Consider the following 72,089-nt stretch of genomic DNA (forward strand, 5'->3'; position numbering starts at 1 on the left):
TAGATTTTGGATTTTATTTTCTAGGCCCTATGGACCCATTGAGTGTCATGGGTTTGAACACAACTGTCAGCACTTGTTCATACCTTCCGATCTACAAGACAACTGCCTAGAGCCAGGAACTCAGCCTGGTCAAAGTTAACCAGCTCAGATGAGTAATGATCTTGTGACTACAACTGTCTTCATTAGCTCCATGCTCTAAAAAGCCCTGTTGAGAAGCAGGCATGGATACACTTGGAGTGGAGGAGCAAGATGGCTGGCAGAACCAAAAGGTACCTTGAACTTCTGCTAAGCCAGACTGAGATCCAGAAGCAACTCAGTAATTCAGTGTAGTGAAAAGAACAGTAGAACCCAAGGCTCAGGATACCCAGGCTCCTGCCGGTTCTGCCACGAATGAGGTAAGTATGTTTGTTTATTTATTGATTTATTGATTTATTGATTTATTTAGAGACATGGAGAGAGAGGGCAGAGAAAGAGAATCCCAAACAAGCTCTGCACCATCAGCGCTGAGCCCAACGTGGGACTAGAACTCACCAACTGTGAGATCATGATCTGAGCTTAGATCAAGAGTCAGATGCTTAACTGACTGAGCCACCCAGGTGTCCCAGTAAGTATGTTTAGATGGGCAATTCATTCAACACACAAGTACTGAGCACATATCGCATGCCAGGCACTGGACTAGACATGGAAATCCAAAAGGAACAGGACCCAGTCCCCATCCTCAGACTGCTCACATCTAGACAGATAAATTGGTTGTTTTTTTTTTTTTTAAGTTTGTTTGTTTGTTTGTTTAGAGAGAATGAGCAGGGGATGGGCAGAGAGAAAGGAAGAGAGAGAATCCAAAGCAGACTCCACACTGCCAGTGTGGAGCCAGACGCAGGGCCCGAACCACGAATTGTGAGATCATGACCTGAGCCAAAACCAAGAATCGGACGCTTAGCTAAGATACCCAGGCGCCCCAAGATTGTTTCAATACAGTGTTATAAATGTGCTTCTATTCCTTCCACCCTCGCTGTCTGTGACCCCTTATTCTGTACCTCTGTTTCTACAAACCAGACCTAGATGATGGCCAGGTTGCTGGGCCACCAGGCGTGACTCCCTGGGCTTTCTTGCCTCCAACTGAGAGAAAATGCAGATGACCCCAGGCACCCTGTTTCCTGAACTCCTTTGGTCCACAGGCATCTTCCCTGCACAGACACAAGGGACCTGGTTCTTGCTCCTCACTGGGAATCGGAATTTGAACAGAAGCTGTCAGGAAGGAGTGTGCAGCATACAAGTGGATGCATTCCATGCACATGCCGGAAAAGGCCTTGATTCCCCCTATAGCTCTTATCCCCTGGCCTGGCCTGAAAAGGGGGGTCTTGCTGTGACTTTTCTCAAAGATTATGGCTGCCTTCCAGATACATGGACTCCCAAGGGTCAAGGAAAATCCCATTGCTTTAATGAGGGGCCAGGACACACAGACCCCAGCAGAACAGACAGTGCCTTGGGCTCAAAAAAAAAAAAAACAAACCAAAAAAACAGACAGGCTCTGTAACAAGGAAAGTACCCAAGACCCAGGGCAGAAGTCTACCACCCAGCCTCCCTGACTCTGTCTTGCTGTTTGCTGCCTCCCAGGCCGCATTCCTAATGCAAACCAGATTCTACCTCACTGCCGCTCTGTTTGCCTTTGCTCCTTCCCGCTCTTGGGGTCTGCACATGGGCTAGTCATCACCTTGGAAGCCCCAGACCCTTCTGTCCATCCCTGTATCTCCTGGCAAAACCCAACTTCCAAGAAGCTTTCTGGACTGATCCTTGGTGATACCACTCAGTACTCATACTCTTTGGCCTCCCTTTACCTGGTGTTGCCTCTCAGTGTCCCATTCTGTGCTATGTGACTAGCAAGGGGACTGACAGCCCCATTAACTAGGACAATGGTACCCCCCTGGGGTACACATTTATGGGGTGCACAAGATATATGGTGATGGGAAGAAAATGGGAAACTTCTATTTATTTAAAAACCACCATTGGAAAGCAAAAGTTTTCAGTAATACTGTATCAGCATCGGTTCATTAATTGGGACAAATCTACCACACTAAATTAAGATTTTTTTTTTAAACGTTTATTTATTTTTGAGACAGAGAGACAGAGCATGAATGGGGGAGGGTCAGAGAGAGAGGGAGACACAGAATCTGAAACAGGCTCCAGGCTCCGAGCTGTCAGCACAGAGCCTGATGCGGGGCTCGAACTCATGGACCGCGAGATCATGACCTGAGCCGAAGTCGGCCGCTTAACAGACTGAGCCACCCAGGTGCCCCAATTAAGATTTAATAATAGGGGAAACTGGGTATGAGGTATATGCAAACTCTCTGAGCCACCTTTACAAATTCTCCATTAATCTAAACTTTTTCTCATATAAAAAATGTATTTAAAAATATCCTTTTCATAGTCATATTGTACATATGTTTTATGATGTACACAATGTTTCCATAGAAGTACAATGTAGTTAAAACATAGGTTCAGCTGCATGATAGCAGGACTCAACTACATAGAAGTATCTGGAAGCCAGTACCTCCCATCTCCTGGGTGAAGTATCTTCTCCATCAGGCTTTTCCCAGAGACCTAGGCTCCTTCTCTCCTGTCTCCTCACCATTACTAGATCTGATCCTACTCCATGGAGTTCAAGATGGCTTAGCTACCAAATCCACACTCCAGCAGGCAGCATGGGGGAAGTGAGCAAGAGGGAGCAGGTTCCAGAATTTATACATCGCTTCCCCTGAAACCCCCTTGGCCAGAACTTAATCCAAACAGGTATGTCTAGCTGCTTGGGCATGAAAAATGTAGTCTTCATTTTGGATGGCTATATGTCTAAAATTTAGGGGTTTTAATATTGTAGAAGAAAGGAAAAAGGATAATGGGAAGCAAGTAGCATTCTTTGCCACAAGTGACGAATTTTATTTCATTTATGACTTAGAAATAGTTAGATGTGGGGTGCCTGGGTGGCTCAGTCGGTTAAGCATCGACTTTGGCTCAGGTCATGATCTCACGGTTCGTGGATTCGAGCCCCATACGGGGCTCTGTGCTGACAGTGTGGAGCCTGCTTGGGATTCTCTCTCTCCCTCTCTCTCTCTGCCCCTTCCCTGCCCATGCCCACTCTCTCTAAGAAAATAAAATAAAATAAATAAGTAGTTAGATGTGCATATATTGAAGATACCACTCAATTTTTAAAAAATGATACGGGCTTACAATCAAGCAAATTTAGGCTGCCAGTTTAGGACACTAGAAAAGGGACAGGTGCGCCTGTGTGGCTCAGTCGGTTAGGCGGCCAACTTCAGTTCAGGTCATGATCTCTCGGTTTGTGAGTTCGAGCCCCACGTGGGGCTCTGTGCTGACAGCTTAGAGCCTGGAGCCCGCTCCAGATTCTGTGTCTCCCCCTCTCTCTGCCCTTCCCATGCTCATGCTCTGTCTCTCTCTGTCTCTCAATAATAAATAAATGTTAAAAAAAAATTTTTTTTAAAAAGAAAAAGAAAAGGGACAGGTTACATTTCTAACTCGGGCTTTCTGGACCATGACCCATGATTTTACCCCTAGGTCCAATCAAGTCTGAAGAACACATGTAAGTTTATCTGCCGCAGGGTACCAGACACTCCAAAGCATCACCTTCTCTGCATCTGTTTCGTAGTTCCCCCAATCAACGTGTGCTGATATGCAAGAAGCCTATCTGTTTTTCTTTGGAGGATCTTTATTTCAGTCGGGAGGATGAGAGAGTGAGGAAGAGGGGTAAGGGAGGACAAGGACATCGTCTGGGAGAGATGGGCAGACAGAGAAAGAAACAATGCCAGATAAAGAAGGAGAGAGATAAGGAGAAAGAGAGTGGCTAGACATCAGGCTTGGAGCCCAGGAGAAAAGGCTGCAGAGGTGGAGAGGGGCCAAGCAGAGGGGAGGCCCATGGAGTGAGGCTGGCCCAAAAGGAAGTAGGCGTTTATCTGGGGGCCTGTGAGGTCACTTACCCTCCAATGGTGGGGAAGGCCAGCTGTGCACAGGCTGACCTGGGAGCACTGCTCCCAGCTGATGACTGCAGACTTATGCAGCCCACCCTGCCAAGGTTGTTCTGCCCCAGAGGTCATCTGAGAAGGGAAGAGAGGAAGGGCTAGTTTGCAGGTGGGAGGAGAGGATCCAGTCACTTCTCTATTTCCCCTGTGCCCACCCTCTTCATACACGGGACAGAGTTTGTGCAGGCCTTGCCTTATTTGTATAGGTGAATTTCCTTCTGTGTCTTTCTTGTCTCCCAGGAAACCACAAATGTCTCCAGTACTGCCCCCCCCACCCCCCACCCCCAGTGCTTTAGGAAAACAGAGGTGGAAGCCAAGTGGAATGGGATCACTTAAGTGCCAGAGACATTTTCCAGTTGGGAGGAATGGGGAGGGCTTCACGGAGGAGGTGTCAGTCCTGAAGGACAGGAAGAGACTTTAACAAGTAGAGATGGGATGAGGAGGAAGGACATTCATGGCAGAGGGAACCCTGTGATGAAAGGCAGGAAGCGTGGAGTATACTAAAGGAGCGAGGAGGAAGGAAGAAGGAGGAGGAGAGCAACAGGAAGCTAGGGCTGTTCCCTGTACTGGCAACAAGAATGCAACAAAGTGACTTCCCTCGAGTTACAGCTGATAAACAAAACTCTGTTTCATGTTCTGTCTACAGAAGATAGGGTCAGGACCAGGTGTCAGGACTCCTCAGCTGACAATGGGCAGCATTCTGTAAACCCCACCGTCCCGGAAGCCCCACGCATGTGGCTTTCATATCTGCAGAGGGATGCTGCTTTGTCACCCACAGGGCCAAAGTTTCCCAAGTCCTGGCCCCTGGGGTCATCTGGGCCACCAGGAAGTAGCTGGTGAGCAGGGAGCAGAGCCGTTGAACAAGCAATCAAACAGACAGGTAGTCAGTCAACCAACAAATAATTATCTTCACTCCCTTTCCACTGGCTTCTGCACCACTTTTTTTTTAATGTTTATTTATTTATTTTGAGAGAGAGGGGAGGGCAGAGAGAGAGAATGCCAAGTAGGCTCCGTGGTGTCAGTGTAGAGCCTCATGTGGGGCTCGAACTCCCAAAATGCAAGATCATGACCCGAGCCAAAACCGAGAGTCAGAGAGGCTTAACTGACAGAGCTACCTAGGCTCTGCGCCACTCTTTTGTTACAGAACCACTTATATATTTTTTTTCTTGAGCCTCTCATTCCATGAACCTGTATGCCACAGGTTGTTCTAATTATCCTCCTACCCTTGATGGTGCTCTTTCTCTGTCTCCTTTGCTCTTTCCTTTCCTTCGATCACCACACCAATGACCTTCCCTATGGTTTTCCTCCTCCCTGCACACTCCACTGAGTTTTACAAACGCTCTCATGGTTTTAGTGGTCACTTCTGTCATATAGAAATTTCTCTGCAGAGGTGGTATATTGGCTGAAATTCTTTTGGCAACAAACAACACAGACTGTGACTCAGCTGGCTTAAATAAGAAGAATATGGGACACCTGGGTGGCTCAGTCGGTTAAGCATCTGACTCTTGACTTTGGCTCAGGTCATGATCTCACAGTTTGTGAGTTCGAGCCCTGCATCTGGCTCTGTGCTGACAGTGCAGAGCCTGTGTGGGATTCTCTCTCTCCCTCTCTGCCCCTCCCCTGTGCATACGCGCGCTCTCTCTCTCTCTCAAAATAAATGAGTAACTTAAAAGAAATTAGGGAAAACATTTATTATCACGTAGCAAGGACTCCTGAGGTCTTTTCTGGGGTTGGACTAATCTGATAGATTGATGATATCACCAGAGACCATTTCTTTCCATCTTTCTCTTCGTCCGTCCTTAGCATGCTGGGTTTTGCCCTCAGCCTTGTCCCCTCATGGTCCCAAAATGGCTGTGGAAGCTTTAGTCAGTCCATCTCATAGAGCCACATCTAGAGGCAGACAATGAGAAGCTTCTCTTTCCATCTTTTTTCAAAAAAAGAGAGGAATCCTAGAAATGTTTAGAATCTTCTTCACAGACATACTTTATTGTCCAGAACTGTATTCCATTCCCAAACTTAAAAACCGGTAAGGGGAATGGAATTATCTGTGACTAATCAAGATGTTGGCCTAATCAAGATTCACCCACAGCACTAGGGTCTGAGGCTGGATTAGGGTCTAATCTCCTCTGGAAAGAAGACTACTCTACATGTGAACAAAAGTGGGGTACAGTTAACTAAGCAGAAGGGGGAAATGGTGGTTGGATAATCAGCAGTGTCTGCCACAGATGTGACCTGATCTTTGTCTCCAACCCAGAGGTTTCTCCTAAATCCAGTCCTGTGTCTTCATACGTTCTAATATTTCCATTTAGATGTCTTAAAGACTTCAAATTTAATGTGCCTCTAGTTGAGCCCCTTCCTCAGAGCCACTTCATCTCCCGACCCCTCATTTGCAAGGACTCCACCATCCTCATAGTCTCCCAGGCTGGACACTTTCTACTGGTCTTTGCCCTCTTCTCTTTCCTTGTCCCCTAATAAGAATACCGATACAGTTGAGAGTAAAGGGGAGGTTTGGTCACTGCCAGTGCCCAAGTCAACCAGAGATGGCAAATAGTTTTTCTTACATACCTACTTCAGTTAAGTAGTAACAGCTACCTGAAGACTTGTGTAAGACAGACTCTCAGGCAAGTCTGGGCTCTGGGAGAAAGAGTGTCTTGAATGACTAGCGAGTCTATCTTGGACACTGGAGAATAAACTAGTGAGATGCATGCCATGTATTTGCTATCCTTGTGCTGGGGTTGATTTAGGGAAGTTAAAGGGACACCAACTCTGTGGGAGAAGTAATAGCAATGAGGTTAATACCAGTGAACATCTGTTGAGCACAAATTCTATGGCAGGCAGTGTGATGATGAGTTTGTATGGACTGTCTCATTTCATAATCCCAATGACCCTGTAAGGTAAGTACCATTATTACTACCATTGGAGGAACTAAAACTTGATGAAGTAACTTGCCCAAGATTATGCAGCTAACAAGTGGAAGACACAGGATTCCGTCAGGTTCATCAGACTCCACAGCCCTTGTTAATGAAGTAACCAGGATACTAGACCAGCATGTTCATTTCCCTCACTAGGACATTCCTCTCAACCCTGAAAAGTGGACCCACACTACCTATAGCTCTTATTAAAATTCAGGTTCAGACTTAGTGCATCTGGGGTAGGGTCTGATATTCTGCATTTCTTTTTTTTTAGGTTTATTTATTTTGAGTGTGTGTGTGTATGCATGCACATGAGCAGGGGAAGGGACAGAGAGAGAAGGGGAGAGAGAGAATCCCAAGCAACTTCCATACTCTCAGTGTGGAGCCTGACATGAGGCTTGAACTCACGAACTGTGAGATTATGACCTGAGCCAAAGCAAAGATGCTCGAAACCAAGAGCCAGATGCTCAACCCACTGAGCCATCCAGGTGCCCCTGAGATTCTGCATTTTTAATACATTCCCAGGAAATGCTGTTGCTCATGGTCCATGGATCACACCTTAAGCCACAAAGCCATAGAAAGTGAGCCTCATCGGTGCAGGGTCTTTGTCTGCTTCCCGTGCCTCCTAAGAACACGGCTCATCTGTTTCTCAGTCTACCCTGCGATGAGATGTCTGCACGGAATGCATGCAGAGTGATACATGCCATTTACAGACCTGGTCCACAGACACCTCCTGTGAGATCCTTATTGTACTCTTCTCTTCCCGTCTGGCACTGCCTGTTGACAGCCAGGCATCCTTGAATGCCAGATGCTCTGCCAGCCTGGGTCCTTGGAAGATATTGTGGAGTAGCTCCCCACCCCCACTGTCAAGTGGACTTTAAGTGAATTAGAAACTTCTCTTGTCTTAAGCCACTGAGATTTGGGGTTGTCGCTGCTACAGTAGCTGGGCATTATCTTCACTAATATGTTTCCCCACTTTTCAGATGCGAAAGATGAGATCAAGAACAGTAAAGTGATCTTTCTAGACACATGAACCAGCCAGTGAGATGGAACTAGAATCCAGGTCCTCCAACTCTTGTCACTGAACCCCAGTGACAACCCCAGTGGGGTCTCCCCTCATGTCCTCCCAAGGCTTTTTCACTTTGCCTAATTCCCTGCTCTTCCTGATACTGGGCTGATACTGGGGCAGACGGTGGGACAGCAAGACAGAGGCAGACAGAGTGGAGAGACCTAGCTGTGAGAAGGAACGACCCTAAGAATGTTGATGATAGGCCAGGGTGCCACCAACCAACGGCTTCTGTGACTGTTTTCCCTGTAGCTTTTAGGACTGAACTCTATGACAGGGTTTTCTGGCATTCGGATCCATGCCACACCTTTCTTAGCTACAGTTGGGGTTTAGTGTGAGATCTTCCACCTGGAGACAGAGACTGAGCTCCAAAAATTCTCTCCTAAGAATAGAATAGGACAGGGGTACCTGGGTGGCTCAGTTGGTTAAGCATCCAACTTCAGCTCAGGTCATGATCTCGTGGTCTGTGAGTTCAAGTCCCATGTCAGGCTCTGTGCTGACAGCTCAGAGCCTGGAGCCTTCTTCGGATTCTATGTCTCCCTCTCTCTCTGCCCCTCCCCCATTCTGTCTTTCTCCCTCTGTCTCTCTCTCTCAAAACAAAATAAAACATTTAAAAAAAAAAAAAAAAGAATAGAGTAGGACTCCTGCCACTGCATCAGACGTTGCTCAGTAACAGGAGTGGGATGACCTTCACCTCTTCATTGTCCTTGGGACAGAGAGGGACCACCAGAGACCCTTCATAGCCCCAAAGAATCCTCAAAGCTGCTGTTATCCCTATTGTTGTTATTTTCACATTCTAACCTTTAATAGCATCTCTGACCTCAGCTGAATCTTCCTACTTTGTATGCTATGGCTCACGCTATGGAGAATTTGAAGAAAGGAGTTTGAAAGAGGGGTTTGGGAACAAGTAGCACTAGAATGTCAGCTCCCTGAGGAGTAGACACCTTAAGTTTTTGTTCCATGCTGTTTTCCTAGTACATGGCACATAGTAGGCCTCAGTATATTTTTTAAGTGAATAAATGAGTTCATTAATCTAAGCCCCAACAGGTAGGGGTTGTAAAACTTAATTTGTTTCTAGGTCCATTCTAGCCAATTGTGAAGCAGTGAGGATTTGTCTTCAAAACCAGTCTAGCTCCCCAAAGCTTCACTCCCTTTCTGTGCCCCTCCTGCTTCTCTTGAAATTCTTGTTTCACTTCTAGAGTTGCAGGTGCCTCTCTTTTATGTTTTACTATGTGCTCTAATGTCAGTAGCATTTGACAAGAGTCAGAGTCCTGACTTCTAGTCCCAGAATAGTATCCAATTTGCTGTGTTGACTTTGGAAAGTCACTCTACCCTTCTGGGTCTTCAGCTACAATATTCTTCAAGTTTGTAAGAATTGTTCCAAAGAGAGAATTTAATATTAATTATTCACTTGTTACCATGAATTTAGCCCCCAGATATCTTCTTAGATGCATTTAAAACATCATTTCTGACAGCAGAGTGAAAAGATCCCATTTTTAGAAAAAGAGGTTCACCCCTAAGACCAGGAACAAGACAAAGATGTATGTTTTCACCATTTCTGTTTAACACAGTATTGGAAGCTTTAGCCAGAGCAATTAGGCAGGAAAAAGAAATAAAATATACCCATATTGGAAAACAAGCAGTGAGGGGTACCTGGGTGGCTCAGTCAGTTGAGGATCTGACTCTTGATTTAGGCTCAGGTCATGATTTCACCATTCATGGGTTTGAGCCCTACGTTGGGCTCCTCACTGAGAGTGTGGAGCCTGCTTCGGATTCTCTGTCTCTCCCCCTTTCTCTCTCTGCCCCTCCCCCACTCGCTTGTGCACACTCTCTCTCAAAATAAATAAACTTAAAAAAAAAGTAAAACAAGCAGTAGGCTGATCTATGTTCACAGGTGACATGATATTATATGTAAAAAACCCTAAACATTCCACCAAAAACTGTTAAACAAATTTAGTAAAGTAGCAGGATACAAAATCAACACACAAAAATCAGTTTTGTTTCTACATATTCAACAATCTGTAAAAGGAATTAAGGAAACAATTCCATTTGTCATAGACTCAAAAAGAATAAAATACTTAGGAATAGATTTAATCAAGGGGGCAAAGGACTTGTACATGAAAAACTATAAAACTTAGCTGATAGAAATTAAAGATAAATAAATGGAGAGACATACTGTGTTTGCAGATTGGAAGACATAATATTGTTAAGCTAACAATACTACCCAAAGTGATCTAGACATTCAACATAATTTGTGACAAAATCCCAGTGATATTGATATATAAAACATATAACATATAACATAAAATATATAATATGGAATATAGTGTGTGTGTGAAAATAGAAAAACCCATCCTAAAGTTCATATGGAATCTCAAACAACCCTGAATAACCAAAACAATCTTGAAAAAGAAGAAGATGAAAGACTTGAATTTCCTGACTTCAAAACTTACTACAAAAGCTACAGTAATTAAAACAGTGTGGTATTGATATAAAGACAGACATATAGACCAATGGAACAGAATAAAGAGCCCATAAATAAGCTTTCAAATGTATGGTCAAATGATTTTTAACAAGGGAACAAAGATTATTCAATGGAAAGGATAGAATTTTCCACAGATGATGCTAGGAAGACTGGATATCCACATCCAAAAGAATGAAATTAGAACCTTATTTTGTACTGTATTTAAAAAATTAACTCCAATGGATCAAAGACAATAAAGAGCTAAAACTACACAGCTTTGGGGTGTCTGGCTGGCTCAGTCAGTTAAGTGTCTGACTTTGGCTTAGGTCATGATCTCATGGTTCATGAGTTCGAGTGCCACTTTGGGCTCTCTGCTGTCAGCACAGAGCCTGGTTTGGATCCTCTGTCCCCTTTTCTTTTTGCCCTGCTCCTGCTTTCACACACACACTCTCTCTCGAAAGTAAATAAACACTTAAAAAATGAGAATAGAATAAAGCTATACAGCTTTTAGAAGAAAACCTTCTTCTTTTAGGGGAAACCTTCATGACATTAGATTTGGCAATGATGTCTTGAATATGACACCAAAAGCACAGGCAACAAAAGAAAAACTAAATAAATTGAGCTCAATTAAAATTAAAAACTTTTGCGCATCAAATGATACTAGGAGACTGAAGTGACAACCCACAGAATGGGAGGAAAAAAATGCCAATCACATAACTGATAAGGGATTAATATCCAGAATATATAAAGAACTCCTAAAACTCAACAACAAAAAACAAATAACCCAATTGAAAAATGGTCAAAGAACTTGACTAGACATTTCTCTATAGAATGTATACAGATGGCCAATAAGCACATCAAAAGATGCTCAACATCACTAGTCATTAAGGAAATGCAAATCAAAAAACCCCAATGAGATACCATTTCATAACCAATTAAAATAGCTATTTTCAAAATAAAAATAAACAGAAAATAAATGATAGAGAGGTTGTGGAGATATTGGAACACTTATGCATTGCTTGGTGGCATGTAAAATGGTCTAGCTACTATGGAAAGCAGTTTGGTGGTCCTTCAAAGAGCTAAGCATAAAGTTACCATACGATCCAGCGATTTCACTCCTGGATATGTATGGAAAGGAATCAAAAGCAGGGACTCTAACAGATACTAACATGTCAACGTTCATAGTAGTGGTATTCGCAATAGCCAAAAGGTGGAAACAACCCAAGTCTGCATCAACAGAGAATGAACGAAGTATGGTGTATACATATAACAGACATTTATACATATAATAGACCATAAAAGGTAATGAAATTCTGATATACACTACAACATAGATGAATCTTGAAGGCATTTTGCTAAGTGAAATAAGCCAGAACAAAAGGGCAAATATTATATGATTTCACTTATCTGAGGTAGTTAGAATAGACAAAGTCACAGAAACAGAAAGTGGAATAGAGGTTACCAGCGCTGGATGGGGGGATGTGTGGAGATTCATTGTTTATTCATTTGTTAATTTTATGGGAATTTATTATTTAATGAGTACAGAGTTCCTGTTTAGGGTTATAAAAAAATTGTGGAAATAGTGGTAATGGTTGCACAGCATTGTGAATTTATTTAATGCCACTGAGGTGTACACTTGAAAATGGCCAAAAAGTATATTTTACTATAATAGAAAAATATATGGGGGGTGAGGGAAGAGACAGAGAGAGAGAGAGAGAGAGAGAGAGAGAGAGAGACTAAGTTATCAACGGTGAATGATTAGAGTGTCCCTCAGTACTACCACTTCCTCTGCCCAAGCTGGCCTGGTACAGACTATCTCCAAATGACTTGACAAATGTTCCCTGGTCATAATACCTGCAGACAATAGGGAAGAAGAAGGGAGAAAGAAAGATCTCACCCAACGTCTGACTCTGGCTGGCTCCTGATTGGAGAGGGGTCTGTGGTTAGGATACAGGGACCCCTAAGGGATGGATTTTTGTCTTTCAACCTTGGTAAGTTAATCCTTCACCTTCTGGAGTTGCCCACTTGCTATCTCTGCTCCTTTCACAAAGCAACTGTGAAATGAGAGTCTAAGACCAGACTTAAAGCCCCATAAGTTTTCAAGACCATCACATCCTTCACAGCCCCTGTATCCATGCATCTCTAAATGAATCCACATTTTCCAGTCTTCTGTTTTACCTTTGCCTTAACATCTAAATAATAGGGGTTTGAGCATCAATTTCAGCACCATGGGAAGCCAGAGCCTTTCCCAGAGTCCTCTCCAATATTTCCCATAATCCTGCTTGTGAGTTTGTATTCTCATGGCCGTATTTACCTTCTAATTCTTGCACTTAGGAAATTCTTGATTCTTACTTACATTTTGCTCCCTACCCCCACACTAGGGCAGCTGTTCTTCCAAACCCCTGTCTTGTCTACTGTTCAGACTACAGCTGATTTTTCTTCCCCTAGAGCAACATGAACACACAGCTATTGTGCTTAACAGACTTTCCCAAGGGCTAGAAATAGCTAGCTGGTTGGCACAAGGAAGGAAAAAAACTACATACTGAAGGTCAGACACCACTGTTTCTAGAAACTTGTTGGCCCTTTTCTTATAGGGAAGATTTTTCACTGGCCATGCCCACACTTAGTTGCTGAGGATCCTTTCTCTGAAGACCCTTTCAACCATCTGCTCTCTTTTAAGGTCCCCACCTTGTGCAATTTCAAAATGTCTGTTTAGCAGCTCATAAGCAGTCTTACTTTTAACCTCCAGCATCCCGCTGAACTCTGAGATCTCCCTTTGCACATCTAAAAATCCCTTTAAGGGATATTCCTAAACCCCGTTCAGTACACAAAGAATAAGAGAAACTCTGAAATTACATCTTCTTTAAAGAATCACATCTTTAATCTTTAATCACATCTTCTCTCTAAATCACATCTTGGGAAGTCAAGACTTACTCATCCACAAACCAGAGCCAATCCCAGAGGCTGTAGAATTCTCTTCCCATCACATGTTCCTCTGGGTTTTAGCAAAACTGGAGATAGGGACTCAGCCTAGCTGGGGCACTGTAAGGGCTTCCATGGATGACAAGGGTTGTTGGGTTATCTAGACAAAGGTGTTTGGGGCTGTAGACAAGCAAATGTGCAGTCCTGGGCCCTGATCACTGTAGGGTGAGCCAGGCAAGAATACTCAGGGATGGTGCCCAGTGAGATCAAGTTCTTGACCTGTCACTTCCTTCTGTGTATAGAGACTCTTCGGGTAAAGCGAGTCTCAGATTGTGATTGAGCAGGTTATGGAGAAAAGGAAATTCATCTGGACTGAAAGGTTCTAGAGGGAAATGGTGTCATTGCCAATGCTGGAAGAAGTAGAACCAGGAGAGAGGCCAATCTCACTCTGCTTGAGTAATGAAGACATTCTGGCAATGCCACAGGATGGACACATGGGATAGAATGGAGAATGCAGAAACAGACCTGTGCAGATTTAGAACTTTGAAAAGTGACAGAGGTGGCATGGCTGATTGAGGGGAAAAGGGGAGCTCTTCGACAAACAAAGCTGAAAAAAATGATTATCCATATGGGAGAAGAGGAAATATATTCCCTATCTCACACCATATAAAAATAAACAGTTTCAGATGGACTTAACTGTCAAAGAGAAAAGTTTAAAAAAACTTTTAACTTTAGATTTCAAATCCTAGATTTAAAAGAACACATAAATGAGTATCTTTTAGACCTTGGGGCAGGGAAAAGTTTGTCAAACAAATACAGAAAGTGTTAATCTTAGAGATATTAAAACAAAGAACATCAAATGAAACTTCATTAAAGAAACTGAAAAGACAAATTACAAACAGGTTGGCTGAAAGAGTATACAAAGAACTCCTATAAGTCAATAAGAAAAGCATAAACAGCCCAGTAGAAAAATGGACAAGAGACATGGACAGGCATTCACAGAAGAGGAAACATAAAGCTAATGAACAAACTCAACCTCATTAGTGATCAGAGAAGTGCATCCATTCATTCGGAAACTTTAAGAATTTGACCCAATGTTGGAGAGGATGTAGGTCCACACATCTTTCATTGCCTATGGGTGTGTAAATTGTTACAACTACTTTGGAAAATCTTCCCATATGCCACCACATAGTACTTTCACTCCTAGTTACATAGACAAATTTTTCACACCCACCAAAAGACATTTCATGGCAATATTGCTCACAATTGCAGTGATAAGAGAATAGACTGTAACATGAATAATTCATACAATAATATTATACAGTGTTCGAAAGGAATGAACCACTGTGACACACAACATGGATCAACCTTACTATCATATTCAGTGCAAAATATAATTTATGACAATTATACTCATTTTACAAAATTAAAAAAAATAAAGTAAATATAAGAACACATATAAACTGGATAAAATAATGTAAAAAGGAAAGCAGGAAATGATGCCTCTGGAATTTAGTATATTGGTTACATTACATTGGTGGAGGAGGCAGGGAGGATAGGATGAAGAAAAACCGCGTGCTGGGTGGTATGTTTCTGGGAGTTTGTCTTTAAAAATAAAAATGAAACAAAACAGCAAAGAAACCCAAGTAGGGTTGTGCATGAAACAAAGATAAGAGTGTATCAAGAAATAAGTATTATGATTAGTACAGTTCAGTGCAACTGAAATCTACTTAAGGAAACAAAAGGGGGTGGGGAAAATTAAGTGTGATTGTAGTGGAAAAGCTGAGGGTTTCGAATGAGAAGATCCCAGTGTGTAACTTTGGGAAAGTAGTGTAATCACTCGGAGGCTCTGATTCCTGCTCCGTACGATGGGTGAGAGTACCAAACGCTACACCAAATAGGTTTGTTGTGAGGGTTAATAAGAACCTGAATATGAAAGCCATGTGTCTGTCCAGTGCCCAAAACTGCACCAACAGTGTCTGCCTCTTGACGTTCCCCTCTGCTGTGCACACCATCCGCACATTTGTGTGCATGAAGATTAGGGTATAGCGGATGCTAGGGACACCTTAATGAGAAGTCACAGAAGATCAATAATCAGAATGAGGGGAAGCAAGGGCAGCCCAGCTCCTCTGTCTGGGTGATAATTAGGTTGGGGATTTGGAGGCTGATTAAACATATCAAAGCCTGCGTTTTTTCTCAAGAGTGAAGCGCCCCCCTACCTCCTCCTTTATAATCTTTTGTATCCCAGCGATGCCCTGGTGGTGATGTCAGTCAGAAAGTACTTTGTTTTTTAATTTCAGGTTTTAGAGGCAGCTTAGCATGGTGGAATACACATAAGCTTCTGTAGCAGATTGCTAGGGCTTCCTCATTTCTGATTTTCCTCTTTTCTGAACACAGAGGAGTCAGGTGGGGGGCATGTGAGTGATCTGTTCACAGAATATGGGTGGAAGTGACACCGTCCGGTCATGTTCACGTCTAGCCATGGAAGCTCCGCACAACCTTCCAGCCCCCTCTTCCTCGGATAGACGGATCGTAAAGGCCACACGTCCAGGTGGAGGAAACCAGATGGAAAGAGACAGGGTTGCTGAATGGTGTCAAGGAGGGCAACAACTCTGGAGAGACGCTCAGACCTGTAGCAGCTTTTGGATGGGTGAGAAATAGACTTGCGTTACCTGTATATGTATATATGGCCACTGACATTTCAGAGTTACTTGTTACACAGCATAGTTTAGCTTAGCTTAATACAACTTGTTCTCAGATTGTCTTGGGCTTGAATGCCGATTCTATCATTTATAGGCTGTATGACCTGGAACAAATCCCTTAACGAACCTGATCCTTGTTTCTTTGTCTTACAATGGTAACAATATTTACTTGTGCTATTCTTATCAAAGTAAAATAAATGAATGTATTAATAATTCCTTTCATGGTGTCTGACACAGAGCTCTCATAACTCGTGACTATTATTATTACTACCACTGCTAGGCTCTATGCTGGGCGATAAAGTGTAAGATGCATTCTTCCTTCCTTAAGGCAAATAGATTGTATTTGGGAAAATAGCCCATGTGCCCAGGAGAACTTAACGATTACAAGAGTCTGTCGATACAACTGAACACACAGTCAGTGCTATTAGCACAAGCACACTAGGACAAGGTCAGGGGCTACCACAGGACGCATGCATGCTGAGTCTACGAGGACTTCCACTTCTTGAGTCCTCTAAAACAGCAGGTGCAAATAGGAGCTACCAAGTCACCATCTGTGCCCGCCTAAGGATCTAGCTGGCACGGGATGGTGAGAATCTTTGGCCACGACTGGATGATCTGATTAAAAGATTCACAAGGCCTGCACAGATGTGGACCTAAAGAAAGGAGAAGGCAGCGAGGTTTGGGAACCCTACATGTGGCCGACCTGGTGTCAGTGGAATGAATCTAAGGACTTACAAAGCTCTTCCAGCCCTAAGAGGCTAAACTCTGAGCCACAGCTATAGAAGCCCGAGATGTGTGTGGCCCTTTGCTGAGCTGGGAAAAACCTTTCCTTCAGAGCTTGGAGGCCATTTGAGAGCCCAGAGTAGACCAGGCAAGAAAGGAGCCAGAGGTAGCCCCTGGGTCATTAAGGATCCAGTTCCTGTTTTTATTAAGGGTCTGACAGATAAGACTCAGAAGCCTGGACCAGGGCCAGGCCGCAGGGATGTGGCGTGGGTTGCCAGGTTAGTGTTCAGAAGTCGAGAAGCTGTGAGAGCCCTCACTGGGTGATCATAATTGCACATCTATTAAGTATGCATTACAGCATCTGAGGAAAAAAAGCAGGTTTCCCCCACCTATCAGCTCCCCACCTCTGTCAAAGGAAACTGAAAGCAAATTTATGACACACATATTTGACCAGAGCTTCAGAGACAGAAACGTTCGAGAACTTTTGGGGCATGGAGACTTTGCTTTCACATCTAGAACAACTTTGTCAGATCTCTTAATGCCATCTGCCCAAATCTCAGCCATATGAGTAATTTTCCGAATGGTCAACTCTGAACAATTTAAGCCAAAACCAGGGGCTGCACCCAAATGGTGCTCCTGCAAAGACCCATGTTTGGAAAAGCACTTTCTTTGTTCTTTTCAGACCATTTCTTCAAGCTACTGTGCAGCCGTAGTCCCATGCTCCATGCTTACAGATTGGGAAACTGAGGCCTGGAAGGGGTGATGTGTGTGGGTCATCTCACAGCAGGTTAGATGAGAAGCCATGAATAAACCCAAAATAGCCTTTTTAGACCAACGTTTCCTGAAGAGGTTCATGCAGCTTCTGGTCAGAATCTTGGTTTCATCATCTTTAAAAGGGATGATGTTGCATGTTTCCCAGGGATGCTATGGGGTTCCATGGGGGCTATCACGAAGGGAAGCATCCAGCTCAGCTCATAGTACATGGCAATAGGCCTTCAGGATGAATAGAATCTGAAATGTGAATTTCCAAGGAAGAGGCAGGACCACCCACTGGGACAGCATCATCCCGATGACCACAGCTTGTTTATGGCATGTTGGTATCATCCCTCTTTCTCCTTCCTTCCTGGAAGCTCCTCAGTCTCCTTATGTCTCTCTGGTTCCATGTAATGGACGTGCTGACTTTGTGTTTGAGGGAGTTGTTCCTTAGTTCCTGGGAATGGATTTTGGAGTCAAAGTAAGAATATCTTTTCCTTCAGCTTGGGTTTCTTGGCATGGTTATGGGAGGTTGGTCAAGTGGGAGTGGTCAAGGACAGGCTAAGGGGCCTTGCAGCTCTAAAGACCACACCTACCGCCAGCATGTAGGATTCAAATCAGGATAAAGGTGCTGGGGCTGGAGAGGACCACATTGTGCCATCTATCCCCACCAGGAACTCTTCTCCAGCCAGTTAACCCTTTATTTGTGAAATGTGGATAATCACACCCATCTGGCGAGGTCTTTGCGCAGACTTGAGAAAATGCCTGACACATATCAGGCCCTCGGTAACTGATTTTGATGATGTCTGTGTGTCGAGTACCAAAGGTAGTGCTGGACACTGTACATAGTAGGATTGCCCTACTCCTGCTCTCAGATATCCAGTAGGGGTGACGCAGCACAGGTGTCCTCGCTTTCATGTGTCAACACCTTAATAGGGGAAGACAACAATTAGGTCCCCCCAGGATGTCTTTTCTCCAGGCTAACATATACCTGGCTCCTCAGCTGTTGTTCACTTGAACTGGTCCTCTCCCTACTCTGCCCATATTTTTGAGATGAGCCCAAATGTGTCAGTGCCCTCCTTAAGATGGGAACCTGGAACTTAACACTGTTCTTCATGAGAAAGATAACCAGGGAAGTTCCCATGTTTTATTATAGACCCATTGGAAGTTAATACCAAGCACACTAAATGACTTACTCCAGAGATGCACAGTAAGATTTCTGGAAATAGGGGACTCCATGAATAAACAAAAAATACATTTCCTCACAGGAGGTAGGGAGGCTTCTGGGGTTCTAGAATATTCTACTCCTTTTTTTAAATATTTTTTTAAAGTTTATTTATTTTGAGAGAGAGCAAGAAACAACAGGAGGTGTGGGACAGAGAGAGAAAGATTTTGAAGCAGGCTCCGCACTGTCAGTGAGGAGCCTGATTTGGGCCCAAAACCACAAACTGTGAGATCATGACCTGAGCAGAAACCAAGAGCCCAATGTTAACCGACTGAGTCACCCAGGTGTCCCTAGAATGTTCCTTCTCTTGACCTAGGTGATGGTTACATGAGTTATTCATTTTTTAACATTTATTTATTTATTTTTGAGAGAGAGAACCAGCACGGGAGGAGGAAGAGGAGGAGGGAGAGAGAGAGAGAGAGAGAGAGAGAGAGAGAGAAAGCAGGGGAGGGACAGAGATAGAGGGAGAGAGAAAATCCCAGGCAGGCTCCATGCTATCGGTGTAGAGCCCCATGTGGGGCTCGAACTTACCTGAGCTGAAATCAAGAGTCAGATGCTTAACTGACTGAGCCACCAAGGAACCCTAAGGTATTCATTTTTTGAATAATTCATTGAGCTAGACATTTTTTTGAGCTGAACATTTTAAAATAACAGTTTTATTGAGATAAAATTCACATATGATAGAATTCATCCATTTAAATTATACAATTTAATAGTTTTTAGTATATACAGATATATACAATCACTTACTATAGTCAATTTTAGAACCTTTTCATCACCACTAAAAGAAACTGTATCCTTTAGCTATCACCTTCCTATAGTCCCCTCCTTCTCAGACTTAAGCAATTACTAACCTACTTTCTGTCTCTGTAAATTTTCCTATTCTTCACATTTAGTATAAATGGTATCATACAATATGTGGTCTTTTGCAACTGGCTTTTTTCATTTAGCATAATATTTTCAAGGTTCATCTGTATTGTGGCACAAATCAGTACTTTTTTTTTATGGCCAAATATTATTCCATTGTGTGGATATACCACTTTTATTTATCAATTCATCAGCTGGTAGATATTTGGGTTGTTTCCACCTTATGGCCCTTATGAATAATGGGCTATAAGATTAATGTGCAAGTGTTTGTGTAGAAATGTTTCCATTTCTCGTGGGTATGCACCGAGGAGTGGAAGTGTTGGGTCATATGATAACCCTTTGCTGAACTTTTTGAGAAACTGCCAGAAAACAATTTCCACAGGGGGTGCACTATTTTACTTTCCCACGAGCAGCATATGAGGGTTTTGATTGCTCCACACCCTCACCAATACTTGTTGTTATCTGTCTTTTTGATTATAGCCATCCTAGTGGGTGTGTGGTGGTATCTCGTTGTGGTTTCATTTGCATTTTCCTGATGACTAATTATCTAGAACATTTTGATTTATGTGCTTTTCTTAATATACGTCCTACTTTAATAAAAAAAAAGTGTATTTTTAAAATACACTCGCTTCTTGACCCCTGATACCCATAAAAATTGCTCAGTTCTGAAAACACGGAACCCAGAACTTCTGGAGGCTAGAGATTTTGCATCTCCCAGATGGGATTCACCTCTGGGGGTAACCAAGTCATTTTGGGACCAAGCTAGACTGGAGCTGCTCTCTTTCCCAGTAAGAAATTTCCCTTGGATCATACACAGAAAGGCTCCAAATGGACCTGTGTACAGGTATGTATTTTTCCCCTTATACTCAGGTAAACTCGGGTTGTGAAATGGGGTGGAAGGCTTGTATTCAGACATGGGTCAGCTATCTGAAAGACTATGTGGCACTGGACAAGGACTTGAGTCCTTGTCTCTTCATCAAGGCACAAAGTTCAGGACAAGAAGATTGATGCACTTGATCCAGACATGGAGCTTGAGAAGAGAATCATCCCTAGATCAAATGAAAGGTAATCCTTAAGAACATGTGTTACTTGTCCTACTTTACATGTGGGGAACCTGAAGCTTAGAGCAGTAATTCACTCAAGCCTCAAAGTAACTTAGTCTGCAAAAAGCCTTACTTTTCAATTCCCCCCTTCCTTAGATGGTAGAGTGAAAGCTTGGTGCCTTGGCATTACCCCCTGGGTACAGTTAGCTGCGTTTTCAAGGCAGCCTGATGACCTGGTCTCTGTAGCCCATGTTTAGTTCTGGGGCCAACCACTGCCATGCACGCCTCTGGTCACTTAGGCTATTCTTCCTCTGGTGAACCTGTGTGCTGGGTTCTTTCTTTTCCTCCTATTGGGTGCAAGATCTTAACATTTCTCTACTTTCATTCCAGCACTAGGTACCAGTATTTTTTGAAAGTTAAGGGAGGTATGTTAGTTGGGTTCCCCAGGAAACCCTCTACTGAGGTAGAGTTAAGAATGAAAATGGTTTCGGGGGAGTATGTGTGAAAGAAGGGGAGCAAGCAGAATTGGGCAGAGGGATCCATAAGATGCACACCTGAAGTCTCTGCCAGCTCGATGGGGAGTTGCAGAGCAAGGACTGCTTAACCAAGGAGTCCCACATTGGTGTGAAATCACTGGGTCTTTATATGACCACCTGTCCCCACCTGGCTCCTCCAAGGAAGTTGAAGTGGATTCTGAGGAAGCTAAAATCTGGCACCCATTAGGTAGACACACTCTTCAAGTCCTTTCTTAAAAAAGGAGCTGAGCAGTACATGTCCTCATTTGCCAGCAGTCCAGACAAAGCCAGACATTCCTACAGGAATCAGTTATTGTCTGGCTAGCTCAGGGAATGGCCTGGAATTCTGGAAAACTGGACTACAAACCTGGGCTATAAACTGAAGAGCATGTTGATTCCAATCTTCCACCCCTCCTTTTTTGTGGGTCACATCATGAGTGGTGTGTCACTGGGCTAGAAGGATTCTGCAAGGTCCTTTGGGCCTCAGTACTCAAGGACTTGGGGACAGGTGAGTTACCTCGTGTCCTTTATGCTGTCACACCTATGTGAATTCAGGTCTCTGCTGTAGGCCACAGTCACGATGGTCATCGTCACCATTTTCCCATATGCACTTTACCCAGCATCAACCAGCATTCTTAGAATACCAAATTGAACTAGAGTAGAATACAAAAGGAAGATTCTAGTTCACCTTGTCTTCTAGAAACTTCTTGTATTTGGAACAATCACATGCTATGCCAAATATAGAATGAATACAGTGACCTCCTGGGTTCTGTGATCCTGGGTTCCCAATTTCCCCTCTATAGAATGGGAATTACTATGACTGCCTCAAGCCTCACCCTGAAAGGACTATAGAGACTTCAATGGTATAATGGAGGTGGAAGCCTTTGAGCACCTCATTCCAAAGTTATCAGAGCATCTTTTGCCTAAGGCTCTTGAAACCTCTTAAAAGCACCACCACATTTTCATCATACAAAAATTGCCCAAGAGAGATCTCCTCATTACCAGCACTTGGTGGGAATCTGGCATTCATCCTCACAATTCCCCTATGATCACAGAGTCTTACCACAAAGGGCATCTTTCTGCTAGTTTATCTGCAGAACGGTCTGGGGCAGAAGGCAAAAGCACCAGACTATCTCGCTTGCCTCCCCGCCTCTGCTGGGGCCCAGGCAACGTTCACCAGTGTGGTCCCCAGAACTCTGGTCTCCTTGGCATAGTTATTTTGTTTGCCAAGTTAACATTTATAATTTTACTTCCTACTGAGGACACATTGAGAGAATTTTTGCCCACTGTTCAAATTCATGGGACTAATATGTTACTGGGAAGATGTCCAATGTCCAGGGGGAACAGGGGAAGCAGAAGACAAAGCCTGCTAAAGCGGGAAGGGACTTGCCTTCACTTCCTCATTCACAGGTGAAGCAGACACGATGAGCAGGTGCCCAGCCGGGCTGGACTCTGTTCACCTGATCGAAGTATACTGGTTCTGACTTCAAAGGTGTTGAGTGAGGTGGTAAGAACTTGGGCTTTAGAGTGATGGGTCCTGGCTCTGCCACTTACTGTCTAAGATTGGGCAAGTGACTTAATCATGAAGAACCTCAGTCTCTTCAGCTATAAATTAGAGATCATAACTCCCACCCTGCAGGATTGCTATGATGAGAGATAACATATGAAGAGTAACTGGATTATAATAGATACTCAATAAGTGGTAATTATTAAAATCATTACATTTTCTGCTATAAATTCAAAAAGTACTTATTGAACATTTACTCTATTCACCCATCTTTTCAAACATCCATTCATTCCAAAAACATTTCTGAGCTCAAGATTATGCTGAGGTCAGTGAAGGGTCCTACCGAGAAATAGAAAGCAGGCTCCTTGAGTTCAAGAAACTCAAACTTTGACTGGAAAATAATAAATTAGAAAAGAATAGAATTACAAAATGGAAGCCATCACACCTTCTTGACTGTGCTGTGGGAGTTAAGTGGGTAAGCCTGCAAGCTTGGCCTCTGGCCCCAGGCAGACTTAATGGGTAGCCCGACTAGAGTTGTATCTTACATGGGGAGAGAGGCAGAGGCAGCCAATCTACTATGAATCTTGGAAGCATGGGTTTTAGGTCCCCTCACCTAGAAGGGCTTCTTCCAAGGCTCTGTACCTAATTTTGTTTTTCTTGTCTATAGAGGCCCCCCCCCACCTCCGCAAATTGCATAAACTTCAAGACCCACAAACCCTGGATTATCTCTCATGGAGGACTGAGTTTTAAAGTCAGAAGATAAAGTAGGAACTGACAAGCTCATGCCTCGCAGCATGCTCTTGGAAAGCACACAGGAGAGGTGAAGAATCAGGATACCCTGAGATCTGAAAGGAAGGTATGAATCAAGTCAAGCTGAACAGTGGAGCAAGAATTTGAAAGTTGGAAGCCTCTTGGACTAAGAGAAAAGATAAAGGTGCCAGGTGGTGAGGAATGTGAGGGCAGGGAACTATACTTTAAACAGAATACTCATACAATTTTCACATTACATGTGCAAGAATAGTGTATAATGCATAATGGTGGAACCATGTTTGGAGTCACACTGATCTGGGCTCTACTTATTTGAACTCCATGACTTAGGATAGGTCAAGGAACATCTTAGAATAGAATTTCAGTTTCATTTGTAAATCATAATAGTAATACTTATCTCGAAAGTATTACTTTTGGAATTTTAGGTTATAAAATTAGGGAGATATTTTTCTGAAAATGATTTGTAAACTGTAAAGAGTTCTGTTTACCAATATTGGTTCTAATTCATTTTACTCACACTGTAGAAAGAATGTACTTGTTCACCAACCTGATAATAGTGGAAGGACCCTTAGGGGGAAAACAAAGAAACAAACAAACCCAGCTCTGGTACTCTCAGAGTAAAAACTCCAGCTTATTACATACTTGTGAGCAATTCCCTAATTTCTCCAATCCTCAGTTTCTCTATTAAATCATGAAAGTTATTATACTTTGCCTTTAAACACCAGTGAGGTAATATCTTGATCAGATTTATCTTTAAGTTCCTTGGGAGGAAATAAATGAAAATATCCAATTCACTTTCCTTATTCGGACCTTTACTAGAATTTGGAAAGGAGACTCTCTCAAGACTTTGAGCAACGGGGAAGACTGCTGAGTGCCACAACCCACCTTGGGCTGGACTGTAATGAGAAGGACATTGATTGAGTGCTAGCTGTTGGACATATGGTTTTGCCTCACCCTCGTAACAGGCTAATATGTTTGACATTACGGCTTATATTACACAGATGAGGAAAATGGGGCTCAGAATATTTGAGCAAATACTTCAGTTCCCACCTCTAGTAAATGGAGGAGCAGAACGTCAGACCCAGATCAATGCTGGAACCTCCTTTTCCTGGTGTCCCCAGTTGACCTGCAGCTCCTTTGTGTCCAGGGCAAGGAGGATTGAACCTGTGTTCTACAGGAAGTCAGGCCTGTGACAGGTAAGATGACATGAGGCTAAGCCTCTTGTAGACTCCGGCACAGTGTGAAATTGCTAGTTATTATTTTTAAAGCAGAGAGAAACTTTCCACCCATGCACTTACAGAGGCAGTTGGCTTCAAGGTCTGATGGTTTTTGTCACCCTTGCCTTTTCTAGATCAGTGTCCAAAGTGAGAGACTCTGTCTTCCAGTATGTTGTGGCTGTTTCTGTTGAGCAGTGTCTTCAAAGGTCTAATGAAGGAGGCCACCATGGTGCCTGCATGTCACAGAAAGAATGTGGGCTCACATCTTCACAATGGCAGAGATGGGTACAAAAGCAAAGACCACATCAATTTTGGAGCATTTCCACCTGTGATGTTGGACATCCTTCAGGCACGGTCTGAGAGAGGGACTGGACCAGCATCTTCTGAACATTGTATTGTGGGGGAAAGACACAGATATGAGGAGCTCTTCCCCCTGCAGATACACCTGTGGCACGAGCCACCCTTCCCCCATCCCCTAAGGCAGAGTCTCCTCTCCATCCCGTGCACACCCTTGTTGGTTTATAGGTCCCCACTATTAGATGAGTAATAAACAGTAGGATATAAGCTTCCCTTCTGGCCAATCCCAGAGCTAAAGTAACATGTTCAAACACCCTGTTATTATTATTACCAATGATAATAAGAGGAATAATGAGCAAGAATTGCTTTTATTAAATAAATCAGGAAAATGCACTTTACAACATGTTCCAGAGACATGTCAAGAGGCTCTCTAAATGTCTGGATGGTGTTGGAGCTTGCGTTGCTCACCATTATGAGGGAGTTTTTCTACAATTACTAGTCTCTCAACAGCAGGTTAGGACTCATCTTATAAATATATAATAACATAAACGGGCTTTCTGTTTATCAACTACTATCTTATAAGTGTGTGCTTTCCTCCTATAAATCCCCTTTTTTAATAGGTGCATTTTTGAAATGATACCATAATTGTAGCCATTTAAAGACTAAGATATTTAACCTTGATCTGTTGCTATTTTTGTCAGTTTTGGAATTTAAAGGGAAATCTTAGTTTCCTCAGCTCTGTAACCTTCTTTAGGGTCAAGTGCAGTGATCTGAGCATGCCAAGCATGCCATAAAGGTGCCCAGTAAGTGTTTTGTTTTTTTTTTTTTTGAGTGAATGAATAACTACAGAGATCTTGTAGTTCATCTACATCACTCTCTTGCATTCTAGGTTCTATCTGAAACTATCCTAGAAAGGTAGCAATAATAATATAGGAGAAGGGTGCCTGGCTGACTCAGTTGGTAGAGCATGAGACTCCTGTCGGAGTTGTGAGTTTGAGCTCCATGTTGGGTTTAGAGATTACTTAAAAATAAATCTTCAAATAACAGTAACAATAACAATAATGTAGGAAAGCACACAGCTTGAGAACAAATTTGTCCACCATTGGAATTCAGTATTTGGTGTGCTTGGTGTATTTTCTTTTTAAGTTGGCTTTGCACCCAGCGCAGAGCCCAATGTGGAGCTCAAACTGATGACTCTAAGATCATGACCTAAGCTGAGACCAAGAGTCAGACGCTCAACCAACTGAACCGCCCAGGTGCTCTGTGCCTAGTATATTTGACATTTGGAATAGATCATTTTTTATACACTCCCTCCCTCTATTCCTCAAAATTATTTCCCATAATACTCATTTTCTTGATTAGTTCTCCAGTTTTAAAATAATTTTAAAAAGATAAACAGTAATAAAGATATCCAAATTTAGTAACTTACTTTATTCATGGTCCGAAATGAACTGTTACCAAAATACTATACCTCGCAGTCCACACTGTGTTCCACTGTTTTAGAATTTAAACACAAATAAGACTCTAAGTCCTTGCTGCCTCTACACTCACTGCTCTGTTACTTTTTCCAGTGTGTGGGGTTTTATTCAGTGCCATCAAGCAATTCTCCAGTTCTCAGTGGGCACTGACTGGGTGTCCCGCAAATTTAGCTCAATTCTAACACTGTCTGGAGATAGTAGAGGTTCCATGAATAAGAACTCAGCCCGACAGTACTTACCCCACTTTGGATGCCAATCTCAGGTTCAGATTATTACCTGTGCTTCTAACCAACTGGCTATAAAACAGAGGTACCTACGACCCCCCTCCTTGGGTTTGATTAATTTGCTAGAGGAGCACAGAACCCAGGACACCAGTTTTCTTACTAGATACTGGTTTATGGCCAGGGATGTTAAAGGATATGAATCTACAGCTGGATAAAGAAATATATTGGGTGAGGTCCAGAAGGATCTTTAACACTGGAGCTTCTGTGCCAGTAGAGTTTGGGAAGTGCCATTCTCCCAGCTCATGGATGCATTCTGGTTCACCAGCTTGGAAAACCTCTGAAACTCTCCTTTTTTTGTTTTTTGTGTAGGCGCTATTACATAGGCATGATTGATTAAATCTTTGGTCATTGGTGATTGCTTCAACCTCCAGCCTCACTCCCCAGAGGTATAGGAGGAAGCAGTGGGAAGGAAAATTCCAACCCTCAAAGCCTGGTTGGTTTCCCTGGCAACCAGCCCCCAGCCTTGAGGGTTTCCAAAAGTTACCTCATTAACATAAACCCAGTTGTAGTGGAAAGGTGCTTGTTATGAATAACAAGACACCCATTTCACCTTTATGGCTCTGAAGTGATTTCAGGAACTGAGGACAAAAGACCAAATATTGTAACAAAAGATGCTCCCATTGCTCTTATCTGCTCCAGAAATTCCAAGTGTTTGGGGAGCTGAGCCAGCAACTGTGGACAAAGACCAAAATATAGACGTATCACACCGTTTATTCCAAATAAATGGTTTAAATGTGAGAAGATCTGATACCACATGGAGCAAAGATATGACGCGTGTCTGGAGGAGAGTTCCAACAACTCTGAGCCATTCTGCCCTTGCAAACATACCCTTGGAAACAGTCCTGTGGCTGAGTCCTCAGGGGTAGGGTGGGTCAGGGCAACAGGATTGTATAACTGGGAGTTTCGGAAATTAACTGCCATATAGAATACAGTGTTCACTAAAAATGGGTTAATTTGGATCATGTAAGTGTGTGTCTGTGTGCATAAACTCAGCAGTAATCATAGCAACTAATTAGAACTGAGACCAATATGAGGTTTGGTGGGGGCCGGGAGCATTTTCTCAATGACTTTCTTTTGAACTGCAGGCACATGTTACGTCGACTGACTTCAGTTTCATTACTGTTTTTAAATTCTCTACTGAAAATGCTCCCCATTATTGCTTCCTAGTCAGCAGTCCATTGTCAGAAAACTCACAGTAACAGAATTAGGGGGAACAAGTGTGATCTAGGGGCAGGGCCTACCCACTGAGGGGAGGTGCATTTCTCAGTGCAGCAGGACCTTCACCTCTGCCTAATGACAAAACTAAATCAATTTAGTGGTGAGTCTGATGTCCTTTATGCAAGGGAAAATATTCCATGATTGGGGCGGAAGGTAATAGTGCCTCACAGGCAGGGGACACTTCCTGAGGCATCTGGGACAAGTCCGAGTTTTATAGAACCTGAGAAGAGGTTCTATAGGCAGAAATGGCACAATCAGCTAATAGATCCTATTTTCCAGGGTAAGATGAGCTAGCTAAAGTTGAGCTGAAGGGTTGTGACTGGAATATGTTCCATTCCCTTTGATAGGTGTTTCCCCAAAGGACAGGCTGACTCGGGTTTAGGCTTGTGACCTGGGCCAGGCCCCTAGGGTGGCCTCCATCTTGTGAGTCCAGACATATGAATTAGCTTTACCGGCTCTCACACTGATGTCCCTGCCCCCAGGAACTCATATCTGAGTCCAGCAGGGTTGAGGTGGTGATAACAGGAAGGGCCACTAATTAAACCCTAAATAAGTCAGTTTGGTCCTTCTGATGAGGGAGCATAAGGCAGGCTGAGGGCAAAGTACAAGCTAGCACACACCTCTTCCCACCAGGTAGAATATGTGTGATATTCCTCAGGCACTCCTGGCTGCCCAAGAACAAAGGAAAAGAAAGGAAACAAATGGTTAACTGATAGAGATCCCAGTTATACAGGACATGAGTCTCCATCAGTTTACAAATATCTGAGTAAATTACAAGAAAAAGGCAATCTTCTCAATCGCCTAATATACAGAAACCTGTAGACTCAGTTTCATGGAGCCCTAACATCATCTTCCCCTCCATAGAGATATGGGGAACAAAGGCAGGAAGAAAATGGCAGGTAAAATTAAATTTCCTTATAACCTGCAGCCCATGGACAAATACTTGCTGCAAAAACAGAGTATAACTTTTCTCCAGGCACTCCCTACTGTCTTAATGTCAATGCTTTGCTAGAGGGGAAAACCTTAGTGTGACAATAGCTAGGACTTCAGTTATCTGGGAGTCTTTAGCGTATGAAAATCCCTTTAAGAAACGTCCTCTTGACTTTACCTCCCCCTACTTCATAGTATATAACCAGTCACTCTGCACAACCCCAGTGCTGCTTTTTATGCCCACGGGTCCTGTGCCTGTGCTTTAATAAAGTTACCTTTTTGCAAAAGATGTCTTCAATAATTCTTTTTTCTGAACCCCACCATCACCTCAAAACCCCATCAGTTCTCAACAGAGTATTTACCCCAAAGTAACAGGACTCATTTTGCCCCCTCACTGTAGAAGGCCACATGGCTGAGGACCTGTTGTACCATGCAGTACTCAGTGCCCAGCAGAGGGTGACAAGCACAAGAGCAAATAGCCCAGGTAATCAGTGACCACAGCAGTGACCTGGTGGACACTCCACTGAAGCATGGGTTACATGCGTAATTACAATGGTAAGTAAGATTTCTGTGGTCTTGCTGCTGTTTGGAAGAAAAAGTTGTCCTCTTGTCTTCGAGATTCTTTGGGCTGGTCTAAGAATTAAATTGACATGAGACATTACAGGAGAAAATTAAATTTAATTACAGACAAACTAGGGCTCCATAAGAGTCTGGGGCTCACAGGCAGTCGGACAGTTAAGGCTTATAGGCCATCAAAAACTAAGGAGAAGGAGGTAGGAGTCTGGGACTTCACAAGGGAAGGAAGACAATTCATAAGAAGATGAAAAAGGCCGTTTGGTAAACAAATGTTCGCTGGACCCTACAGAAGCAATGGGACCCATAGAGGAATTTTAACAAATAGACTTTGCTAAATTCTTGTTTGCCACACCTAGATCATAAGATATTGTAGTTCTCTGTGGTGATAGCTTCCCTTCTCTTTAGTTAGAGGAGGTCCTCTAACTGAATTTTTTGGGGAAGTTAGGGGGAAGGAAGGTCAAAGTGTCTTCCTGAGTCTTCTGTTTATTAAAAATAATTAACCTAAAATAATCCACATGCCAAAGATACATGTTTTGGGGTGGCAATATTTTTTCCTACCCTGTTAAAAACAAAAACTTCCACAGACTTTACCTTCTGTTGGGCTTCCAGTAACTCTGTAAGGTGGATACCATCACTATCAGCCCTATTTCATCTCCTAAAAACTCAGACCCAGAGAAAATAATCACCTCTCCCAAGGTCATATGGCAAAGACTTGAACCCTATTCTTTTTAAGCTTTTGTTTTTCTGAGTGACTCTTGTGGACTTGAGCAGAGCTGGCAAAGAAGGAACCAAGAAATGTGTACAAAAAATTTTGATATTACACAGCTTGTAAATATGGAACGTCAGAGGCCAGAAGTGAAAACTAAGGCTTCTTAAAAAAACAAAAACAAAAAACAAAAAACTTTTAGGGGCACCTGAGTGACTCAGTCGGTTGAGTGGCCGTCTCTTGGTTTCGGCTCAGGTTATGATCTCATAGTTCACAAGTTCAAGTACTATGTCGGGCTCTGTGAGGACAGTAGTTGGGATTCTCTCTCTCTCCCTCTCTCTCTGTCCCTCCCCTGCTCATGCTTTCTCTGTCTCTCTCAAAATAAATAAATAAACTTTAGACAAATAAATAAATACAAACTAACTTTTTAAAAATGAGGTATAGGGGCGCCTGGGTGGCGCAGTCGGTTGAGCGTCCGACTTCATCCAGGTCACGATCTCGCGGTCCGTGAGTTCAAGCCCCGCGTCGGGCTCTGGGCTGATGGCTCAGAGCCTGGAGCCTGTTTCCGATTCTGTGTCTCCCTCTCTCTCTGCCCCTCCCCCATTCATGCTCTGTCTCTCTCTGTCCCAAAAATAAATAAATGTTGAAAAAAAAATTTAAAAAAAATGAGGTATAACCTCATAGAGTGAAGTGCACAAATCTAAGTGTATAGCAGGTGACTTTAAGCTTTGAATCCCATCTGGATCAAGATAGAAAGCATTTCCAGCACCCTAGCAGGACAAACTGTTATCCAGGGTTATACTGATTCTCTCTCAAAAGATTAAAGTGTTTTTTCTCTTATTCTGGCATTTACTATACCAAACAACATATAAGACTGATATTTTTCATAAAATTAATTTGTTTTTGTAATTAACTGAGAAAAGTGACACATCCCGCCTTCAAATCTTTGTCCTTGTTGCCTGCAATGAGCTGTCCCCAGATATTTACCTGCTTTGCTCCCCATCTCAACCTCCATCACATACTCAAACCTCTTCTCTGTGAGGCTTCCTCCGAGCAGACTGCTTAAAATTACAAGCCCCAACCTTACATTCCACATTCTACCTGCTGCTTTATTTTATTCCACAGCACTTTCTACTATCTGACATTGTCTACACTTTCCTTACTTGTTTATTCTCCACCTCTCCTCAGCTAGAATGTAACCTCTTTGAATACAAGGCTGTTGGGCCATGCTGTTTGCTCCTGTATCTCTGCCCCCTCCAACAGTATTGTCACCCAGTTAGTATCTGTTCAGTATATATTTGTTTGAAGAAATGAATATAATGTAGCCTGACCCAAAAGACTGAAAACTCAAGCAAATGACTGAAAACTTAGTTTGCACATTCACTTCTTTTTTATTTTTAAATTTTTTAATGTTTATTTTTGAAAGAGAGAGAAAGACAGAGTGCAAGTGGTGGAGGGACAGAGGGAGGGGGAGACACAGAGTCCAAAGTAGGCTCCAGGCTCTGAGGTAGCACAGAGCCCAACATGGGGCTTGAATGCACAAACCCATGAGAATATGACCTGAGCTGAAGCCGGACGCTTAACTGACTGAGCCACCCAGGCACCCCTGGAAGCTGTATTTATTACACTGTTCTCAGAGTCCTATTAATACTACATAATTCAAACCTTAGCAAGGAAGCTGGCGTTGGTCCTATCCCCATGCCTGCAGCTATAAAGAAGTGCATTGTAAATGAGCAATTATATTTCTTAAAGTTCCTTAAACCCATACTCATCTCTGTGATTACATCCCATATTACTGGGAAAAGATAAGAGTTAATAGTGCTGCAGCCAAATGCCTTTAAGATACACCTGCCAATGGAAATTTCTCACAATGGTGGAGGTAAACAAGGCCGAGTCATTTTTTGGAGATTCCCGCCAGATTTATCTTCAGGCCATGTGACTATCTACTGTTCTTCACCTCGCAGGAGGGCTCTTTTACCTGTAGATTCAGGATCTCCATGTTTATCAGCATGACTGGGTGGACTGTGAGGTCTTTCTTCTAAGACACCCGAGTTGGAGCAAGAAGGAGCCAGGAGAACACTCCTGACCAGCTGTTGTAGATGCTTTGAATTCCACTGTAGCTTTATTCCTTGCTGTGGCTTTCTTCTTTCTTAGTCTGCAGGAGGTTATCAGTCCTTTATACCTTAATGTGAATGAGTTTTTCAGCTCCTTTCAGAAGAGCAGGGGAGAGGAGAAGAGGGGAATAAGAGTGGGGAGTAATGAGGAAAAGGTGCCAACTGGGAAGAAGAAACCTACTGAAAGAATTTCGGGCTGAGAGCTGCCAGATTTATTCCTACAGGTCTGGTTCTGAGTCCAGGGTGGAAGTCTGAGCTCAGGCTGGACACACAGCCCCCTCTGTGACCTGTCAGCATTTTTTTGTTTTTTAATTTCATGGCTGCTCAGAAGAGGTTGCTGTCCACTGCCCACAGTTTATTGATACTTTTCTCACATTCGGCATTTCTCAGAGACTGGAGGCTCCAAGGTAAGCCTGGAAGCTGAAGACACTGTGTTCATAAACCGAGGCTGTATGCAAACAAACAAAACAAAAGATGAATGAAGCATTCTAATCTAGGTTTCAGCTGTGTGTGAATCTGACTATTGCTGTTGAAATTTTTTCCTTGCAGGTGATTAGACTTCAGTGGAACCTAAAGACGGTTTTTGCTTTTTCACTTATAGCTGCATGGACTACACAGTGCAATTGACTGCCATGTAGTAAATATTTGGACCAGTAATTCATGACTTTATTCAATAAATATTTCCTGAGTGCTTTCTATGTGTAGAAATAGGATAGGAGGCTACTTTGGTGAACAAGACAGAGAAGGCCCCCACTCCTGGAATTTGCATTCCTGAGGGTGGGTGGAGGGGAGAAAGACAACAAAAAAAAAGTAAAAATAAATAAGAAAATTGTAGATCCTGATAGTGCCGTAAAGAAAATAGAGTCTGGTGATAAGAGGGCCTGTGTGTATTGACGATGTGATAGGCTGGTCAGGAGAATCCTCCCTGAGAACAGGACATTTAAGCTTAGGCCTGAAATCTGAGGACAGTACAGATGTGTGTGTACAGAGAAATGGCATGTTCAAGGGCTCTGAGACAGGATCAGCTTGGTTGGTATCATTAGGGACTTGAAAGATTATTGTACTTAGATCACAGAGAGAGAGAGAGATGCAAAGAGGCAAGAGATGAGATCAGATAGGTGGGCCAAATCCTTAAGACCTTGTTGGCATGGGAAGAAGTATTCAAGACAGGGAGATGACAGTGGGTGGTTTTAGAGCAGAGGGTTTTAGAGCATGATGTTGTAATCTCACAGTGAGATTGGAAAAAAAAAAAAATTCACTCCAGTTAACTGCTTCCTGTGTTTCAAAGATGCTTACTAAATATCTGCTGAAAGAATGAATTCATGAAAGAAGAAAGTACTCACAGAAGAGAGCATAAGACTCATAGAAAGGACATTGGCCTCCACCTGGAGCTGGAAGAAGAGCTGTGATGCTTGTTGGTTGTATGACCCTGGGTCATTCATGGAACCCCTTTGAATCTCAGTGTTGTCATCTGTAGAATGGGGTAATAGCTCCCTGAACTGTTCCTGTAAGGTGTAGTGAGGATCAGAGGACAAATGTGCAAAATGCATATAAAGAGAGTGACAGATGATGATGGAGATGGTGATGATAAGTTTTTGGTCGTGTTAAGCCACAGTGGGATGCTTGATGTTAACTTCAAACCTTCGATATTCATGAATTATCTTCCAGCTTTGTTTGGAGTCTATTATACTTCTCAGCCTGTACTCTTGTCAGGTGGGGGGCTTCCAGTCCTGCCTTTGTTTATCCTCAAGGGCCTCGAGAGAGAACCCCTAGCTCCTGTACAAAATACAAATCCCTTGTCCTTGCTTTGGCACCAAACAGCAGACAAAATGCTTTCAGATGGAGTGCCTGGATGGCTCAGTCGGTTAAGCATCCAACTTCGGCTCAGGTCATGATCTCCCAGTCCGTGGGTTCGAGCCCCACGTCAGGCTCTGTGCTGACAGCTCAGAGCCTGGAGCCTGCTTCAGACTCTGTGTGTCCCTCTCTCTCTGCCCCTCCCCTGCTTGTGCTCTGTCTCTCTTGCTCTCAAAAATAAATAAACATCAAGAAAAATGCTTTCAGAATGCTATCTTAATTTGATGCTGGCAACTCTGTGCAGGAGACAGGTCAGGTTTGACTTCTCCAACCAGAAGTATGCATCTACCCTGCCTCCCTTCACTAGACTCATGTCTATTCTCAGCTGTGCCTTTCCAAATGAACAAGTCCTCAAGTTTTTTGTTGTCTTATTAGAGACACTAACCCTAGCGAGGGTGATGGGTTTATATTTTCTGGGAAAGAAATTCTGTAAACTCTTCCTAAGTGTTTCTGTGTTTCACAGCCTGTCAGGCAGCCCTTCTCTGTAATCTGAATCCCTGTGGCTACAGTTACAGCCCCTGTGCTCGAGTGGCGAGTCGCGTCTTTGGATGCCCTCAGGGGCAGTGTAGCCTTCCGGCACCAAGATGTTTGTATTGACTCAGCCTTGCAGATTGTCAGAGTAGGAAGGAGTCTTGAAGATCAGCAGTCCCATCTTCTTGGTTGACCGATGGGAAACCTAAGGCCTGACGTGACATGGCCCCTGAGTGGCAGACACAGAATTAGAACCAGCCTGCTTGGGCCCAGTCAAATGTTCGTGGTCCTGTTGTACGCTGCATGTATAGCACTTCCTCCCCAAGCCACCAGGATCAGTGACTAAGGACGTGGCAAGCTTTCAGTGTCAATAGTATAGTGTAAATGAGTATAATGTAAATAGTATAGTATAAATGGAGTATAGTTCTCTATTTTGCTAGAGAACTGTTAGATGACCCTTCTAGATTCCTGCTGGTGGAGGGCTTCAGAATCAGGAAACAGAGACAAAGCCAACTGAAGCAAAAACTATTGGTGGGCATTCTTGGGACTGAGTAGTCTGCTCCCCAGGGACGTGGTGTGGTACAGTGGAAAAGAAAGTCTCTGGACTCAGGCAGTCCTTTTCAAAGGTCTCTTTGCTTATTTACAAACTGTCGTATCCCTATTTGAGTTTCCGTGTTCTTGTCTGTGAATTAGGGATGAGACTCATGGAGTCGTATCCCTATCTGAGTTTCCGTGTTCTTGTCTGTGAATTAGGGATGAGAGTCATGGAGTACTTTGAAGGATTAAATCCACTTCTACACCATGCTGTAGCTCCAGTTCCCCCTATAATTTGGGATGTGCCTCTCCAGCTTCCAGCCAGGGTTGGGGTTTGGGGTAGATGGACTCAGAAGACCAAGAGGAAAAGAAAGAAATCTTAGTTATCAAACAGCTCTCACAAACCAGACTTTGCTGAGCTATTTTTAACAAATCAGACACCCTTGAATTCTGTTGCCCTTGAAATCCAGAAAGGTATGAAAATCAAGGGGGAACATGCTGGGGACAAAATGCTTTTTGGGTTCTGCCAGCTCAAGCTCCTGTGGAAAGTAAATTCATGAAAGATGTCTGACTGAACCTCAGGCCTGGCTGGCTTCCCCACCCACCGCAGGAGCTCAGCTGGCCAGCCGGCCCACAGGAGGAGAACCCAGCATGGCCTCCACCACCGACTCTCAGTTGCCCACACCCATGGCTACCCAGAGCCAAGAGAGGCTAGGGGAGACAAGGTCACACTGCACAAAAAGGTTTACAACTCAATTCCTTAAAATATACATATGCCAAATGCTCTAGTTTCTCAAAGTTCACCAGTCAGTTGAGATGCACTAACGTCCCTCATTAGGGGAGACAGGGATATTAAAAACTTCAGAATTTTTATGCATGTTTTGGCTTTTTCCAGGTGGAGGTAGGCAATGGACCTACCTTCAACCACTTTCTCTCAGGTCATATTAAAATGGATTTGCATTCCCTAAGCACACATTTATTTTGTAAGGAGTGGGGTAAGGATGGACGAGAGGCCTCTGTTAAGGGCATAGGAGAGTATTTACGCTCAGATCAAGTGAGATGCCCATCTTCTGACTTAGGGTTGACCAGTTACTTGGAACCTTGGCGTGAGCAGGCAGAATTTACAAGAGGGGCCCCTATGCTTCATTGCATGGCTCTCTGTCTTAGTTGCCACCCATGCAGGTCCCCTCCATCTTCCATCCCTCATGAACGAGCACAGGGGAAAAGAGAAGTACATTTTTTCCCTAAGAAATTCCCTAACTGGTCCTAGGCTTTACTGGGATATAGAGAGCATTGTGAAATGACTTACAATATGCTTTTCTTTTTTTTTTTTTTTTAATGTATTGAAATCCAAGTTAGTTAACATACAGTGTAGTTGGTTTCAGGAGTAGAAGTTGATGATTCATCACTTACTTATAGCAACCAATGTTCATCCTAACAAGTGCCATCCTTAATGCCCATCACCCATCCATTCCATCCCCCCACCCACTTCCCCTCCTGGAACCCTCAGTTTGTTCTCTGTATTTAAGAGTCTCTTACAGTTTGCCTCCCTCTCTCTTTTTATCTTATTTTTCCTTCCATTCCCCTATGTTCATCTGTTTTGTTTTTTAAATTCCACATATGAGTGAAGTCATATGATATTTGTCTTTCTCTGACTGATGTATTTCACTCAGCATAATACACTCTAGTTCCATCCACATCGTTGCAAATGGCAAGATTTCATTCTTTTTGATCACCGAGTAACATTCCAGTGTGTGTGTGTGTGTGTGTGTGTGTGTGTGTGTGTATGCATATACATACCACATCTTCTTTATCCATTTGGGATCTTTCCATAATTTGGCTATTGTTGATAGCACGGCTATAAACATTGGGGTGCTTGTGCCCCTTTGAATCAGCACTTTTGTATCCTTTGGATAAATACCTAGCAATGTAATTGCTGGGTCCTAGGGTAGTTCTATTTTTCATTTTTTGAGGAACCTCCATACTGTTTTCCGGAGTGGCTGCACCATTCTGTGTCCCCACCAACAGTGCAAAACTGTTCCCAATTCTCTGCATCCTTACCAACATCTGTTGTTTCCTGTGTTGTTCATTTTAGCCAGAATCTGCTGTTCTTGTCTACCTTCTTCACCCTTTTATGTTTTGAATCAGTGGCACTCATTCCAGTAGGTTGCTCGACACTCACACCCCCCACCCCATGCTTATAAGTAGATAAACGCACATAAACAGTGTAGGGGGGAAGAGAAAGAATGCCTTAAGGATATTAAGAGAAAGCATCCGTACTTCTTGGGTGTTGAATTCACCTGGGAAGCAACCCCATTTCCCACAGGTCAGTTTTTGGGTGTGTCTTCACTGGGGGAAAAATTAAGTTAACAAGAACAATGCCCCCTTCTTAAAGAAGCAGGAGCTATTTAAGGCAGCCCAGTGTATCCTGGGGGGAAGTGTTTTGTAAACCACCCGGACTCAGAAACGACAGAAGTTGATGGATAACTCTGCATTAAGTTTGGAGTGGGATCTTGCACCTCTCCTGTCTCCATCTCCCACCCTCCCTCCCCTTCTGTGCATCCCTGATTCCCTACTGGCACCAATCTGTGTGTCTCCTTCCAGTGAGGCAAGGGGTAGAAAATGGTGGGAGAGTCCTTATAGGAAATTTAACCCCAGGACCCTTTCCACCAGAGAGGCGAGGCATTGTCTAAACAATCTGTCACATGAAAGATTGGGCTCTGTCCTCTGTGTTAGGGAGTGCTAACAGAGCATCATCTGTAAAGGGGTTGAGAAATCCCTTTTATCTAGGTCTGTTTCTTTTAAGCAGTTCTACTACTCAGGATACCTTCCTGGTGAAAATATTCTGAATGCCCACTGCCTGCTTCTTATTCATTTGCGGAAGGGGGGATCCTTTCCACATCCCATCCCACCCAAGCTAAATAGTTGCTTGTCTACTGGCCCAGAAAAGGGGACCATAAGCTGCACCAAAAAGCAAACTGCACATTTCGTTAGACTTCTGGAGTGGAAAGGACAGGGCTGACCTACGTTTACATGGACAAGTGCATTTCTGCAAAGTTGAAAGGCAGCATGGTAGTGGAAGACCAAAGACTTAGGAGTCAGCCGGGACTGAGTTAGATCCTATCTCCACTGCTTAAAAAGCTGTGTGCCTTTGGGCAAATGATTCCCTCTTTAAATACTTTCAATGCATGTTTGTTGTGAGGATTAAAGATAATGCATGCAAAGTGCCCGGAACATAGTACATACCAAATAAATGATAATTATAGCAATCTTCATTGAGTTATTTGCAACACGTTCTTCCACAGGCCATTATTACGTATGTGCTATTAATTAATTTATGTAGGCAGTTAATAAATACTGACTTATAAAAAATTATTGAACAATAATGAGATTAATAAGGAAAGAACTATGTCAGAAACCCTGAACTTTGAATTTCAGTTGAAAACAGGAAACACTGATCATTGGATTCTGACTACAGCGTTCTCCAGTGATTCCTGCTTGAAAGTGAGGGTACCATGAAGGGCAAAGAAGGCAGGGGCTCTGCTCTCTGGACAAAGGTCAGGTCATCACCTCCGTCTGCCGGTCATTTGTTTCAGATACACACCCTGTGAGCTGTAATAGAACCTAAGTTTCTTCAAAAAAATTTTTTTTCATGTTTATTTATTTTGAGAAACAGAGACAGAGAGTGAGCAGGGGAGGGACAGAGAGAGAGAGAGAGAGAGAGAGAGAGGGAGACACAGAATCTGAAGCAGGCTCTAGGCTCTGAGCTGTTGGAACAGAGCCCATTTGGGGCTTGAACTCATGAGCTGTGAGATCATGACCTGAGCCAAAGTCAGATGCTTAACCATCTGAGCCACCCAGGCACCCCTAGAATCTAAGTTTCTTGAGACCAGGAACTATGGAATTAGTGCTTAGAATTCAGTGGCCACTGACTGCCTGGAGAAACTGCCTTGTTTATTGATAGTTGGCTAAACAAGCCCAGAACCTCAGAAGTAGCTGTATTTGGGTCAAGTCACATCCTTCATTAGAGAATTTAAGGGGATGAAAATTGAAATTTGTAAGGGAACTGCCCATGGGAAGATGGACACTTTTGTCTTCTACTTTGTTTGTTTGTTTATTTGTTTTTAAACATCTTCAGAGAAAAGAAGGAAGGAATATGGCGAAGGAGTCTCAGTTGTCATTGTGGGGCCCCTGGGCTCAAACTAACCAATGTATAACTTCCAACTCAGCGAAGTGGTATGAAGGAAAGGAGACCGTTCTGTGAAAGCCTATGTAGCAGCGGCTGTTGATTGCCTCTTCAATACCCAGTCTCCTTCTCTCTCTCTCTCTTTTTAAACGTTTATTTTAGAGAGAGAGAGACAGAGACAGAGAGAGTGAGAGAGAGAGAGAGGCATAGTGGAAGCAGGGGAGAGGCAGAAGAGGGAGACACAGAATCCGAGGCAGGCTCCAGGGTCTGAGATGTTAGCACAGAGGCCAATGCAGGGCTCGAGCTCACTAACAGCACAGGGAAATCATGACCTGAGCCGGTCAGACACTTAACCCACTGAGCCACCCAGGTACTCCTCCCCTTCTCTTTACTCGTTGAATCCTTATTTAGTTAGAGGGGATAGTAGGCTTGGCTGGAATTTTATTTTCCCTAGACTCTCCTGAAGATGGGTGTGGCTGTTAATTAATTTGGGGGCAATAAGGTAGAGTAAAAGTTCTTGGGTAGGACTTCTGGGAATTTTCTCTAATAGGGGGTAGGTGTTGTGATGGCCAGAGCTCCAGGAAGCCCTTTAATAAACCTGAGGAAAGGGGAACCTGGGTGGCTGGGTAGGCTAAGCATCCGACTCTTGGTTTCGGCTCAGGTCATGATCTCATGAGTATGAGCCCCGCATCAGGCTCTGTGCTAATGGCATGGAGCCTACTTGGGATTCTCTCTCTCCTTCTCTCTCTGCCCCTCCACTGGCTTGTACTCTCTCTTAAAAATACATAAATAAACAAACATTAAAAAAAAAAACAATAAACCTGAGGAACAGGGCTCTGCACCAACATACATAGTAGTGTTCCCACCAGTAGTGCTCCCACCGCCTGTCCTGGGCTGCTTGTTTCATGAGAGGAAAGATTCCCTGCCCCCCATAAGATGATCCCCCCAACCATCTTGTTTAAGCCACTATTTGGGGGAGAGGGTCTTTGTTGCTTAGGGATGAATGAAATTCCTAGTTGATAAAGCAATTTAGCATAGAAACCTGACCCAGGTGGGAAGGGTGGCACATGCCACGGATGGGAGGCAAGTAGCCCAGAGAGGTGTTGGAGAAGGGATCAGCCTAGGAAGAGGCGCCATGGGGAGACAAAGCAGAGTGTGTTTAGGAACTGGAAGGCTAGTGCAGGTAGGAGGCAGAATCTGAAGAAGAGTGGAGAGGGATGACGCAGGAGTGGGCTGGGCCCATACCACACCAGTCTTTGGACATTTTCCTGGGAGCCACAGGAAACAACAGAAGAGTTAGAAGCTGGGGGCGGGGGGAGGTGGGTGGGTTATGATCATTTTTGGAGAGGTCATGTTAGCAGCATGGAGGAAAAAGGAGCTGGATGCCAGGACACCAGTGTCTGTACTTTGCAGCCCAGCAAGGGCTAGATGTGATAGATGCAGATTGTAGCCTGGGTGAGGATCTAACAGTTGAGGAAAGTGAACAGATCTGAAAGCCCTTTAGGAGACAAAATTAATAATAGCCTTTGGAAGTCTATTGTCGATGAAGGAGGGAGAGAGAAGACAGTTTCAAGGATCACTCACAAGTTCTGTCCTTTGATACTCTGTTGATTTATTCATGCATGTTGTAGACACTATTCTTGCTTGCTTGGCATCTTTTTTCTTGCTTCCTTCCTGGAACTATTAGAACCTGCTTGTCATGACAGGAGCCCACAGGACTAGACACTTTCCCAGCAGTTAAGGCAGAGGGGCATGGGACCTGGATCTGGCCAGTGGACTGGGACTGTAGCATGTTTGCTTTGTATTGCTTCTATAGACCATCATCCCCATTTTATTTTAAGGTGAAGAATTTAGGATTTGGGCTCAGACTGTCTTGGTTAAGTCCTGACTTTCTCATTCGCCATGTATAATCTTTAATATATCACTTAGTTTCGATTTTCTTATATGGAATATGGATAACATTGCTCCCAGGAAAATGTCCCCAAATAATGCCCAACTCTCAGATTTGCTGAGGATTTAATAAGATAGCAGATGTAAAAGTACTTTAAAAAGTAAAGTGTTACAAATACAAATATCATGCTTTCTACTAACATTGATTAAAAAAAGAAGAAATATTTGGATCATTTCCGCTCTTGGTGGCAAAAATTAATAATAGTAGTTACCATTTACTGTGCCAAGACGTGGTATACTTTACAAGTATTGTGTTTTTATTTACTTTTTATTTTTTTAGAGAGCGAGAGAGAGTACATGCAGGCACTAGAGGGAGAAAGAGAATCCCAAGCAGGCGCAGAGCCTGACGCGGGCCTCATTCTCACCACCCTGAGATTATGACCTGAGCTGAAATCAAGAGTCAGACGCTCAACCAACGGAGCCACCCAGGTGCCCCAATATTATCTAGTTTTAAGCTTCACCACAACCTTTTTTTTTTTTTTTAATTTTTTAAAACATTTATTTATTTTTGAGACAGAGAGAGAGACAGAGCATGAACGGGGGAGGGTCAGAGAGAGAGGGAGACACAGAATCTGAAACAGGCTCCAGGCTCCGAGCTGTCAGCACAGAGCCCGACGCGGGGCTCAAACTCACGGACCGCGAGATCATGACCTGAGCTGAAGTTGGCCGCTGAACCGACTGAGCCACCCAGGTGCCCCTACCACAAGCTTTAAGATAGAGACCACTCTCCCAATTTTTCAAGTGAAAAAATTAAAAATCAAAAAGATCACATAATCCCCAAAGTCACAGTTAGGAAATGAGAGAAGCAGGATTTGAACCAAGGCTGTCTGACGTCAAACTCTTCAACAATACCCTGTAGTGTGCCTATGCCTCAGATCCTGTTTCTGGTAGTACTATCTTGTCTCTATGTGTGGTACCTTCATTTCCTCTGTGATCTGCATTTACAACTTATCTTATTTTCAAATGACAGAGTTGTGCTTCCAGATAGAATTGATGTTGCTAGCACACCCATGATACACATAATGTGTATATCAAATTGTTATTCTAAGTAATATGTTCTTACCTTAACCTTATGTGGCCTTTTTTCTTCCAAGCACTTAATATCACCTGCTATTGTATTATATGTCTACTTAATTACCAAATTATGATCTGGTGGCCCAACTGGAAGGTAAGCTCCTTGAAGGCAGGGGTTTCATCCATCTTGTTCTGTCCTGCACGTGCCAGGGTTCAGAACAGTGCCAGGCACACAGTGGGCACAGTATATATTTGTCAAATGAACGAATGAATAAGGTTTGAAATGGCTCATGTACATTGCTTTATCCTGTCTCCTGTCTCCTGACAACACTTATGGAAAAGCTGACTGAGTTAGAGGAGCCCTTGAAAGTTTGAAGAGTCAGAGTTGTTCTCAGTAGACAGGAGGCAGTATCAAAAGGCCTTGGGGGGTGTTTTCAAATCAACTGCCTTTCTGTTCAATTTTCCCCTCTCTTTCCCACCCCCGTTTCCCCCTCCTCTAGTGGACAGGAGCTATCTGAGGGCAGGGACCTCTTCTTAGTCATATTTGGTATCCCACACCCAGTACTTTTGCAGATACTCAATGAGTGGGCAGGAACTAGTGAATTACACTCAGGTTCTTGGTCTCCTTACCATATGCTGCCACCGCCTGGCCCACTATAGCTCAATCTACAGGTCCTTGAGGACCCAAACTGCCTGTCTCAGAGCTGGTTCAAGACAGAGTCAGGTGGAAGGGAGATGGGGATCTCTCCAGCCAGGGTTGATGATATTAGCTATGCATGCAGGGCCAGGAGGCCAGGGGGAACTAGCAGGGAGGTGAGGAGTGGGGGGAGGTCTGTTCTGGCAGAGGGACAGTGGCATGCACACCAGGTCCCACCCACTGTTGTCACCTAGGAGTGATAGAAATTCTGTTACGCATATCTTCCGCTAAATAGTTAGGGATCCACAGATTAGAAGGGAAGGGATTAAAGTCGAGTTCAGACTAGGTTTGAATGTCACCTCTGTCACACACAGGCAGTTTCTTAGCTCACCCGACCTCAAGCACTTCCTCTGCGGAATGGAGACAAGCGTACCTCAACCTACGACTCACCTCATTGGGTTCTTTGAAATGAAATGAGAAAACATATATGGGGACTTAGCACAGTAGTGAAACTTAGAACCACTCAAAAAATCACTGTTAAATTGCCTTCAAACTATAAAATACTGTGCTCATGAAGGGGATTATTAGATACATAGAGGGAGGCTACCCCAAGTCCAGGAAAGGACCTCTCCCAAGCCTCACTCCCTTGGCCCTACCCAGATGCTTCACATTCCAGCCTCTGGCCCTTTGGGAACCTCTGTTGAAATGCAGATTTTATCTAGTGCTGTTTAATGGCATTCATTCAAGTTATTAGCACCTTAACTCTAATCAGATTAACCTCTGCTGGAAAAGGAGTCTTGGGCCTGAGAAATATGAATGAGGGAAAAGGTAGTGTGAGGGGTTCACACCACCCTGAGGTCCTTAACCCTTGGCTGGCCTGGGAGGACTTAGAGTGGTGACTAAAGAGGCTGGAGGAGCTGGAGGCATACAGCAGGAAGGGGACTGAAGCAACATGGCACCCTGCATGCCTGCCCTTGCTGTTGGGATGATCAGCTGGAGACGTGTTTACAAAGCCTGAAGGAGTTCACAGTGGTTTGGGTCATTCTGAAGTTTCTCAATCAACTACTTGGGGCGCCTGGGTGGTTCAGTCAGTTAAGCATCTGACTCTTGATTTCACCTCAGGATCGAGCCCCGCAGTGGGCTCTGAGCTGAGCAATGAACCTGCTTGGGATTCTCTGTCTGCCCTTCCCCCACCCCCCTCATGCGCTCTCTCTCTCTTTCTCTCTCTCTCAAATAAATAAATAATTACATAAATAAACAACAAAAAAAGTTTCAACTACTTTTCTGAGGAAAATGGGGAGAAGTGGGGGGAGGGACTGCTGATGGGGAGAATTTTTTTAGAGTGGATTTACAAAACAACTGAGCAGAAAGTACAGAGTTCCCATATAACCTCCACCCCCCCCCCCGCCCCCGCTCAGTTTCCCATATAATTAACATGTTGCACTGGTGTCATACATTTGTTATAACTCATGAACCAGTATGGATACAGGATTATTAACTGAAGTTCATGGTTTGTTGTGTTGTACAACCTGTGGGTTTTGCTGAATGCACAATGTCATGAATCCACCACACCTGCATCATACAGAATGGTTCCACTGCCCTAAAGTCCCCTAGATGTAGGACTCCTTATTCTCACAGAGGGTGGAAAGCATGGGTGTAGGGTTGGGCCTTGTTTTGGAAAGGGTGAATTTGTACAGAGATCCACAGGTAAGGATGCAGAACCCGGGGATGGGGTGGGGGGAGATCCAGCCCGACTTGTGGGGTCCCCTCAGGGGCTGGAGGTGGGGTGGCTCAGCACCTTGGGGTGTCATGGAACTGTCTCTATTTCCCTCCCCTTTCCTTTTCCTGTCCTCCCTGCCTTTCTTTTGTTAATACTTTCTCTTTTCAGGTTTTAAATATTTTGATAGGCCCTTTATAAAAGACTCAGAGGTCCTTTGTTGATGGTTATTAACCTTGACTGTACATTTGAATCACCTACAGAAGGGTTTTTTTTTTTTTGCTTGTTTGTTTTTTTTAATCCTGGTGCCTGGGGTCCACCCTGGTTTGGTTAAATCAGATTTCCTGGTGGGGTGAGGCCCAGGTACAGGTGTGGATTCAGAATCTCCCCAGGTGATCTGATGCTCCGTGCAGCCCGGGTGGCCAGCCTGTTCCAGGTAATATGCCTATAGTGGCTCCAGATGCTCAGGGGGGGCTCCTTCCAGAGGTCCCACCATAAGACAGGGGGAGATCATGAATGTCTCTACCACGTAAGAGGCTGTGGACAGAATACTTCACATTTTCACGTGTGTTCACAAAAAGGCAGGTACAACATGTGAGAGCAACATGGTTCAAAATACTGAAAAACTAGAAAAACCTAAATGTGCACTAACATGCACGATTGCATAAAAGCGGCAGCCCTGTACTCTGGAGCACCATACAGCACTCCAAATGAATGAGACACACTCCCTGTATGAATATACAGGGCGATATTCAAAATACACAAAGCCTGTTTGAGCATGGGAGCTGACTGGTCAGAACAGAAGCCTACCAGCGGGGACAGGAGCCAGCCCTGTCACTGCATGGGTACACCGGGGTGAACATCAGCTTTGCTGACACAGGAGAAACATCTCCAGGGTGTTGTTAAGTGGAAAACGGCAGTACCAGAACAGCATGAAGAGTGTGATCCTCTTTATGTAAATAAAAAACAAGCACTAAAAATAGGCATACATATACATATTGGAGAGTAAGTGCAGAGGAAAAAGCCAGGAAAGAGACACAAGGCTGCAAATACAGTCACCCCCACCCCCCACCCCCTCAAACCCCGGAAGGGACTAGGTCTGGGGCTGGTTTGGGGACAGTGATGGGGCTTTTTAACATTTTGTTGATGTAATTCTGTATTATTTTAATTTTTTAGGGTGAACATTTGTTCATGTATCATATGTGAAATGAAAAAAAATAGATAATTTTTTTATGAGGGAAAAAAATGCCTGTGAGCTCACAGTTCTGGGTTCTGTCGCTTATTAACAGGGCTTCCTACCTTGCCTTTCTGCACCTCAGTTTCCCCAACTAGGACATGGCCATAGTGTGATTTCCCACGCCACAGGATTGTAGAGAAGATCAGATGAATGGAGACATAGGATCCTGGGTACGGATGAAAATGTGTATACGAAGAGGCATGGAGAAGGCTGCCTTCCTTCACGAGATGAAAATGGAAAGGATTTACTTTTGAGCAATTTCTACCAAGAGTGAATGAAAATGGCCAATATGAAACTAGCTGCATGGGGCTGTGGGCCACGGGGGGATTCAGTGGCGACATTTCCCATTTCTAGCTGAGCCACCCCTTTCCCATCTGTCTGTTTATTTGTTGATTCATCCATTCCCCAGATACTTACTAAGCAAGTGTTACACATTGAATTGTGCCTAAAACCCAGTAATTTGTCACCTGGCATTCCCCTCTTGTGTGTCTGTCTCTCTTCTCTTCTTCCTGTAAGGACACCAGTAATATTGGGTTAAGGACCTGACCTACTCCAAAATGACCTCATTTTAACTAATCATCTGCAATGACCTTAATTTCCAAATTGCTGTAGATACAAGCCCAGGAAGGCCAAGGGATTGCCAGCTCCTCCAACTTGCTACCACCTTCTACACACTTTGTACCATGTACATCTGCCCACTTTGTCATTGCTCTCATGAGAAGCCTCCTTCCTGTCTCCCCACCTCCTGGAGTGGAAGACCATGGAAGCAAGAGCCTGTATCTTATTCACCTTTGGTTCCCAGTGCCTAGCAGTCCATTCCTTGAGTATAAGAGCCCTCACTGATAGCAAATATGACCCCGTGGCACAGTTGGAGGACTTGGGTTGCATTCTTCAGTGGCCTTGGCTCTTAGCTGCAGTACCTTCCTGAGGCCTCTGCAGGGTCCTGGGAGGTGTGTATGCCCTCCTGGGTGATTGCTAATGTTTTCCTTCTTCACCACTTGGTGGCTTTTACTAAGAAATATATGGTCACTTCTTTTCTTTCTGAAAAGACTGAGATTATTGAGTCTTTTCTTCGACAAGCTGGATCAGAAGATGCTGAGTGCCGCTAACTTGTGTTACACGCAGAAGAATTTCCTTTCTGAGATGTTGCCTACATAAAGTAGAATGGAATAAATGTATCAATATAATCCCAGCGAAACCAGTGAAAAGTTAGAAACTTGTATAGAAGAATACATTTTGAAATGGAAAATGGGAAAATGTTCATTACATAATATTAAAGGAAATAATAAAAATCATATGTGGTCTGATCTTAACATACCTACCACTAAAAAATTATATGTACAGGGGAAAAAAAGGCTGGAAATAATCACCAAAATGTTATCTTTGGTGGTGAGATTATTATTTTGCTTCCTTAATATTTTTGTTATCTACAATTAGCATGTATTACTTGATTTTTAAAATAGGTTTGGGGCATCTGCTTGGCTCAGTCGGTAAAGCATGAGACTCTTGATCTTGGGGCTCAAGCCCCAATTTGGATGTAGAGATTACTTTAAAAAAGTTGCTAAACAGGTTCTATATTTTTATGGTACACCAAAAACTTGGTATTTGGTAAGGAATAAACCTCCTCTTCCGTTCCCTGTATGCTTTCAACCTGGTTCCTTTCTTCAGAGGCAACCACAGTTGCCAACTTCTTGACTTATATACACACACAACATGTGCAGGGGCACCCACACGATACATACATATATATTTTCATACATATTTTTAATACAAGTGGTAGCACATTATATACTTTGTTCTGTTCCTTGCTTTTTTCATTTGACAACCTATCTTTGCAATTTTTCTCTATCAGGACAGATAACTGCCAAACACTTTTTTTTTTTAATTTTTTTTTCAACTTTTATTTATTTTTTGGGGGACAGAGAGAGACAGAGCATGAACGGGGGAGGGGCAGAGAGAGAGGGAGACACAGAATCGGAAACAGGCTCCAGGTTCTGAGCCATCAGCCCAGAGCCTGACCCGGGGCTGGAACCCACGGACCGCGAGATCGTGACCTGGATGAAGTCAGACGCTTAACCGACTGCGCCACCCAGGAGCCCCTATGGCTTTCTTTTTTAACCAATGCAGAAAGTAAGCCCAGGGACATTCAATGACTTGTCCAAGGTCCCATGTGAAAAGTAGCTTATCCAGCGTTCAAACCCAGGCACACTGGGGTGCCTGGGTGGTAAGCGTCCGACTTCGGCTCAGGTCATGATCTCGCGGTCCGTGAGTTCGAGCCCCGCGTCGGGCTCTGTGCTGACAGCTCAGAGCCTGGAGCCTGTTTCAGATTCTGTGCCTCCCTCTCTCTCTGACCCTCCCGCATTCATGCTCTGTCTCTCTCTGTCTCAAAAATAAATAAACGTTAAAAAAAATTAAAAACAAACAAAAAAAAAAACCCAGGCATCCTAGCCCTAGGAATGTGCTGCTAATTTTTTTTGTTGTTGTTGTTACTTCACTATACTGCCTCTAAGTGTGTATGTTTCTTATCTACCACCTCTGTCAAGGAAAAAACGTCTTGGAAACATTTCATAAATTCGGCCTATCGATTCTAACTTCAAAATGTATTCTTTTTTTTTTTTTTTTAATTTTTTTTTTTCAACGTTTATTTATTTTTGGGATGGAGAGAGACAGAGCATGAACGGGGGAGGGGCAGAGAGAGAGAGAGGGAGACACAGAATGGGAAACAGGCTCCAGGCTCTGAGCCATCAGCCCAGAGCCTGACCCGGGGCTCGAACTCACGGACCGTGAGATCGTGACCTGGCTGAAGTCGGACGCTTAGCCGACTGCGCCACCCAGGCGCCCCCCAAACACTTTTTAATAAATGGCACATAGTATTTCATTAGATGGATGTATCAAAATTTATACCCATGCTAAAGCACTTACATTGTTTCCAAATTAAAGTCACTGCTTTGTTGTTACAATGAATGTTCCTGATGGTAATTTTTCATATTTGTAGGAAACTCATATATTACAGGCACATTTGTAGGATAGATGCCTAGAGATGCAATATGTGATGTTGATGTATTGGCAAATGTTGCTTCATAGAAGTTGTATCAATTTTCATTCCAATAAAAATTTGTGAATATCTGTTTTCCCACATTCTCATAAGCACAGTGGGCTATCAAACTTACAAAAAAATCTTTGCCAACCCTACAGGTGAAAGATGGTGTTTCATGATAACTGAAATTTGTGTTTCTCTTATTATGACTTAGGGTGAACATCTTTTCATATGTTCAAGAGCTATTTGGGTTTCTTTTTCTGTGGAGTTGTTTCTATTCTTTGTTCATTTTCCCATTAGATTGTTGGGTTTTCTCTTATTTCCTTTTAGTTCTTTATACATTAAAAAAATAGCACTTGATTGGGGTGCCTGAGTGGATCAGTCAGTCAAGTGACTGACTCTTGAATTCAGCTCAGGTCATGATCTCACTGTTCATGCATTGGAGCTCCGCATAGGGCTCTGCACTGACTGTGGGGTCTGTTTGAGATTCTCCCTCACTCTCTTCTCTCCCTGCTCGTGTGCTGTCTGTCTCTCTCAAAATAAATAAATACACTTAAAAAAAAAAAGAAAGAAAAAGAAAATAGCACTTGATTATCATATGTGTTAAAAATACTCTCACTTTTTTTCGGGGACTGTGAAGCTGGGAAGATTTTGGCCAGGCTGAGGATGTCGAATCTTGCTGTCCTCCTACCCTTTGGACCTTTCTTTGAAGCTCCTCAATAAAATGGTTTGATACCCCCAACATTTAAAAAAATTTTTTTTTAATGCTTTTATTTTATTTTTGAGAGAGAGAGTGAGCAGGGGAGGGGCAGAGAGGGAGAGGAAGACACAGAATCGTAAGCAGGCTCCAGACATTGAACGTGTCTGCACAGAGCTCGACTTGGGGCTCAAACCCACGAACTGTGAGATTACGACCTGAGCTGAAGTCAGATGCTTAACCAATTGAGCCACCCAGGTGCCCCTGATCTCTATGACATTTTTTTTTTCCCAGTTGGTTGCTTACTTTTTGGTTTTACTGAGGCATTATTATTATTATTTTTGGTTTGGTCTGGTTTGGTCTCATAGAAAACAAACAGTAAAAAGTTTCTACATGTTAAAATTCACCACTCTTGGGACGCCTGTCTGGCTCAGGAAGTGGAGCATGTGAGTCTTGATCTCGGGGTGGAGAGTTCGAGCCCCACATTGGGGGCCGAGATTACATAACAAAAATCATCACTCTTTTATGCTTCTGGATTTTGCGTCATACTTTCTTCCCCATGAGGTTATAAAATGCTTCTCATCTTTCTGTCTAGTAATTCATGCTTTCATTGAAATCTTTTGCCTGTCAGAATCTATTATGATGTTAATAGCGAGCGAGGTGTCACCTTTACTTTTTTCTTCAGATGGATATCCAGTCGAACCAAGATCATTTATTTAACATGCAAAATTCTCAAAAAACTGTCTTAAATCTATTTCTGAATTTTCTCTTTGGTGTTAGTGATCTTTGTTTCTATTCACGTTTTAAGGACGTTGAATAGTTTTTTATATATGGTAGATTTAACCTTCCTTGTTACTTTAATTTTTGCAAAATGTTCCTGGCTATTCTTGGTAATTTTTCCATATGAAATTTAGAACCAGCTAGTCTAGTTCCAAAAAAATACCCTTTTGGTATTTTTATTGGGATGGCATTAAATTTACAGATGAACTGTCTTTGACAGCTTTATGGCATTGAGAATCCAAGGACACTTTGTGCCTCTGCATTGTTAAATCTTTTGTGTCTTTCAGTAGCACTAAAATTGTAAATTATAGAGCCTGCATTTCTTGGTAAGTTATTATCAGGATTTAAAAATTTAAAAACCATTTTTTTTTTCTATTCTAAATAAGGTCTTTGCTTTCTTTGCCTTTTCGAATAGGGTACTTTTGTAGATATGAGTGTTACTTGATTTCCATATATACACAAGGGGAATTTATTGAATTCTGAGTTTGTTATATTTTCCTTTAATTCTCCTTTTTCCAGGTATACAAAGGATCTGCAGACTACTGCCTCTGGGACAAGGCCAGCATGGACTATTTTTATACCACTGAGAACTAAAATTTTATTTGTTTATATTTTGTTGACATTTTGAAAGAATTGTTTTTTAAAAAAGGAAGATGAAAAAAATGCAACAGACTTCATTTACTATCTGGTCCTTTAACATACAAGTTCAGTGACCTTTGAAGCATACAATCGTATTTAATGGTAATTGCCTTTAATGGTAATTGATGTCTACCTTTCTGATTTCTCTTTCTCCTTTAACCACCTTTTCTGGGACCTGATGATAATGGATATTTGTGTCTTGTTCTTAATTCTTTTTCACATTTGTGTGTTTAGGAGGGTACTGGCTTTTAGGTTATGATAGGTTTATGCTATCATGTTAAGGAAGTACCAGAACACCTGTGTGGCTCCATCGGTTAAGCTTCTGATTCTTGATTTCAGCTCAGGTCATGGCCTCAGAGTTCATGAGATGGAGCCCCGAATCAGGTCTGTGCTCACAGCACAGGGTCTGCTTGGGATTCTCCCTCTCCCTCTGTCTCTCTGCTCCTCTCCCACTTGCATTCTCTTTCTCTTTCTCAAAATAAATAAATATTAAATAAAGAAAGTACCTATCTATCCTTACTTTCTTAAGCATTTTACAGAAACAAAAAGATGTTTAATTTTATTTTTCAGCATCTACAGAGAATGTTATTTTTTTCTCTATTAAAATGGAGAATCATATAAAGAGCTTTCAATAGTGAATCATTTTTATAGTTCTGGAATCAACACTTTGCTTTCGTATTCATAAGTGAGAGTGGTTTTTTTTTTTTTATTTTTATAAAAACTCTGTCAGGTTTACTTTATCTATAAATATCATTTGGAAACTTTCCTTTCTAAAAGTCAAAGACAGGGGCGCCTGGGTGGCGCAGTCGGTTAAGTGTCCGACTTCAGCCAGGTCACGATCTCGCGGTCCGTGGGTTCGAGCCCCGCGTCAGGCTCTGGGCGGATGGCTCAGAGCCTGGAGCCTGTTTCCGATTCTGTGTCTCCCTCTCTCTCTGCCCCTCCCCCGTTCGTGCTCTGTCTCTCTCTGTCCCAAAAATAAATAAACGTTGAAAAAAAAAATTAAAAAAAAAAATAAAAGTCAAAGACATGGGATGCCTGGTTGGCTCAGTGAATTGAGTGTCCGTCTCTTGATTTTGGCTCAGATCATGATCCTAGGGTTGTGAGATAGAGCTTTGCGTGGGGCTCTGTGTTCACAGCTTGGAGCCTGCTTGGGATTCTGCCCCTCTCTCTCTGCCCCTTCCCTGCTCATGCACATGCATGTGCATACTCTCTCTCTAAGTAAATAAATAAACTTAAAAAAATTTTAAAAATAAAATAAAAAATAGAAATAAAAGTAAAAGACATAGATTCAAACGATTTAAAGAAGCAAAGCTTTGCAAGATTTACTGAAAGAAAGAGAACGCACCTGTTCCACTCCTCCTCTCTCTAGAAGCAATCACTTCTCAAGCCCTCTGTATCAGCCTCCTGGGATGCTTTAACAAATTACCGTCAGTGTGATGGCATAACAACAGGACTTGATTCTCTAACAGTTCTTGAGCCTGAAGTCTGCAGGCAAAGTGTCAACAGGACCATACTCCCTGGGGAGGTGGGGAAGGGGGGGGACGGGGAGCAGGGCTCTAGGGAAGAACCCTTCCTTGCCTCTTCCTAGTTTCTGGTGGGTTGCTGGTAAACCTTGGCGTTCTTGTTTGCAGCTGTGACACTACAATCTCTGCCTGTGTCACCAGTGGCTTTCCCCTGTGGCTGATTCACAATCTCCCTGTGTGGGCTTCCCCTGTGTCTGTGTCTCTGTGTCCCTATGAAGACACCCCTGATAAAAATCTATCAGTGGATTGAGGCCCTTCATCACCCACTACAACCTCATTTTAACTTGATTACAGCTGCAAAGACCTTATATCTAAATAAGATCACATTATCAGGTCTTGGGTGGGCATGAATTTGGGGAGACTCTTGAACCCAGTACAGTCCTCCCTTTAGGCCCCCCAAAACTCATGTTTGTCCATGTGCAAACTGCACTATCCCCATCACAGTATCTCCCGAAGATACTCATTAGCATCTACTTTACATCTAGAATCTAAATGTCGTCAAGTGAAAATGCCCCAAATCTCATTTAGATCATCTAAATTTGGTGTGGATGAGCCTCTGGGGTGTGATCCATCCTGGGTCAAAATTCCTCTCCCTCTGTGAACATGTGAAACTGGAGAATTAGTTTTCTGCTTCCAAAATTAAATGTTGGGCCAGGCATAGGATAAATATTCCCATCCCAAAAGGGAAGAAATGGAAGTGATGAAGGGTTCACTTGTCCTGAGCAAGTCTCAGACGCAGCACGGAAAATTCCATTTAGGTCTCAAGGCCTGAGAATGAGGCTCTGTAGCTCAGTGCTCTCTGCCTTCTATGCCTGTGGAGGCCCCAGCCTCTAGGTCTCTGGTTCTGCCCGTTCTGTCCTCTCTATCAGTGACTCTATCCTGTGTATTATAGGATACCAAGCTCCTCTTCAAAGATCATCCATCATGTCACTAAAAAAATTTTTTTAAAATATTTACTTAGAGAGAGACAGAGACAGAGCATGAGCGGGGAAGGGGCACAAAGAGAGAGGGAGACACAGAATTTGAACCAGGCTCCAGGCTCTGAGCTGTCAGCACAGAACCTGATGCAGAGCATGAACCCAGAAGCATCGAGATCATGACCTGAGCTGAAGTCGGATGCTCAACTGACTGAGCCACCCAAGCGCCCCTCCTTCATTTCATTTTATCTCTGCCCCTCTCTGTCCAGGCTGATGGTGTTGAAGCTGGTACAAAATTCTCTAAACCCTTGTTGGTCTTCTGTGAATGTCAAGAGGATCCTTGCTATTAGACATGACCGGGTCTCTGCAGAGCTTTGAAGATAACCTCATCTCTATTCCTGGCTCCTGCTGAGGTGGCTGGTTGAATCCATTGTCACACACCACAGGGGTGTCCAATGGCACTGTGGGTGCTGTCTACATGAGAACATGCTTTCTCATCTTTTCTAGTATGGATGGCTGAGAATTTTCCAAATCATCCGGTTCTGGTTCCTTTTTACTTAACAGTTCCTTCCTCAACTTATCTCTCTTCTGTACTATACTGTACACTATAAGTGTACTATAAGCAGTGAGGAAAAACCCAGCCTTCAATACTTTGTTTGGAAGACTCCAGGTCAGGGGTGCCTGGGTGGCTCAATCTGTTAAGCGTCTGACTTCAGCTCAGGTCATGATCTCATGGTTCGTGGGTTCAAGCCCTGTGTCAGGCTTGATGCTGACAGTGCAGATTCTGTCTCCTTCTCTCTCTGCCCACCCCCCATATACTCTCTCTCTCTCTCAAAAATAAATGAACACTTAAAAATAAATAAATAGCAATCCCTATCAAAATAACACCAGCATTCTTTACAGAGCCAGAACAAACAATCCTAAAGTTTGTATGGAACCAGAAAAGACCCTGAATAGCCAAAGCAATCTTGAAAAAGAAAAGTAAAGCTGGAGGCATCACAATCCTGGACTTCAAGCTGTGTTTGTTACAAAGCTGTAATCATCAAGACAGTATGGTACTGGCACAAAAACAGACGCTCAGATCAATGGAACAGAATAGAGAACCCAGAAATGGATCCACAAACGTATGGCCAACTAATCTTCGAAAAGCAGGAAAGAATATCCCATGGAATAAAGACAGTCTCTTCAGCAAGTGGTGCTGGGAAAACTGGACAGCGACATGCAGAAGAATGAACCTGGACCACTTTCTTACTTCATACACAAAAATAAACTCAAAATGGATGAAAGACCTAAACGTAAGACAGGAAGGCATCAAAATCCCAGAGGACAAAGCAGGCAAAACCTCTTTGACCTCAGCTGCAGCGACTTCTTACTCAACACATCTCCACAGGCAAGGGAAACAAAAGCAAAAATGAACTATTGGGGCCTCATCAAAATAAAATCTTCTGCACAGTGAAGGAAACAATCAGCAAAACTAAAAGGCAACCGAAAGAATGGGAGAAGATATTTGCAAATCACATATCAGATAAATGGTTAGTATCCAAAATCTATAAAGAACTTATCAAACCCAATACCCAAAACCAAATAATCCAGTGAAGAAATGGGCAAAAGACATGATAGACATTTCTCAAAAGAAGACATCCAGATGGCCAACCGATACATGAAAAAATGCTCAACATCACTCATCACCAGGGAAATACAAGTCAAAATCACAATGAGATACCACCTCACACCTGTCAGAATGGCTAACATTAATAACTTAGGCAACAACAGATGTTGACGGAGATGCGGAGAACAAGGATCTCTTTTGCACTGCTTGTGGGAATGTAAACTGGTGCAGCCACTCTGGAAAACAGTATGGAGGTTCCTCAAAACATTAAAAATAGAACTATCCTATGACCCAGCAATTGCATTACTAGGTATCTATCCAAGGGATACAGGTGTGCGGCTTCTAAGGGGGCACATGCACCCTATAGCAGCACTATCAACAATAGCCAAAGTATGGAAAGATCCCATCATTCATTGATGGATGAATGGATAAAGAAGATGTGGTATATATATATACAATGGGGTATTACTCGGCAATCAAAAAGAATGAAATCTTGCCATTTGCAACCACATGGATGGAAAGGGAGGGTATTATGCTAAGTGAAATTAGCCAGAGAAAGACAAATATCATGACTTTACTCATATGAGGACTTTAAGAGACAAAACAGATGAACACAGGGAAGGGAAGCAAAAATAATATAAAAAACAGGGAGGGGGACAAAACATATATTTAAGAGACTCTTAAATATAGAGAACAAACAGAGGGTTGCTGGAGGGGTTGTGGGGGGGGGATGGGCTAAATGAGTAAGGGGCATTAAGGAATCTACTCCTGAAATTATTGTTGCACTATATGCTAACTAACTTGGATGTAAATTAAAAGAGAAATAAAATAAAAATAAATAAATAAATAAATAAATAAATAAATAAACAAACAAACAAATAAATAAATAAATAAACACTCCAGTTCATTACTGCCAAGCTCTACCTTCCATCCAACAGTATAACACAATCCAGCCAAATTTTCTGACATTCATAACAAAGGGCATATTTCCTCTAGAGTCCCATAGCATACTCCTCACTTCCTTCAAAGACCTTACCAGAAGTCCCTTTAATATTTCTGCTGACATTCTTTTTATAATGATATATATTTTTTCCAAGATGATAGATGCTTGTCTACCATTCTTTTCACTTCCTGTGAGCCCGTACCAGAATTGTCTGTAACATCCACGTTTCCACCAATTGTCTCTTCAAGGCAATCCTGGCTTTTTCTAGAGTGCACCTCAAAATTCTTCCAGCCTTGTTACTCAGTTTCAAAGCCACTTCCACATTTTTAGGTATGTGGTACAGCAGCACCCCACTTCCTGGTAACAGAATCTAGATCGATCAGGACTCTTGAGAGAAATGGAACCAATTTATTTAAAGGAGTTGGCTTACTTGATTGCAGAGAGAGGCAAGTCTGAAATCCATAGGGCAGACCAGCAGTGTGGAAACTGAGACAGGTGTTGATGCTGCAGTGTTTTTTTTTTTTTTTTTGAGTTTATTTCTATTTGAGAGAGAGCAAGTGGAGGAGGGGCAGAGAGGGAGACAGAGAATCTCAAGCAGGCTCCTCACTGCCAGCACAGAGCCTAATGTGGGACTCAAACCCATGAATCGTGAGATCACGACACAAACTGAAATCAAGAGTCAGACGCTTAACGGACTGAGCCACCCGGGTGCCCTGATGCTGCAGTCTTAGGCAGAATTTCGCCTTCTCTGGGAAATCTGTTTTTGCCCTTAAGGCCTTACCTGATTGGATGAGGCCCATCCACATGATCAAGGATAGTCTCTTTCACTTAAAGTCAACTGACTGTAGATATTCACCACACCTGTAAAAAGCTTCATAGTAACATCTAGATTAGTATTTGATTAAACAAATGGGTATTAGAGCTTAACCAAGGTAACACAGAAAACGAACCATCACATACACCCACACCCACTAAGGAGCAGTCCAAAATTAAGATGTTTTACTTACCTACTTGTTTATTTACTTACTTACTTACTTTATGTATGTATGTATGTATGTATGCATTTACTTATTTATTTATTTAAGTAATCTCATGCCCAATGTGTGGTTTGAACTCTAGACCCAGAGACCAAGAGTCATATGCTCTACCAACTGAGCCAGCCAGGTACCCCAAGGTGTACAGAAAATGACAGTCTTTCCAAAAAAATTTACTTTACATCCACGTTTTCAGAAACTATAAATTGTGGATTATGAGGTACAATATAGAACTCATAAAGTCAAAGTCAAAATGAAAATCATGCAACTTCTTTTTTTAAAGTTTTGAACTGTAAAAAACATTCAAAGGAGGGTATCTGGGTGGCTCAGCCAGTTAAGTGTCCAACTTTGACTCAGGTCATGATCTCACAGTTCTCGGGTTTGAGCCCCACGTTGGGCTTTGCCTGGTTGGGATTCTCTCTCTCCCTCTCTTTGCCCCTCCCCCTCTCATGCTTGCTCTCTCTCTCAAAATAAATAAAACTTAAAAAAAAAAAAAAAGAATGCTGGGGCATCTGGGTGCCTCACCTAGCAGTTTGTGAATTTGAGCCCCGAGTCGGGCTCTGTGCTGACAGCTCAGAGCGTGTAGCCTGCTTCAGACTCTGTGTCTCCCTCTCTCTGTGCCCTCTCCCACTCATACTCTGTCTCTCTCTCTCTCAAAAATAAATAAATATTTTAAAAAATTAGCACTCTAAAAAAAATAATTCTCACTTAAAAAAACATACAAAGGAATATAAGAAAAAGCATTTATACAATTTTAAGAAAAATAATAAGATAAACTTTTGGGCACTCACCATTATAGGACAAGAAATCGAACATTATTACCACTCAGACATACATTCTCCTATGCTCTTTACTAACTGCATTTTCTGTCCTCCTTCCTCACACAGAGCAAATTTTGTGCTAATTATTTTCTTTCTTTTCTTTAGCAATTTTACTTCCTAAGTAGTGCTATCATTTATATTATTATCTATTTATTGGAGCACCTGGGTGGTTCAGTCAGTGAAGTGGCCGACTTCGGCTTGGGTCATGATCTCCTGGTTCATGAGTTCAAGCCCTGAGTCGGGCTTTGTGCTGACAGCTCAGAGACTGGAGCTGGCTTCAGGTTCTGTGTCTCCCTTTCTCTGCCCCTCCCCTGCTCGTGTTCTGTATCTATTTCTCTCAATAATAAAATAAACATTAAAACATGTATTAATAATAAATAAATATCTATTTATTTACTTTATATGAGTAGAATTCTACTGCATGCAGACTTGCTTCTTTTGCCCATGTCATACTTTTAAAAAATATTTATTTATTTATTGAGAGAGACAGAGAGAAAGCAGGGGAGGAACAGAGAGAGAGAGGGACAGAAGATCCAAAGCAAGCTCTGTGCTGATAACAGTGAGTCCAATGTGGGGCTCCAACTCACAAACCATGAGATCATGACTTGAGCCAAAGTCCTTCGCTTAACTGACTGAGCCACCCAGATGCCACACCCGTGTCATATTTTTAAGATTTGCCCATTCTGGTGCACATGGCTATCTCATAGTTTTTACTCTCAGAGAGTATCCCTGTGCATGACAATACCTCAAGTAACCTATCTACTGTTGATGGACATTTGGTTTGTTTCCATTTTTTTCTTTCATCAACAATGCCACTATAAACCTTCTTGCAAAAGTCTTCTGGTGCATATGTGCAAGAGCTAAATAGTTTCACACAATGATGCTGACATTTTGAATTCCCATCAGCAATTAGATGAGAGTTCCATTGCTTCATATTCTCACTAACCCTTGGGATTGGCAGATTTTTTAATATTTGCTAATTGGTAGGTATAAAGTATATGTTGTTGTAATTTTAATTTGCATTTTCCTGACTGCTGATGGTTGAAGATAGTTTTATATATGTTTGGAAAATTCGTGCCTCTGGGATTTTTGTGAATTAATTTTGCCAAATTTGCGGCGGAGGCTGTTTGTCTTCTTCCTACTGATTTGGGGGATTTTTTTAAATGTTTATTTTTGAGAGACAGAGAGAGGCAGAGCACAAGCGGAGGAGGGGCAGAGAAAGAGGGAGAGAGGGAGACCCAGAATCCAGCTGTCAGCACAGAGCCCGATGTGGGGCTTGGAGCCATGAACCGTGAGATCTTGACCTGAGCTGAAGTTGGACACTTAACAGACTGAGCCCTGGGAGTTTTTGTATTTTGGATAATAATCTTTTTAGGTCTTATTATTTAAATGTAGTTTTTGATAGTGCCTTTTGATGAATAGATGATTTTAACTTTAAGAAGATAATGAGTTTCCTTATGGCATATGAACTTCTTTTCAAATGCTTACTGGCCATTTGGATATCATCTTTCCTGAGGTTTCTGTTCAAGCCTCTTGTCCATTTTATTTTTTTTTTTAATTTTTTTTTCAATGTTTATTTATTTTTGGGACAGAGAGAGACAGAGCATGAACGGGGGAGGGGCAGAGAGAGAGGGAGACACAGAATCGGAAACAGGCTCCAGGCTCTGAGCCATCAGCCCAGAGCCTGACGCGGGGTTCGAACTCACGGACCGCGAGATCGTGACCTGGCTGAAGTCGGACGCTTAACCGACTGCGCCACCCAGGCGCCCCGCCTCTTGTTCATTTTAAAAACATTTATTATGGGATGTACCTGGGTGGCTCAGTTGATTAAGCATCCGACTCTTGATTTCAGTTCAGGTCACAGTCTCAACAATTGGTGAGACTGAGCCCCGAGCTGGGCTCTGCACAGACAACAGGGACCCTGCTTGGGATTCTCTCTCTCCCTTTCTCTCTGTCCCTCCCCCCCCCCCCACTCTCTCTCTCTTTCTCAGAATAAATAAACTTAAAAAAAATAAAAAATAAAAAATTTTCTTTTTGTCTTTTCCCTATTCCTTTATAGGAGTTTTTAATAGAACTTGAATATTTGTCCTTTCTCAAATATATATATTGTGGATAATTTCTCTCAAACTGTGACTTGCCTTTTCACTTTTTAGATGTCTTTTGATGAGCACAAATTTTGAATTTTGGTGAATCCAATCGATCATTTAAAACATTTTATAGTTAGTAGTTTTTGCATCCTGTTTAAAAATATTTTCCCACTCTAAGTTCATGAAGATGTTTTCCTATGCAATCTCCTAGAAACTTTATAGTTTTAGTTATCATGCATGGCTGTATGATTCATCTTCAATTAACTTTTGTGTATGCGATGAAATTGGGGTCATGCTTAATTTTTTTCCTATATGAATACCCAGTTGTTCTAGCACCACATATTGAAAAGTTTGTTTTCTCCCCATTGAATCATATTGGCACCTTTTTCAAAAATCAAGCAATTGTATTTATGTGGTTTCATTTCTAGACTTCTCTATTCTATTCCACTATTTGTTATGACAATACCATGCTGCGTTAATTTCTATAGCTTTATGTTGTCCTAAAATATGACAGTGTAAGTTCTCCAATTTTCCTTTCTTCTTCAAAATTTTAGAATAAGCATGTCAACTTTTTCAAAAAGGGTGCTGGGGTTTTGACTGAGATTTCATTGAAACTAGAGATCTATAAATCAGTTTGGGACGAACTAACATCTTCATAATAGTGAGCATCCCCATTGATGAACATGGCATATCTCTACATTTGTTTAGGCCTTCTTATATTTTTTCCTCAGAAATATTTAAAAAATTATCATTATAAATTTCTCGCATATATTGTTATATTTGTTTCCAAGAATTTGATTTTTTTAATCATTATGGTAAATGATTTTACTTTTTAGTTTTGTTTTCCAACTGTTCACTGTTAGTATAGAAAATAGTGTAGAAAATATATAATTATATAACTATATATGAATATAGTATATATAAATACATATAAATATAATTCATTTATGTATATTAATCAGTGACCTTGCTAAATTCACTTACTAGTTAAAGCAGTTTGTTTTTAGATTTGTTTAGATTTTTTTCTATGTGTGGTTTCATAGATAAAATTCTACTTTTTTTCCTAATACTTATGCATTTTTTTCTTTCTTGCCTTATTGCGCTGACTATGACCTCCAGTATAATGTTAAACAGAAGTGGTGAGAGTGGACATCCTAGCCTGCTCTTAGAGGAAACTATTCAGTATTTGACTATTAAGTTTCATGTTACTATAGGTTTTTAGAAAATATTTTATCATTGAAGAAGTTCCTTCTTACTCTCAATTTTCTGAGCTTATGGGCAGATACTGAATTTACTCAGTGTTTTGCATTTTTATTCTGTCAAGGTGATTATATCATTTCTTCCTTTATTCTGCTAATGTGATATATGTTGTTTTTCAAATGTTAATCTAATCTTGCCATCCTGGGATAAATCCCACTCAGTCATGATATAATGTTCTTTTCACATCTTGCTGAATTTGATTTGCTAATACTTTTATGAGAACTTTTTAAACTTTTTTTTAAAAGTTTCTTTATTTTTGAGAGAGAGACAGTGTGAGCAGGGGAGGGGCAGACAGAAAGAGACAGAGAGAGTGAGAGAGGATCCCAAGCAGGCTCAGTGCTGCCAGCACAGAACCCAATGTGAGGCTTGAACTCAGGAAACTGAGATCATGACCTGAGCTGAAACTGAGTCAGATGCTTAACTGACTGAGCCACCCAGGTACCCCAAGGGCTTTTTAATATGTGTAACTATGTTTGTAAGGGATATTGGTTTGTATTTTCTTTTTTTGTAATGTCCTTGTCTGGTTTTATTATCAGTGTTATTTTTGGCTTCATAAAATTAGTTGAGAAGCATTCGCTTTTTACTGAACAAATTTGAATAAGATTAACATTATTATTATATAAAAAAATTTTTTTTAACGTTTATTTATTTTTGAGACAGAGAGAGACAGAGCATGAATGCGGGAGGGTCAGAGAGAGGGAGACACAGAATCTAAAACAGGCTCCAGGCTCTGAGCTGTCAGCACAGAGCCCGACGCGGGGCTCGAACACATGGAATGCGAGATCATGACCTGAGCCGAAGTCGGCCGCTTAACCGACTGAGCCACCCAGGCGCCCCATGATTAATATTATTTTTTATACATTTGGCAAAATTCACTATAAAATTATCAGCATCTAGAGTTGTCTCTTTACAAGATTTCTCTTTACAAATACCTTAACAGATCTAGAGCTATTCACATTTTATATTTCTTCTTGTATCTGTTTCACAGTGAGTGGTGTTTCTCAAAAAACTTTATCCACTCATCTAAGTTGTCAAACTTATTGGCATAAAGTTATCAGCATAATATCCTTCTATTTTTCTTTAATATCTGTAGTTTGAAATAATATCTCCTTTTCATTCTTGATACTGGTAATTTGTGTTTTTTTTCTTTTCAATCAGTCTTGCTGTGGCTTTATCAATCTTACTCATCTTTGTTTTAGATCTTCATATATCTGTTTTCTCATTCTTTAATTTATGTTATTATTTATATTATTTCCATCTTTCCATTTCCTTTGATTTTCATTTATTTTCTAGTTCCTAAATGGATGCATTTAAAGTTATAAATTTCTAACTAAATTCTAAATTTCTAAAGCTATAAATTGCTGGTTTAGTGGCATCCCAAATTTCTATGTTAAATTTACATTATTATTCAAATTGAAATGTTTTCTAATTTTAATTCTGATTTCTTCTTTGGCTCATAAATTATTTAAAAATATAATGCTTAATTTTCAAACATTTGAAGATTTTCCATTATTTTTTCTATTATTTTCTATTAGCTTTTGTTGTTAATTTTTAGCTTAATCCTATTGTGGCCTGAGATCATTCTTGTATGATTTCAGTTCTTTGGATTTTGTTAATATTTATTTTATAGCTCAGCATATAGTCTGGGTTAATGAATATTCAATGTGTATTTGGAAGAATGAATATTCTGAAGTTGTTGAATGTAATGTTCTCTAGATATATCAATTGGGTCAAGTTGAATAAAACTGTTGTTCACCTCTTTTATAGATTTACTGTTTTTCAGTCTGTCTATTCTATCAATTATTCTATTCTATCAATTATTTCCCAGCCCCAGCCCCTTTAGCTCTGCCCATTTTTGCTCTACTTATTTTGGAGTTCTATTATTAAATGCATATGAGTTTTAGATTGCTATGCCTTTATGAAGAATTGATCTTTTTTATAATTCTTAAATGCCTTTCGTTAACTCTGGAAATAATTTTTGTCATAAAGTTTAGTTTCCTCTGATGTTAATCAAACCCAGCCAAATACATATGGGTATATATATAAAATTATATATTTTTTCATATATAAATGTGTTTATTTTCAACCTGTGTTCATATATTTAAAGTATGTCTCCTGTAAACAGCACATAGCACATAGTGGGGTTATGGTTTTTTTTTTAATCTATTTGAAAATCTCTGTATTTTATTTGGTGTTTTTCAGTCCACTTATACTTAATATAACCACTGATATGATTTAATTCTACTATCTTGCTATTTATTTTGGTTTGTCACATTTGTTTTTTTGTTCCTCATCTCTACTTTATTTTTGATTTATCGACTTTTTTGTTATTCAATTTTATTCCCATCCCTTTGTTTTTAATCTTTCATTTTTATGCTTTTGGTTTGTATCTAGTAAGAAGCATATTCCTGGACTTTTTGTTCAATTTTTGCTCACTATGACAATCAATTTTGTCACTTACAGTATTATAAATATGAATATATCTTAATTTTTTTTCTCTACCATTTTTTAAATATTTTCTACTTTTCCTGCCTGTTCTGTGTTTACGTGTCTTTCTTTTGCATTGATATATATATTTTTCCATTTCCTCCTCAACTGGTCTGGAAGTTTTATACTATGTTTGTATTCCAGATGATTACTCCAGAAATTTTAATATTTATACTTACAAAATCTGGGGAGGTTTATATTTTTGTTCTCTTCTTGTTCCAAGAGCCTTGGCACACTACATATCCTATATGGTCTATATGTTAATTTTATCATAGAAGAATTATAGAAGGAACAAAAAATAGTGCTGAAAACTGTCAGTGACATGAAAAATGAACATTAAAAATTAATTAAAATATAAAAAATAAAAGAAATATTTTAAGGATATGAGAGAAAATGACAGACAAGGAAAATAAGGACAATCCAAGAAACGAACAATGAGTTTCTGTAAGGAAAAGAATATTGGAAATGAAAGAGAAAAATAGTAAATAGATGATAGATGAAAACACTTCTTAAAAGATATGAATGTGTTGATTGTAACTGTGTTCCGGGAAAATCTTTAATAATAAACTGTCAAAACTGTTATGTATTTCAATAAAGTTCATGGAATTCTAGGATTAAGAATTTTTTAAGTAAAAAAGATAAAAGTAATAAATAATCCTATGGGCACCTAAGCAAGAATTCTCATCATTTATGAAGAAAATACTATCAGGCTGGCTTGATATTTCTACAGTAACATTCTAATATTGGAAAAAAGGAGGGGCACCTGGGTGGCTCATTCAGTTAAATGTCGAGTCTTGATTTCGGCTCAGGTCAAGATCCCAGTATCATGAGATCGAGTCCTGCCTCAGGCTCTGTGCTGAGCATGGAGCCTCCTTTAGATTCTCTCTCTCCCTCTCCCCCCTCCTGCTGCCCCTCCCCCACTTGTGGGCAAGCTCTCTCTGTCTTTCAAAAATACATACATACATACATACATACAGAAAGAAAGCAAAAGAAGATCTACAAACCCTCAAGGAAAAAGTGTCACACAAGAATCTTATGCACAAAAAAACTTTCACTTTATCTGAAGGCAGTGACAGATATTTTAAAAATCCTCTTGACTGGGGTGCCTGGGTGGCTCAGTCAGTTAAGTATCCAGCTTCAGCTCAGGTCATGATCTCATGGTTCGTGAGATCAAGCCCTGCATTGGTCTCTGTGCTGACAGCTCGGAGCCTGGAGCCTGCTTTAGATTCTGGGTCTCCCTCTCTCTCTGTGTCTCCCCTACTTGTACCCTGTCTCTGAAAAATAAGTAAACATTAAAGAAAAAAATCCTCTTGACTATCTACTAGATTGAGCATATTAAATTTGCATTTTTCTAGGTAAAACGGGTCAAATATTGGCAATTTCATGTAGTTTAACCTAACATCTGGTGACAAAAAGATAAATGGAAAACCCACATTAAAAGGATTTAAATATACAGTGACAGTTTAGGCGTGCCCGGCTGGCTCAGTCAGAAGAGCATGTGACTCGTAATTTCGGGGTCGTGAATTTGAACCCCATGTTGGAGGGCCCATGTTTAGAGATTACTTAAAAATAAAATCTTGAAAGAAAGAAATAAAACCAGTTCAAAATGTGTACAAATTACTATTTCAGAAAAGAGTATAAACACTTGCAATTTGGCAATGTAGGAATAATAATATAAGTAATGAAAATCTTGAGATGGAAAAAAGGGGAGAGATAAGAAGTTTACGCTTATTTCTTCATCCTTAATATGAGGACAGGGAGGTCTGGAATGAATAGAATACTGTAAAACCTTGGATTGCGAGTAACTTGTTCTGCGAGTGTTCTGCAAGACGAGCAAACATTTCTAGTAAATTTTAACTTGATAAATGAGCAATATCTTGCCATACGAGTAGTACGTGATGCTGAATGTCACCTGATCACAACTGAGACAATGGTTCTTGAAATTCACTTTGATATACGAGTGCTTTGGATTACAAGCATGTTTCTAGCATGTTCCAAGCTTTCAAACCAAGGTTTTAATGTACATGTGAAGCTGGGAACATGTATGAACTGGGTAGCTCCAACTTGTTTGTCATGTTTTCTTTCCCCTTCTTTAATAGAAGATGGAAAGCTAAAATTCTAGCTATACTTTAACCCCTTGCAACTAGCTAACAGCAGGATAGCACTATTTCTTTTTTATAGTTTATTCATTTATTTTGAGAGAGCGAGCATGACACGCACAAGTGGAGGAGGGGCAGGGAGAAAGGAAGAGAGAGAGAATCCCAAGCAGGCTCTGCACTGTCAGTGGGGCTCGAACTCATGAACTGTGAGATCTGGACCTGAGCAGAAAGTCGGACACTTAACCAACTGACCCACCTAGGCGCCCCAGATAACACCATTTCCAATCAAAGAGCTGTAAGTGCAAATCTGCTTGGAGAGGATTTCTTTTCTGGATAAAGAGACAAAATCACAAAAGGAAAGGAGACTTTGGCCCTGTTTTTTCCTTCTTGGAATATGGGTGAGACCCCAGAGGGGCAGCAGTCACTCACCAACACGGAAGTTGGTAGAACTCAAAGATGGAATGAGCTTGGGGCTTGGGTGAAATTGGGCGGCCACTACCATATCCCAGGACTGACTGCCTGTCCTAAGAACTTTTATTTAAGCCTTTTGTATTTAAACCCTGGTTGTCGGTTGTTAAAGCCAAACTCAATCTTCATAGATCCTGATTTTGGTATCCTTAGGTAACAGAGTCTAAAATGTAGACCTGGCTGAGTGGGGGAGGCACAAATATAGTTTTAAGGGCATCAATCTGAAGCAAACAAGCCTGTGTTTGTATCCTGGTGCTGCCACTTACTGGCTATGTGACCCCACACAAATTGCTTAACCTCAGTTTCTTAAATCTGGATAGTGGAAACGCTTAATTTTAACATTATTTTGCACATCCCAAAAGAAATGCATGTATATAGCTTAGTGTAGTGACTGGCACATAATTGTGTCAATTAGTTGTGGCTCTCTAAAAGTCAAATGTCAGCCAGGGCCACTCTGCCTCTCTAAGATATGATTAAACCTGGCACGAACCCCTATTCCACAGTGCTATGAAAGTCCAGAGTCTATTTGTGGTAGGCAGACCTCTAAGGTGGCCTCAGTGATCCCTGCCTCTTGGTGTCCGTGCCCTTGTATAACTCCCTCCCCTGAGCCTGAGCTGGCCCAAGTAATTTGCCTTTAATTGATAAGAGTATGGCAAAATTGAAGGGATGTCACTTCTCTGGTTAGGTTACAAATGACTGTGACCTCGGTCTTGCTGTTAGACTCCATTGCCTTCATGGTTCGTGTGTGTATCAAGTTACCATGTTGGAGAGGCTCATGTGGCAAGGAGCTGAGCACAGCCTCTAGCTCATAACCAGACAGGGGTTGACAATCAGTAACAATTGCGTGAGTGTAGAGGAGGATCTTTTTCCAGGGGAGCTTGCAGATGACACCCCAGCTTTGGATGACACTATGATCACAGCTTGATTGTAAGAGACCCTGAGACAGAGGACTTGGCTGAGCCATGCCTGGATCCTGCCTCTCAGAAAATGAAAAATTATAAAAAATGTGCTGTTTTAAACCACTATGTTTTGGGGGTAATTTATTATGCAATAGATGACTAATGACTTCCCTTAGAATCTTGATTTTGGTCATATTTCTCTGCATTAGCAATCTAGTGTCTCTGCCCCTTCAGTATTTTCCACAGAAATATCCGGTCAGACCCAAATATTTTTTGAGTGAGGTATTTTTAATGAGGATTTGGGGCTAGGGAAAACTTCATCTCTTCTTTCCTTCCTTTTCTTCATCTGCTCTGAGCAACGGACAATAGCAGTTCTACCCATGGTCAGGCCCAAGCACCTGTCAAAAATACATTTCCTTCCTAAGAGAAGCTCTGGAAAATACAGGCTTCTCCATTTTGTTACATGGTAGTATTATTGTTGTTGGCAGACCCAAACAAAATGCAAAGGGACCGTGGGCAAATAGAATAGAAGGCTGAGGTGTGAGACCAATCTTTAAACTCAGGGTAAGGGCCATAAAGAAACTTCTCTGTACAGATAGAGGATGGGTGGGGGTGGGGGAAGAGTTTTCACTTTTTGGTGAGAGATAGAGCAGCCAAGACCTCTTTCCTGTAAGGCAGCAAGTTGCAGGTTATCTAGAATCTTTGAGGTATTGTTCTTTTGAAGGCCAGAGAAAGATGTGACCTGCCCAGCAGATTTCCACCAACCTTCTGAAGAACAAAACATCGGTCTGAACTCAAATGTGAAAGATCAGAGAAAAGAATCTCTGGGACCACTTAGCATGGGGCCTTGGGCCTTGGTCCCCATGTTACCTGACCCTTGTGCTGTCCCCTAGATCTTGCTGCCTGACTGGGTTTCAAAGGAGGAGGCCAGAGGATTGTCTCCTTATTCTCTTTCTTAAATTGTCAAGGGTGGGGGTGGGGTGGGGTGAATTAGCTGAAAGGAGACACATCTTGGAAATAAAAGATTTGTATGTGGAAAATAGGGAAGTACTTATACTGGCTATGTGGGAGTGGTCACAACCTGGTGCCTGAACACTAAAGTTCCGGGCAAAATGCTGGAAGATTGGGACTAAGGAGAAAAGATAGGGGCTGAAGACTCAGGATGAGGCATTAGTACTGAAGATGGTGTGGTTGTAAGTTGGGAACGGTGTGCTGAGGCACAGACCTTTCCTTTCCTGCCCTGGTGTCTTTACCTCAAGTTCAGGTTAGTGAGTGGTGGGGCTGGGATTCTCCTCAGGCCTCCCGACCCCAGTCCAGAGCATTTTCTGTGGGTATGGGGAGGACTACAAATGCTGTGGGCCATTAGTGAGAAATCCGATCTCCCTTTGCATGAGAGAAGTGGAATTACCAGAACACCCAGAAAACCCCAAACATACCAAGTGTGGGAACTAGTGCAAGTCTTTCTCTTTCTCCCCAGATGTCTGCAAAGATTATTCACTTTCCCTTGACTTTCAGGATGCCTCCACTTCCACCTTACTGTCTTCTGATGATACTATGACTTGAAAGGGAAAAAGGAGAAGCCTTCCAATGGAACTCACTATGGACACCAAGCCTCTTCCTCCCTCCCTCTTCCATCTCAGGTCTATAGTGACCTCTCCCCATTTGCTGGGGAGTCTATCTTTCCTGCCTTCCTGGCCACCTTGGGGCTACTGATGATTTTTCTTGTCTCTTGTTTCTTCAATTTCTTTCTCCTCCTCTAAAGACTTCTCATAAATATTCAACTCCCTTTTCCATACAGAAACTTTCCTTTGATCCCACACCCTCCTCTCATCTTCTCTTTCTCTGTCCCTTCACAGCCAATGTCTTTGAAAGAGATATCTAAAACCATTGTACTCTTTGCCTCATGCCTCATTTACTCCTGAGTGCCCTACAAGTTGGGTTTCATCCCAATCATTTCAGTGAAACTCTGGTCCCCAAGATCATGTTGGACCCCCATGTCATTAATTCAATGGAGGCTTTCCAGTACTCTTATTTGACATCTCTACAACATCTGACACAGCCACCCACTTGCTCCTGGAAACTCTTCTCACCCTGGATTCCATGAGCCCACACTCCAAAACTCAACTGATTTCTCCTTCTTTTCTGCCTGTTCTTTGACCTATGTGCAATTCCTCAAACTCTCTCACAAAACAGGCTCAGTCCTGAGCCTTTTCTGCCCTCACTTGGCACACTCTCCCTTGCAGCTTTATAATGACCTGCCAGAGGGACACCTGGGTGGCTTAGTCGGTTAAGCATCCGACTTCAGCTCAGGTCATGATCTCATGATTCATGGGTTCTAGCCCCGTGCTAGGCTCTGTGCTGACAGCTCAGAGTCTGGAGCCTACTTCAGACTCTGTGTCTCCCTCTCTCTCTCTGCCGCTCCCCCACTCACACTCTGTCTCTCTTTGTCTCTTTCACAAACAAATAAACATTATAATGACCTGCCAGTAACTCCAAAATCTATACTTTCAACACACATTTCTTTGACTGAAATCCAACTGTCCACTAAAGTTTTCATTTGGAGCTATCTCTGGAAACTTAAATTCAACATAGTCAAAATGGAGCTCACGTTTCTCCCCAACCTGCTCCTCCTTTTGTGTTTTGTCTCTTGCTAAATGACACGAACACCCACTAGGTTGTCTAAGCCAGAAACCTAGACATCACTCTTGCCTGTTCTTTTTTCCTTACCCTTCACAGCCAATCAGGTAGAAAATCCTGTGATTCTAGATCCAGAATATCTTCCAAATGCTTCTGTTTCTATCCTTGTCCAGTGCCACGACCTGCGACCAAGCCCATGTTTCTCACCTTTGTTACCACGATCATTTTTTTGAACTGGTCTTCTTCCTAACACTGCTGATTCCTTTCCATTGATTCTCCATATTGCAGCCAGAGTGGTCCTCCTAAGGTTAGAAACCTGATCATATATAAAAGCCCTTCAATGGTCTTTCATTGCCATTTGGTCTTCTTAGCTGGCCTTGGAACTTTTCTCATGCTCCAGCCTCTACTTTTGCTCATTGCTAGCCACGTCCAGCCTCACACTTTATATGCATTTTAACCCAATGCTCCCAGACTGGCTACCCATTGGCCCATTAAAACCCACAGGTGTGTTTTATTTGGCACACACAGTATTTTTTTTAAGTTGAGCCAACATTTAAACTCAGAGAATTTCTCATAAAAGTCCAGGTTTCCAAATTCTTTTGAAAAATTGGAATATACATTAACACCCCTCCTCCCACCATTCTTGCATGGCCACAATATGTTGGAGCTGAATACTAGCTGTCCCTTTCGATGGGGCAGAGCTCTTCCATTCCCTGCTGCCGGCAAGATGTCAAGGCTGGGTACCAAGTTAACATGCACAAAGGCAAATAACTGGAGGGAAAGCGTTAAGAGCTCTGGTAAATGTGCGCATGCAGGTACAATAGAAATATACTTGCTGAAGTGCTGGTTTCTGCTCAAGGAATCAGGAAAAGTCAGTAAGAAGAAAGGACGTATGTGGTGCATCTTGTTGGAGAGGCAAACCCACCACAATGGAAAGCTTAGAAGGGCAGCGGGAAGGACGTAGCCTGAGTCCACCCTAATTTTATAGGTTAAAAGGAATTACGGTAACAGAGTTTCCCAATACGTTAAGTAAATCTGATAGGACTGAAAGAAGAAGCAGGCAATTCCACAAGGATTGCTGGTGATTCCTGGGCTCCTTTGTTACCAAAGCTTGCCCTGGAAAAAATCACTCAACCTTTTGCAGACTTAGTTTGCTCATCTGTAAAGTGGAGCAGTGCTATTCCATGCTTACTTTTTAAACTGAGGGAGTGAAATAGACACGGAAGAACTTACTAGTCTTTCAAGAGCTTTATACAGGTAAGATTGATCACTTTCCCTCTGTGTAAAACACAATGTTCTTTTTGTCATCATGCAGCAAATGGACAGGTCAGTAAACTCTTGAATCCTTACTTTCTGTCAGGTACTAGGCTAGCTGCTGAGTTCTAGAGAGGGTTTGGACAATGTTAACACCCTTGGGTAGCTCACAGTCTGGTGCAGAAGGCAGGCACTGGTAATTATATATTGTATATTTATATGTTATATGTATATATAATTATATATATTATATATGATGTATATGTTTATACATTGTAAATAATAGTTTATTGTGAAATGTTTTAACATAGAAGGATTCAGGGGCACTAGTCATCACCAACATTTAGCATTTCTCCCCTCCCTTGCTTATTCAACAAATCCATACCTACCGGGTGCAGGCCCATTCTAGGGCTGTATAAATGGTAAGTGAGGCTGCCAATGTCCCTTCATTTACGGAGCTCACATTCTTGGGGACTGAGTGGGGGAGGTGATGGTACTGATCAGATCATAAATAAGTAAACAAATACACCCATGAGATCAAATAAAAAATGACAAGTTTTTGGAAGGAAATAAAGACGACCCTCTAGGAGACACTGGGGGGCGAGGGGGGCAGCTCTAGATAGCCTCGTTGGAAGCGACCTCCTTGAAAAAGACCTGAACTGTAAAGACTCTGCTGAGTGAATGGTGGCCAGGGTGGTGGGCATGTGTGTGTGCAGAGAGGACACGTGCGTGGAGAGCATTTGAGATAGGGATCAGCAACTGTGGCTATAGTCATTATATTCTATTATTTTCTATTCACTGTGGTTGGGTGATTAACTTGCAGGAAGCATACCCAGGAATAAAGCTGTCTCTGCAAACTTGCTGGGGTGGGGGCAGCATCCCACAAGGCAGGGGCCTTCTCTCAGTGGCCCAGATGGGAGCCCACCTTGGGCAGCTCTCTGAGGATCTGCAGGGAGAGAGCAGCGCCTCCAGCCACCCTTGCA

At 42.2% G+C, this 72,089-nt stretch overlaps 1 long non-coding RNA gene across 1 annotated transcript; it reads left to right on the forward strand.

Annotated features, from left to right (window-relative positions):
- The first annotated feature begins 19,816 nt into the window (after positions 1-19,816).
- Positions 19,817-29,203, forward strand: LOC121021971 (uncharacterized). Its single transcript, XR_005786757.1, has 2 exons — positions 19,817-24,691; positions 24,847-29,203. It is a non-coding gene; the product is annotated as an uncharacterized LOC121021971 (long non-coding RNA).
- Positions 29,204-72,089: the final 42,886 nt, after the last annotated feature.

This window comes from Herpailurus yagouaroundi, unplaced genomic scaffold (genome assembly GCF_014898765.1).
Source record: "Herpailurus yagouaroundi ecotype Mexico unplaced genomic scaffold, PumYag 355, whole genome shotgun sequence".
In the NCBI taxonomy this organism is placed as follows: Eukaryota; Metazoa; Chordata; class Mammalia; order Carnivora; family Felidae; genus Herpailurus; species Herpailurus yagouaroundi.